The following is a 72089-nucleotide window of genomic DNA, read 5'->3' as shown; positions in this document are numbered from 1 at the left end:
TTAAAGAAAATCCGGCAGAATACCGGCTAAAAATGGAGAAAACAGTTCTTCGAAACCTGTGAAAAACACTTCCTATATTCATTTTCCATCATCTCAACTCCATTTATCAAATTATCAACAATGTTCAATCTCAGTTCTCATTCATCCATCTCATATGATACCATGCATAATTCATATATAAACATTCACTTTTCCATTTACAACCACACTTTTCATTATTTACATGAATATCAAAATACATTACATAAGTTTCAAATACATATGAGAAAATAAAATCAATTACAAAATACCAAAATGACATCTAGCATCCTACCAATGCACTGCAGACAGTGAGGTGACATGCATACACTATGCGTAATCGTGAACCGCCTTACCAACTGTGGTCCACGGGCACTCTGTCAATCTTCGCACTACGTGTTGCAAAGCGACGCTAAGCATAAAGCTTAGTGGTGCAAATAATAAAATAGAAAGAAATAATATGCCAATAAAAATCATAATTTCTTAGCCATTGTGTTCATAAGAACTGAATAATTACCAACTTAATGTTTAGTCGAGCGCTAATTACGTTTTATGATATTAACTTCTTCATGCATTTTGTTTATTTATTTTCTTCCTGATCTTCAGTTTCTTTGTATTCTATCGTAATCATTCCTGATATTTGATTTTCGTATTTTCTTTAACAATCAGTTCGATTCTGCTTATACTTTTCCATGCCTAAGTAACCTATCTTGAGCAACGATCGATCGATAAGGGGTCGTTGGCATCGACACCGCGGTGCCTCGTCGTCATACCATGGGACGCAGAACGCCAACCATGTATGCAGTCAGTATGGCTAAAAAGCCATGATATCACATAATCGGGCATAAAAGCCATGCATACGGGCATAAAAGCCATGAATACGGGCATAAAGCCATGAATACGGGCATAAAAGCCATGAATACAGGCATAAAGCCTTTCGTTTCGCAGTACTGCTAAACAATACCCTATTGGCATGCCAAACTATCCAAACCAATCACATTAGGCCTACTAGGGCATTTTGCATTTTTAAGTTTCACAATTTTTGAATTTCAAGTTTTCATGTCACTATTCATTTCATTAGTCAACTAAAATGTTGACTTTTGCATAAACAATAGGTACATTGGTTTTAATACTCCCAACATACCACATTTTGTATTCAAAACTTGTTAGTTTTGGTCACTTTCTCAAAGTTTAGGTCATTTTGGCAAAATTGCCAATTTTTTGGTTTTGGTGTCACTATTCACCTCATTGGTCAACAAAAATGTTGACTTTTAGAATAAAAATGTGTACATTGACTTTGGCACTCCCAACATACCACATTTGGTGTTTAAAACTTGTTGGCATTAAGTGTTAATACCATTTCCAAGCATTAAACCAAAGGAGCAGATTTTTCAGTTTTGGTGAGTCAACTTCACTGTTCCATTGGACACTGTTACTGTTGGAATTTGAAGAAATGTAAAACATGAAAGTTGTTCCTTATTTTGTCTAGTTGAATTTCCTTTTTTAAATCACTCCATTTGGAGTTTTGTAGCTCCAGATATGGCTCAAAAACCCAAGCTGTCCGGATATGCATTCTGCAGAAATTTACCATATCTACAGTGCATGAACAGTAACTTGAGTCACTTGGTTGAATGGGTTCTGGCCATAATTTGGGGTAGGTTCCTTCATGAAAGTTGTTTTTCTATGTCTTAACTTGTTTTTGTAAAAATTTCAGGCCAATTGACCAAATCTACAGTGAGTTATGGCCAAATGAACAGTTACTGTTCATTTGGTCAATTCTGCAGAGGCAGTTTCAGGGTATCCGGATTGGGGCCAAGTTTTGGTCCTCTTGCTTTGGTCTTTTGGGCATGGTTTCTTCAGAAAAAATGTGCCATTATAAGCCTAGTTTCATGTCCAATTGGCCAAACACCAATTGGACTAGCACAGCCCAAGTTATGGCAGTGCAAAGGGACTGAATTTTCAGTCCCTATGTCATTGCCCTAGGCAGTTTGCAACCTCACTTTGCAATCTCATTTTTCAGTCCATTTGTTGGTCAATCTACCTAAAATGGTCACTAATTGACCATTAAAATTTTCTCTAATCAATTCATAATCCAAGTCCACACTTTACTCCCAAAACCCTAGCTCAAATTCAAGATTTTGTACAAGTTACCCTAGTTGACTAACTAACTCATTTCCTTATGTTTATATACTTTATTCATGATTTCTAATTCATTCCAAGTCCATTCAAAAACACTCAATCCTATTTCTCCCTAGGGCAGCCGAAATTTATGGAGTACATATACATAAATTTCATCCACTTAATTTACAAATTCTTGCTAAATTCAAGTTCCTATGCATGAAATTAAAGAGTTTTTGATATATAGTGCACTAACCTCTTGTAGCTTAAATCCAAGCCAACCCAAAACTTCAATTTCTTCTCCTCTTTTAGCTCCCAAAATATTAAGCAAGGTTCTAGGGTAAAATTTAGTGTTGGGAACTCAAGGAAATATGGTGGGAGTTTAGGGTTTCATGAGCTTGCCAAGCTCATCAATGGAGGGAGATGGGAAGAGTCACGTTTTGGGGAAGAAGAAGAAGAAGAATGGCTGCTGTAATTTGTGTTATTTTGGTCTTCATTTATGTCTTTTAATAGTTTAGTCAAATGGTAGCTTATTTGTGATTGGTCACAATTTGTAAATGACATCATCAAGATGTCATAATTGAGCTTTTTCTTTATTTTCTTTCCTTTCCTCCACTAATCATTTTCAATTTGATTTCTAGTAATGTTTATTCATATTTTATGTTATATTAATTATTTACTCAACTGGACAAGTCGGCCAAAAATCACCTCGGAAAGCGAAATGACCAAAATGCCCTCCGTTTGGTTTAACGGGTCAAAATTGGCTGTACCGATTGAAAAATTTTTTTAAATATTTTCTTGGCATTCTAATGCCATAGGAACCTCAATAACCCTTCTCTGGAGTCCCAAAAATTATTTTATGATTTTTCCTCCGGGTCTAGGGCTCCTCGTTGCGAGAACCGCAACTTACCTCTGGTTACCCATCGCTTGGGCACCGGCTCTTTTAACTTAACTGTATTTTATTTCTAAAATTTTTACTAAATTTTTCTCATTAATATTTGAGTTAATTATGGTCCTTCACTTAAATTTAATTATTTTTCCGGACGTTCTAGCTGTCCGGACCGACACCGGTCACCGGAACAGTAGGATGTACGGAATTGCTACCGGGAGGATGTTACAAAATCTCCTTGTGTTATTTGTTCAGGAGGTCTAAGATCCTCGCATTGACTATGGAAGAGGTCGATCGTTCAGTCGATCAATCTATAGAGGCTGAGGTGCAAGGGGATGCCCCAGCCCTACACAATGTCAGTGGTTCAAAGAAGACTTTACAAGATCGCAGCTTTCGCCGGGCTCGCCAAGAGATGGCTGCAATGTTCCAACAAATGGCTGGTAATGTGCCTACTCAAGTCCCAATACAGACACCAGTGGTACAACCACAGTCTCCTGCTAGGTACTATGACAAATTGATGAAATATGGGGCTACAGAGTTCAAGGGGACAGTAGATCCTCTAGAGTTAGAACAGTGGTTAGAGAGGATGGATAGGGTATTCAAGAAACTGCACTGCACAGAGGAGCTCAGATTTGAATACTCAGTATCTTTGCTACAGGGGGATGCTTATGACTAGTGGAAAACCATTTCCCACAGTCTGATAGAACCTGCAGTGCTAACATGGAATGACTTTCTCAGGGAATTCAGATAAAAATATGTCCCTGATGCTTATATAGACCAGAAGTTGCAAGAGTTCCTATGTCTAAAACAGGGGAGTAGATCAGTGGCTGAGTATAAAAGAGAATTTTCCCGCCTGAGCCATTATGCAGTAAGCCTACTTTCTACCAGCAGGGAGAGATGCAAGAGGTTTGAAACCGGCTTGAAGCCCAGTATCAGATTACAAGTAGTCAGATTCAAACACACTAACTTCTCTGAACTTATTTCTCAAGCCCTAGAGTTAGAAAGAATTGAATCTGAAGCAGCTCCTGAGAAAAAGAAATCAGAGAAGACAGAGAAAGAGGGAAAATCTGTAGAACAAAGTTCCAGTGGTCCTACTGGAAAGAGGAAGAACCATGGGGGACACAGCAGAGGTGGCAAGAAGTCTAGTAGGGGAAGATATTCAGGACAGAAACCTCCTTTATCTGGTTAGCAGAGTACCAGAGGTTCCTACCCTCCCCACCAATGTGAAACTTGTGGAAGAAATCATGGTGGGATATGCTATAAGGCTATTGGAGCTTGTTATAACTGTGGAGGCACAGGACACTTTGCCAAGGACTGCGCCAGTAGTCGCAGAGTTGGACCACCTCCTACTACTGCAGAAGGGTCAGTTCAAAGCCTTGTCACCAGAAGTTCACAACCACCCAGCAGAGGTAGAGGCAAGGGTAGAGGTAGCCCAGCAAGCAGCCAAGGCACAGTGAAACAGCCAGAGCAAGACAGTGCTCCAGTCAGAGTCTATGCAATGAGACAGAGAGAAGAGGCCGAGACATCTGATGTTGTGGCTGGTACCTTCTCAACTTTTAATCAAGATGTGTTTGTGTTATTTAATCCGGGTTCTACCCATTCTTATGTGAGTGCTAGCATCATTGATTGCATTGTTGTTCCATGTACAAAAATGGACTTTGAGGTGCTAATAACAAGTCCACTAGGACAGGAGGTTAGGGTTAATAGAATGTATAGGGATTGTCCTTTGGTGATCCAAGGACACATTTTTCTGTCTGATTTGATTGAAATTCCCTTTAGAGATTATGATATTATCTTGGGCATGGATTGGTTAGCCAGGCATCATGCGATGATTGACTATAGACTGAAGACAGTCACTTTTGGTCTTCCTCAGTATGGTGATGTAGTAATACATGGGGAGAGGCAGTTATTGCCTTCAAACATCATTTCGGCTGCACTAGCTAGAAAAATGATCAGAAAGGGGTGTGAAGCATACTTGGCACATGTGATAGACACCCAAGTGGATAGTCCAGCTCTCAAGGACATCCCCACAGTATATGACTTTCCAGATGTGTTTCCTGATGAATTGCCAGGATTACCTCTAGAAAGAGAAGTACAGTTTAAAATTAATGTTATGCCTGGTGTGGATCCAATCTCCATAACACCATACAGAATGGCACCAGCAGAGTTGAAGGAGTTGAAAGTACAATTGCAAGAACTACTTGAAAAGGGCTTTATCCACCCTAGTGTGTCACCTTGGGGAGCGCCAGTATTGTTTATTAAGAAGAAAGATGGCACCCTCCGCTTATGTATTAATTACCGACAATTGAATAAGGTGACAATAAAGAACAGATATCCATTGCCTCGCATCGATGATCTATTTGATCAGTTGAAGGGTGCAGCTGTATTCTCCAAAATTGATTTGTGATCTAGTTATTATCAGTTGAAGGTGCAAGAGTAGAGTATTCCAAAAACTGCTTTCAGAACTCGGCATGGCCACTATGAATTTCTTGTAATGCCATTCGGGTTAACTAATGCTCCAGCTGCTTTTATGGATCTGATGAACACTATCTTCAGACCATATCTTGATCAATTTGTGGTGGTGTTTATTGATGACATTTTGATATACTCGAGGAATGCAGAGGAGCATGACAGACATCTGCAAATTGTACTGCAGACTTTAAGGGAGAAACAGCTATACGTCAAATTATCGAAATGTGAATTTTGGCTGAAAGAAATCTCCTTCTTAGGACATGTTGTGTCAGCTGAAGGGATTAAGGTAGATTCTAGCAAGGTAGAAGCTATCCTTAATTGGAAGCCGCTCAGGAATATCACAGAAATTCGCAGTTTTCTGGGTTTAGCTAGATATTACAGTCGGTTTGTGAAAGGGTTTTCTATGTTATCTTCTCCACTGACCAAGCTACTTTGAAAAGATGTAAAATTTCAGTGGACTGATAAATGCCAGCAGAGTTTTGATGAGTTGAAGAGGTGTTTGACTGAAGCTCCAGTCCTTACTTTACCTACTCCGGGTAAAGAATACACAGTTTATAGTGATGCTTCTCACAATGGGTTAGGCTGTGTACTGATGCAAGATCGGAATGTCATTGCTTATGCATCACGCCAGCTGAAACCGCATGAGAGGAACTACCCAACACATGATTTGGAGCTAGCAGCTATTGTTTTTGCTCTGAAAATCTGGAGACACTATTTGTATGGGGAGAAATGCTACATTTACACAGATCACAAGAGTTTGAAGTATTTGGGCACCCAGAAGGAATTGAATTTGAGGCAGAGGAGATGGTTAGAACTCATTAAATACTATGACTGCTTAATAGACTATCAGCCAAGGAAAGCAAATGTGGTGGTTGACGCCTTAAGTCGCAAGACTATGGCAAGTCTCAGAGTTTCTCCTTTGTCCATGGTATATGAATTGAAAGCACAGCATGCCAATTTAGAGATTGATGATGAGGGACAGACAGTAGTTACATGGCATGTACAGCCAGTGTTGATTGATCAGATCAGAATGGCTGCTCAGAGTGATGATAAATATCAGAGCCACTGAAAGAAGTCTAGCAGGGCAAGAAACCTTAATTTTCTGTGAAAGATGATGGTTTATTGCTACATCAGGGCAGAATGTGAGTTCCGAATGATGTGGAATTGAGACAGATCATTATGAAGGAAGCACATGAGTCTCCTTTTGCTATGCACCCTGGTGGAACTAAAATGTACAGAGGGTTGAAAGAGCATTACTGGTGGATGGGTATGAAGAGAGATATAGCTGAATTTGTTTCCAAATGCGTAACTTGTCAGCAAGTAAAGGCATAACATCAAGTCCCAGCTGGTTTGTTACATCCTTTGCCAGTACCAGAGTGGAAATGGGAATGAATAACTATGGATTTTATTACAGGACTTCCAAGGACACAGAATAGTCATGATGCAGTATGGGTTATAGTTGACAGACTGACCAAGTCTGTTCACTTTTTGCCAGTTCGGATGGATTATAGCCTGGAAAGATTGGCCAGATTATACATATATGAGATTGTAAAATTGCATGGAGTGCCAGTATCAATTGTTTCTGACAGAGATCCTAGGTTCACTTCTAGATTCTGGGGTAGTCTACAGAGGGCCCTAGGAACTAGATTGAACTTCAGCACAGCATTCCACCCACAGACAGATGGCCAGTCTGAAAGGGTTATTCAGATATTGGAGGATATGCTACGGGCTTGTATGATTGAGTTTGAAGGTAGTTGGGATACACACTTGCCTTTGATTGAGTTTGCTTATAACAACAGCTACCAATCAAGCATTGGGATGCCTCCATATGAAGCTTTGTATGGCAGAAAGTGCAGAACTCCCTTATGTTGGGATGAAGTAGGTGAAAGGAAGATGATTGGGCCAGAAATTGTTCAGCAGACAGAGGAAAAGATCAGATTGATCAGAGATAGACTCAAAGCTGCATCAGACCGTCAGAAGTCCTATATTGATATGAAGAGAAGAGATATTGAATATGCAGTGGGTGATAAGGTATTCCTCAAAGTTTCTCCTTGGAAGAGGATTATGAGATTTGGCAGAAAGGGGAAACTGAGTCCTCATTTCATCGGACCATATGAGGTTCTGGAAAGAGTGGGTCCTCTGGCATATCGGTTGGCATTACCTCCGGAGTTAGCAAGGATACACAGTGTCCTCCATGTGTCCATGTTAAGGAGGCACAGATCTGACCCATCTCATGTACTATCAGTTGAAGAGATTGAGGTAAATCCAGACCTCTCCTATGAGAAAGAACCCATAGAAATTCTAGCTTATGAGGTGAAGCAGCTGAGGAATAAACAGATACACCTGGTTAAAGTGCTGTGGAACCATCATTCAGGCCAGGAAACTACTTGGGAATGTGAAGAGGATATGAGGAGACAGCACCCACAGCTGTTCAGAGACTAATGCCAGGTAAAATTTCGAGACGAAATTTATTTAAGGGGGGGAGAATTGTAACACCCCTAAGTTAAGTAGTGCGTTCTACTGTTCCGGTGACCAGTGTTGTCCGGACAGCTAGGATGCCTAGAACTACACTTCGATATGAGTGAGGAGACATAAAATAATGAAATACAAGAAAAGAAAATACAAGAAAAACAAAGGAAAAATAATAGCAATGAAATATAACCAAGTTAAATGAGCCGAGAACCCTAGCGATGGGTGACCACACCGGGAAGTCAAGACGTGGACCGTTGACTAGCCCTGGACCGCGGGAAACCCTAGAAGATATTTTTAAGACTTAAATAGAACCCTATTGAAGTATAAATACCATTAGAAATATTAAATAAAAATTAATTAATTAGTACAAAGAAAAGTGAGAAATCGAAAAACGGACAAAACCCGGTGTTACCGAAAAATCGGGAATGCAACCCGAACAGGAGCATTGTGGTCATTTGACACCCCGAGTTGTCTTTTGACCTAAATGTCCATTAAAAATAAATAATATTACACTTGAAAAATGTCAAGAAAAATTAAATTAGTGGTACCTAATGTAAATAGCAAAAATGGGGTATAAATGGAGTAATTAACACTTTAAAACATATTAAATCATTAAACTATGGTGAGTGGAGCACTATGGGATTAAACAATCACTATGTGGGCAGGTGTAAACCCACTAAGCATTTCATCTTCTTCATTCATTCTTCCATTCCGAAATGAAAAGCTCCAAATCCACCATTGCCGAATTGCTTGAAGCTTCCTAATCTCCTCCATTTCCACCTCCAAACACCAAAGTCACTTCACTAATTTTGATCCCCACCTCACAAGGAAGAAGTAGATACTAAATTCAAGGGAGTTTGGTGAAGATTTAACAAGCCTCATCAATAGGTAAGTTTGTGTTTTTTATTATTGTTTTATTAAAGTTTGTAAGGATGTTATGGGTATTTAATTTATGGAGAGATTTTTTAGGTTTGATGTTTAAAGGGGGATGTGTACTTTTGGCAGCCATGGAAACTCCTTGAAGACAGTTTATTTTTGCTTGTAAATGGTAGATTAAAGGGTTGATTAAATGTTTATGTGTGTAGGAAATTATTTAGGTGATGTATACTTAGTATATGTGAATGTGAATTTGAAATTTGAAGCTTCGAAATTAATGGAATGTAATGCATGAATCGGCAGCCTGGTTTGGTGAACCATAAGGATGTTATTTCATGTTTGGATTATGGAATATTAATATGGAATTGTGATAGTTATTATGGCAGCTTGGGTATATGTGTGATGGTGTGAGGTTGGACATGTAAATGAGCATGAATAGGTGATTAAATTGTTGTAATTGAGTTTGACAAATTCTGCACTTTATGGTGTATGTTGAGTGTGATTATAAGCTACCAAAATGATCAACAATATGTGGTAAAATATGTTTAGATTATGGTACAAACCAAAGTTGACATGAATGTGGAGTTTGGTAAATGCTAAAAGTGACCTTTGATGAGTAATGAAGGAAATGCAATAGGGCAGTTAGATTTTGGGCTTAGAACCTTAAGTGTGTGGCTCCAATTAGTATGAGACCAATTGGAGGTGAAACTAGGCACAAAATGTCAACTTTCATGAAGGAAGCTTACCAAAATTCTGCTTGTAAGGTAACTTGAAAAATGACCAAATCCGGATTAGTGCAATTAGGGATTGAAAATTGACCATTTGGGCAGCAGTTAGTGTTTTAGCCATAACTCACTCAAAACAGGTCCAATTGACCTGAAATTTTGACCATGAATAGTTAAGACCCATATCTACAAGTCTTATGAAGACACAAAGCCCAGAAATGACCATAAGCAAGTCAAACAGCTTGCACAAGTTTAGGTCCAAAAACTAGCCAAACCTAAAATGACCTAAAATGACCAATTTTGATGCATTTTGACCAGCAATAGTAAAATGACCTAAAATTTTGCCCCGCGTGCAATAAGACATAGATATACAAGTTTGTAGTTTTGATCGAAACTCGAAACCCGAAAACCGAGGGAGCTAGGTCGTCCGGCTAGGTCAAACTAGTATCCCGGAATCCAGCAAATTGCAAGAAAATGCAAGATACATGGAAATGAATTTGGTAACATATACCAACCCTAAAAGACTATCGAATGTGATATATTAATAACATTAAAACCTAATTTACCTAGAACGCATCGAGAGTCAACATATTAGGTTGACTAAGCAAATAATAGAATTCAGTGAATTAATTATCAAGCATTATCATTAGAGACAGCTTAAATGAATACTGAAACACTTCAAATTGTGTTTCTCAATTAGCAAAGACTCAGGGAAAGGGAAGGAAACACTAAGTCAAGGCCAGGAGACAATTATCCGAGGTTTGTGCACAACAGCTATTTTTTTGAATTTTTCAATTGAAATGAATTATGACTATTTGTACATTATTGTTTTAAATTGTGGAAATGTGTTTGAATGGATACTTATTGTTTGAAAAACATTGTAAATGGTTTGAAACTGTGAAAAATTGTTTGAATGATATTGATGGATACATATTGATTGAAAAGCATTGGAAATGGTTTGAAACCACAGCTATCATGTTTATTGATTGTATTCCTCGCTAGCTTGTCTAGTGGGACGAATTGAATTCCCTCTCTGGCTGAAGTGTTGAGGTGTGTGCCTGTTGAGGACGAATAGAATGAGTACTCATATTTTTGCTAGCTAGCTATGTTATTCCTCATTAGCTATCAGCTTTTGGGACGAATTGAATACCTCATTAGCCATCAGCTTTTGGGACAAATTGAACTTTGGAACATGATTAAGCTGTGTGTGATTTATTGATATGTATTATGAGATTGTGAAATGGAGTTTAAATTCTTTTTGACATTCACTGTCTTTTGAATTTAACCATGATTTGATTTATTGAAATTTATTGTGATATTGAGAAATGGAGTTTAAATTCTTGTTGACATTTACTGTCTTGAATTTAACTATGGTTTTAAGTATCCACTATTTATATAACTTGTGATTTGTGATTTAAAGTTGTATTTGGTTAATGTTGTGCACCACTGAGACAATGTCTCAGCGATAGCTTTTCATTGTTGTCGCAGGTAGACAGACAGACAGGGCAGCAGACTAGGCTACTAGTACATTCAAAGAGAGATCATCGGGTATATTGAGTATACCATATTTTGTATTTTGTACTGTAATGTATGTTCACCGTATGTATATATTGTTTTTGGTTTTGAGCAGTTGTAAAGTAAATTATGAGTTATTTTGGTTTGTAAAATTTGTACTGTATTTCTTTTATCTCAGCCTTTGAAAAATTATTGTGGATTTAAGTTGAGAAATATATTGTGTTATTTAACTGTTGGAGTTGAGATTGAGAAATATATTTGAAGTGCTTTTCACATGTTTTCTGGAGAACTGTTTTATTCTAAATGCAAAGGGCACTCTGCCAAAATTTTTACAGAAATTACTAATAATTTAAATGTGTTAGCTATTTCACTTCAATTCAAAAAAAAATTTAACACCTGTAAATAGTGCTCACCACTGTAAAAAGAAGTAAGAAAAGTTTTAAAATCCCTTGTAGTATATTTAATGGGTTATCTGTAGACGAAGTTGGTAATTCATTAGGTATACTACGGGATCATATTATGCCTTACAGAGGGGTAGGGTGTGACACCGGTTCCATTCTTTTTAACCACTGTTCAGCTTCCAGTGGATTGATAGTACCCTTAAACTCGGTGGCCCCAAATTTCATTAATTTTTCATATTGCCGAGCCGAGGGCTGTGGTTGTGCTATGGGTGCTTGCATCTGAGCTTGAGGTGGCACATTTCCTGCCATTTGTTGGAAAAATGTAGCCATCTGCTGTGCAAACTGAGCAAGAAACTGCGGTGCTGGAGTAGGAGCTGGAGTGGCTGACCCACTCACGTTCTGGAGTGCTGGGGCTTCCCCTTGAACCTCAGCCTCAATAGATTGTTCCACAGAATGATCTCCCTCTTCCATTCTGTTTCCCAAAAATTTCTACTTCCTGAGATCAAACACAAGGAGGTTGACCTCCATTAGTACATATTTATTATGTAAATATATCATATGTATCAATTAAAGACACTTGAGTAGTTGTACTTATTAAAGAAATATTCATACACATAATCAAAATTTATTGAAAAATCATGCTCTGATACCACTAAAACATGTAACACCTTACCCCTCTGTAAGGCATAATATGATCCCGTAGAATACCTAATGAACTACCCAACTCCACCTACCGATAACTCATTAAGTATCCTACAAGGGATTTTAAAACAATTTTCTTACATTTTGGAAGTGGCGAGCATTTTGGTAGGAATTAAAATCAATTATTCGAAAAACTAGTATAAACTTTTGTCCATTTTTGTTTTTCCCCAAATTTTAGAAAAATTTCAACAGAGTGCCGTCTGTATTTTGAGAAAACAGTTCTTCAAATACCTTAAAAAAAAACATTTCCAATAAATTTATCACAACTCCCAACCTCCAAATAATCTCAATTCAACTCAAAATTCTCAAATCAAATCATTTCAAAATAATTTCATCAACATTGCATTCAATAAAGCTAATTTACATTCACAAGTTTAATTTACAGACATAAAATCAAAAAATAATATTATTATAATTTATAAATACAGTTGCTCAACTTTACATTAATACATAGGAACAATATTTATTTACATCAAACTAAATTACATTGGGTATAAAAAATACCCGTACAAAATCAGCGAAGGCTTTTCCAGTTCAACAGCTCACTCTGCTGCTTTTTCCTTGCTCCTATCTGCGACAGCAAAATAAGCTATCGCTGAGTATAAAAATACTCAGTGGTGCACAATAAAAATTTGAAATGCAGTATATATGACATTCATTGATAAATCACAATTTAAATATTACACAAATCATCAAAACTCATTATAGCACAATTTTGGTCAAACAATTTAATAAACATAGTGTTGCCAATTCATACACAACTTAAGCCATGACATAAAATTTTTTATCAATGCCGTGTTGTACACCACGACAAAGCGATCTATAACCCCACTAATAAAAATCAATGAGGGAGGTGGCTAGCTAGCTAATGAGTACTCATCTGATCTACAACCTCGACTGGTAAAACAGAGAGGGAGGAAGATAATCTATCTCACCCCATAAATGGAAGAGGAATAATAAGGCACTGTCATGCTAAGTGTGAATCAAAAATCAATTTCAAACATTTTATTCAAATAACTCATGAGAAATCCAATAAATTTCCAAAGTCATAGTTTCATTCATAAGGTGGCAACACAATTCATGATTAACATCAAATTTTCATAAATCCTACTAAATTAATTTTTCAATGATAAAATGCTCAAATAAGGTTTATTGTGCACAAACCTGACATGAGTCGCCTCTAGGTCTTGACTCAGTCTCTCAGACCTTCCGAGTCTTTTTCAGTTGAAACACAAAATTTATAGTGTCTCTATATCTTTACTTCATAACAATCCCAATAACTAATTCCAATATGTTTAAACTTACATTCTTGCAAATTTTCATGTTGATGTTACTATTTATGATACTATTCAAGTCAAAATATTGACTTTCTTATACTTAAAAGGTATGGGAACTCCAACTATACTCACATAGCACATTTTGGTCACCAATTTTGTTGGTTTTGGTTGTTTTCTCAAAACTTAGGTCTTTTAGGCAAAATTGCAAATTTTCAATTTTGGTGTCTTATGTTGCATTATTCTATTGGTCATTTTGCTGTTAGAATTTGGCTAAGTTTTCTTCATAGAAATTGTTCCTTATTGTCTTAAATTTATTCTCCTTTTTGAATCACTCCATTTAGAGTTTTTTAGCTCAAGTTATAGCCATTTGAATCATGGCTGCTGGATTGGACTTACCCAGATTTCTGGGCAAATTCTGGGTTCTAGCAGTTTTAGGTCACCGATTTTGGGTGGCTAAATGACTTAGTTAAGCGCATAATTTGAGTTTGTGTTCCTCATAGAAGTTTTAGGTCTATATCTCAGCTTTTTACTGGTAAAATTTCAGGTCATTTAGACTGCCTAGCCCAAGTTATGGCTAAATGAACAAGCACTGTTCATTTGGTCATTTTTGTACAGGTCAGATTGCCTAAGTCCGGATTTGGTCAATTTGTTCACTAGGTTTTAGTCACTTTTTGGGCATGATTCCTCAATGAAAATTGTGTCATTTTGTGTCTAGTTTCATTCCCAATTGGCCTCACACCAATTGGGCTTGTAAATTTTTAGTTTTGATCCCTGAAATGGACCTTGGTCATGCTGCCTGCATACTGCCCATAACCAGTCCGAATTTCCAATTGGTTCTAACACTTCCAACATACACTAATTGGTCATAAATGACCATTTTTCATCTCCAACAAAGTCAAACACATAATTTAACAAATTTTCACACTTTTGTCTTCCAAACCCTAGGTGTAAACCCTAACTTTCATGTAATTCAACTTTGATGCATTCCAAACACCAATCCATAGTTTATATTCAATATTCAATTTAAAAAACCATTTAAATACATCAAATTCACTCATTTCAACCTAAATTTACTGCTGGCCAAATTCACATATGGTCCCTCCACCATAATTTTCTTTTCATTTTAAGCATATTTCCAAGTTCTTCATGCTATAAATACTTTAATTAAACTAAAATTTAAAGTGAACTCACTAACCTTGAATTGCAGAATTTTTTTCTTCCTTTCCTTCAAGCTTTCTCCTCTTCTTTCTTCTTCAATCTTCTTCCCAAAGCTCAACACAAGGTTTTATCTATGGTAGACTATTTTTTTATGGTGGGAATTTGGTAATATTCAAGCTCCAAAAATGAGCTTTAATGGAATTTGTGGAGAGGGAGAGTTGAGAGAGAGAGGGACGGCAATGAAGATGAAGACCTCTCTTTTTTTTTTGTTTTCTTTTCTTTTTCTTTTATTAATTTATCCTTTATGGAATACCACAAATTATCCAAATTTATTTTTTTTAATTAGTGTTTATTGCATCATGCATGATGTCACCAATTTCCACTTTTCCTTTTTTTTTCTATTTATTTTTTCATTAGTTCTTTAATTTAATTGCTGATTTTGAAATTTTCTTTTTTTCGATTTTATTTGACAGTTAGGTCAGGAGTCAGCTCTAGGGGTCAATTGACCAAATTTACCCTCGCCGGTTCAACCCGATTTGCAAATAATTCAATATTTCTTCCGGATCCCTGACCTAATTATTTGAGTGGCTTAACAGTTCTTTTTCGTGATTTTCTCTTTTCCACTATGTTCGCAATAGTCCTAAGGACCGCAGCGTCACATTTTACAGTTCAAAATTTGAGTTTAAATCGACTTCGCAGTCCTTCCTGAGAAGGTCACCCATCGCTGTGACTTTCGACTCGTTTAACTTCTTATGTTCTGTTTTTCTTCTTTATACTTAACTAATTGGCAATCACTAATTATTTGTGTTCAGGGCTTATCTAGTTGTCTTACGTGTGGTTCCAATCCCCTCAATTATCTGGACCAACACCGATCACCGAAACAGTAAAATATATCAAGCCATGCAAATAGGGGTGTTACAGAAATGGAGATCAGTATTATGAAAGAGGCACACACTAGTGTCTATGCTATGCACTCAGAAAGTATAAAAATGTATAATGTTTTGAAGCCTCATTATTGGTGGCCTAGTATGAAGAAGGATATAGCTGACTATGTTACTAAGTGCTTGACATATTAGCAAGTTAAAGCAGAACATTAAGTTCCTTCAGGATTGCTATAGCCTATAAGCATACCTGAATGGAAATGGGATCAGGTCACTATAGATTTTGTCAGTGGTTTACCTTTCACCCAGAAGAAGCATGATGCAGTGTGGGTGATAGTGGATAGATTGACGAAGTCAGCACATTTTCTGCCAGTTAGGACTGACTACTCACTGGAGAAGCTAGCAGAGTTATATATCAGTGAGATAATTAGACTGTATGGAATCCCACTTTTCATCATATCTGATCGAGACCCAAGGTTTACATCGAGATTTTGGAAGAAGTTGCAAGAAGCCTTAGGCACACAACTCCACTTTAGCACTGTAACACCCCTCACCCGTCTATAGTGTAGCCGAGCAAGGCGTGTCACACAGAGTGTCGAAGCACCTGATCTTATCTAATTTCATTACAGTTCTAGATTTACTTGTTCAAAAACTTTATCTGAGGTTTAGGCTATTTTTACTGTTTATCAAAATCTGATTAATTTGGAAAATTCAAAAATTTTAATGACAATCTAGCAGAGTACCGACAGTAATTTGGACTAACAGTTCTTCTGAACCTACCAAAAATAATTTTAATATATACTTAAATTCATAAATCAGATTTTTCTCAAAGCATTCTAAACAGTTTCTCAAACTCAGATTCAGTCACAAAATTTCTCAAACTCAATCTCATTCAGAATCATTATGATCACATAATCAATTCAGATATCAGAATTTTTATATTTCATTAACGTATATAATTTGCCAATTAAGTACATAAATTTATCAAATACAGGATATACAAATGAAATTATAGTTACTAGTTCACATTACAATAGAAGCAGTAATTATAATGTACATATTAGAAAACATGCTTAAAATGAGCCCTATCTACATGCATTGCTGAGGAGGTGATAACATTGAACTCTTCTGACACTTCTGCAGATCTGGACTTCAAAAATCTCAGTCGATAGTCTACTGGTTTTACCTTCAGTACCTGCGCGAGGAAGCAATTCCATCGCACTAAGCATTTCTACTAAGTGGTGCAATAGTATAACAAGAAATAATATATACAAATAAAGAAAGAAATAAATCATAATTCGGATACTCAGGAATCAATTTGATTTGGTATGGTATTTCTAGTATCAATGATCTTATATATACTAGTTTGTTCCTCTTTGGAAGTGCTTAGTTTATAACTTTTCAGTAATACTACTCATATACAAATTATTCTAACTGTATTGTATTTCAAGTCTCTATGGTTCTGCAATTTATATTTTTGTTATGTTTCTTTTGCTAATCTCTTTTACTCATTCATTCAATACTTAATATAATTGTACTAAAATTTCATTATACTTAACTTAACTTAGCTGCCTGAATTGAATAATATTTTAATTGACTGCCCATATAGCCTATACACTGACCAGACTGGATAAATGGATATACTAGCACTAGGTACCTAGTACCTCGGGCCGTCACACCATCGGTCACAAAGCATCTCCCGGTGTGCAAATAGTATGGCTAAAAAGCTATTTAATCAATCAGGCATTAAGCCTAGTATAATAACACAATCTGTATAGCCATAGGCTATTAAAATCATAGTATGGCATAATAAGCCATAAAACACAATATGACGTAAAGTCATTTACAGAACAGCTGTCAGAATCCTATTGGCATGCCAACCTATCCAAACTAGTCAACTAGGCAAACTAGGGCATATTACAAGATTAAATATTTATTTTTAGGGTTTACTGGTCATTATACAATTCACTGGTCAATGAAAATGTTGACCTTTTCATACATCATGCGTAAGTTGATTCTAGTATCAACATGTCACAATTCGTATTTCAATATGCTACCAGTATAGTGTAATTTACCATTTCTACAAGTTGGCATTCATTGCCAAATTGCTTCAAGCATCATTGTATGTAAATGTCAAATTCTCAATTTTAGTGTGCTAGATTGGTCTAGCTTAAAGTCTTATTTTTCTTGGTTTTTAGCTTCTGGTCAAAGAATCAAAATTGTAGCTCTATGTCTTATTGCACTCGGGGCAAAATTTCAGGTCATTCTGAGTTGTATGGACCAAGATATGGTCAATTTACTAAAGCTGGACAGATTGCACCTTTAGTGCAAAATTTGATCAATTTTAGGTCACTTTTAGTTCTGGCAGTTTTGGTACCCGAAATTTTGCAAGCTATTTGACTTGGTTCTAGCCATTTCTGGCCTTTAGTGTCTTCATAAGAATTGTAGCTCTATGTCATATTGCACTCAGGGCAAAATTTCAGGTCATTCTGAGTTGTATAGACTAAGATATGGTCAATTTACTAAAGCTGGACAGATTGCACCTTTAATGCAAAATTTGGTCAATTTTAGGTCACTTTTAGTTCTGGCAGTTTTGGTACCCGAACTTGTGCAAGCTATTTGACTTGGTTCTGGCCATTTTTGGACTTTGGTGTCTTCATAAGAATTGTAGCTCTATGTCTTATTACACTCGAGTAAAATTTCAGATCATTCTAAGTTGTATAGACCAAGATATGGTCAATTTACTAAAGCTGCACAGATTGCACCTTTAGTGCAAAATTTGGTCAATTTGAGGTCACTTTTAGTTTTGGCAGTTTTGATACCCGAACTTTTGCAAGCTATTTAACTTGATTCTGGCCATTTATGGGCTTTGGTGTCTTCATAAGAATTGTAGCTCTATGTCTTATTGCACTCGGGGCAAAATTTCAGGTCATTCTGAGTTGTATAGACCAAGATATGGTCAATTTACTAAAGCTGGATAGATTGCACCTTTAGTGTAAAATTTGGTCAATTTTAGGTCACTTTTAGTTCTGGCAGTTTTTGTTAATAGTATGCCCTAGAGCATATCATTTAGTATGTATCTTGTACATATTTTTATTAATAAAAGGCATTTCCACTTTTCCGTTTACATAATATATTTATGTGTAATAGAAAAGGTCCATTGATATTTTGTTAGAAATATTATTCTTAAGTTGTTAAGAATATGAATGACAATATTTTTAGCACAAAGTATCATAAATAGGTTCACAATCGAGGATACTTCATAATAAGGACATGACTTATCCAGAAAGATTGTATTCATGTTTGTTCCCAAGTTATTTATATGAGATATAAATAAGATGGAATGGTGAGTCTCATGCCATATAACAAACATGATAGGCACTTATAAATGATAAGTAGGCCGAACCAGTGACACTTATGACAAGCACATGGAGTTTACTCTTTTCAATGTTTTGTCATAAATCATATCAGTGCATATAATCTTTAGACCTGAGATAGCACAGTTATCTTGTATATAGGTAGTTTGAGTTTGATACTGCTTTCATACTTGTACTATGTATGGGTATATGGGCATGTGTTAGCTCCTACTAGTTATATATGGAGGTAGGTATTAATCAAAATGGAATCTGTTCCTCTAAGTAAATAGAGATAAAATCCTATGTTCATTTAATTGTTCTTGATGTTTCAAGTTCCTGGCCAGGACAGATAGATTTATTCAGAAAATAGTTTCTGATGAGAAAATCTTTTTAATCAAGAACTGGAATTAAAAGAGAACATAATATTCATAGCAAATGGAGTTTGACATAAACCATGACTCCAGTTTGAGTTGGGATTTTGTAACAGAGAGATTCTAGTGCATGGTAACATATGATTATAGGTTCATTTAAGGTAAACCTTATTACTAATTGGGTGGCCATGGCATGCTATGCTAGGTGTTAACCATGGTCTATGAGGTGCATAAAATGATTTAGAGAAATCATTTATGGTAAGAAAGAGTTCTGATGATATTAAGAGTTGATATCATGTCTCATTGCCAATTAGTGATGAGCCTAGTAAGTCACATACATACACAAGTTATCACCTATTTAAATATGATTTAATTAATTAATTAAAGAGTTTAATTAATTAATTAAATAGGTTTGGTTTGCAATTAAATTGCAAAGTCCCTAGCATGACTTGAAACCAAATCTAGATTATTGGATGTGTAGTATAAATTAAATTTATATTTAAAGTATTTAAATATGAATTTAATTAATGAGAAATTAATTAATAGAGATTAATTAATTAATTTATATTTGATATAAATTAATTAGAAGAAGAAAAATAATTATTTTGGGTTAAGAACTCAAAATTAAGACACAGGGGCATTTTGGTCATTTCACAGTGTGACACGTGGCACCATAAGATGGTGACACATGGGATTACACATAAGCTTGCTAAATTTTTTTTTTAAGTCATGTAAGATGATTAAAATCAAGATTAAATATAGGTTTGACACTTGGCACAATGTGATTGGGTCACTTAAACCTAGAGCTAATCAAAGGGTGACATGTGGCAAGGGTTTAATGTGTTAACCCAGCTATTTAAGTGTGGTTATGAAAAGAAAAATAACCAGCAGCCACTCCTCTCCTTTGTCACGCCACTTTGAGGCTTTTCATCTATTCTTCTTCATCTCTCATCAATTCAAAGAGATTAGCCATCAATCTCTTGAATTAAGAACACTAGAAATTATTTCTAGTGTCCTGTTTACATCTCTAATCTCTTAAAAGGCAGAACTTGAATTTCTAATTAATAGAAAAAGCTTTAGAAGCTGTTTAAGGGCTGCCATAGGTGTTCTTGGTGTGGACAAGCTAGAGGGACAACATCTGGTGTCCTGAAGACAAATCTCAAAGGCGCAGACACGCTGCAGTGCATCAAGAGGTTAGTGTAATCGTTCTTGATTTAATCTAAGGTTCTAAAATTAATCTGATTAATTTTAAAATCTTAAATGGCAAATACAGATCCAAAAACATATTAGAAGAGTTTTAATATGTTATTTATCATTCAAATCAAATAGATAAAAATAAATCTTGCATGATGCATGTGACCCTAGGTGAAAATTTTTGAATTAAATGGTATAAACTTGTGTTTTTCACGCTTCCGTTCCTTCAATTGGTATCAGAGCCACTGTATTGGCCATTTTTATTATTGATTATATGATTTAATTGTGTGATTTGATCATGAGATGATTGATCCATTGCTGGTTGCAATGGATGTGTGGCGGCAACAAGGGTTCTTCAAGGTGGAGCAAGGTTGGCTTTTAATTCTGCAATTGTTGTATGATCTAAGGCCTATTCTTTGACTAATTAAAGTGTTTAATTAGTAATTTTAATCACACAATTAAATTATGATTCAAATCAGAATTTTAAAAATTGTTTGAATGTGATTCAAATCTGAATTTTAAAAGTTGTTTGAATATGATTCAAATCTGAATTTTTAAAGTTGTTTGAATCATATTTAAATCTGATTTTTTAAAATTGATTGAATAAAATTCAGATCTGATTTTTTAAAAAATGTTTGAATGTGATTCAAATCTGATTTTTTAAAAAATGTTTGAATGTGATTCAAATCTGAATTTTTAAAGTTGTTTGAATGTGATTCAAATCTGAAATTTTAAATTTGTTTGAATGAGATTTAAATCTGAATTTTTAAATTTATTTGAACATACTTAAATTAAATTGAATATCTTATATTCAACTTAAAAATCCATATTTGAATCATATTCAAATATGGATTTTTAAGTTGAATATAAGTTATTCAATTTAATTTAAGTATGTATGTTTTATTTAATTGTTAAATAGTGATATGCATGATGGATGATCATGGACTATAAAAGACCAATGTGATTGGATTTATTTCTTTTATGTTTCTTTGGGATTGTAAATTAATTAATTTATTTTAATTTATTTTGGGCATGTATTATTAAGTTTGTAATAATTTTTGGATTGTAATTTCATTTATTTAAGTTCTTATAAATTCGCCTTGGTATGCCAAGGATTACCATGTAATATTGGATTGCAAGAAGTTCAAGGAGGTCAAAAGCATTGGTGGGACCAGTGGGAGGAATTCAAGATCAAGTGTTGATTATGTACTCCTTCAGCAACTCTTGTAAAATGAATGAATGAATGAAATGCACCTAGGAATGCCCTGATTCAATTCTTGGTGGCTCAGAATTGAATCCCTTAGAAATTCCATGATCATACCATATTTATTGCTTATCCATGAATGCATGAGATGTATGGGAATGTATGCTATTATATGATATATGCATGCTAATTGGATAATGTGCAAAGTAAGACCTTAATAGTAATTAGAATGACCATAAAATCTTCTAAAAAAATGATTAAGTTGGAAATGCTATAATTAAAGTAATTATAACATAGGCCCTCCATTGGGGCAATTATTTTAAGAAATTTTAAATAGTTGCATAAGATGCAATTAATTTAAGAGATTTTCTTAAGAATAATTATTAAGCATGAGATGTTGTAAATATGTAAATGGTTTGGTGGCCAATATTGGATATACCTGAGGACATTAAAATTATTTGCATAATTACTGGCTCAATGGGATCAACTTAACTAATGCAAGATAAGTCAATAATGGATGTACCTGAGATTTTGAGCATTAGGGGCTAGGTAAAGGATTGAACCTCACATGAGATGTGATGGGCAAGGAGTTGCTCACTTATAGTTTATTGTAATTCCAATAATGGATGTACCTGAGGATGATCAATAGAATTATAAGAATTCAATCACCCACTAGAAATCCATCCAACTAGGATTTCCGTTTTCTACTTTGGAAGTGTAGAATTAGCTAAGTTAGTGGGAGGACCAATTTGATTAAAAGACCATAATCATTTTGGTTAATTACATGATACATTTACTAATTAATCTGGTTATTTTCTGTAGCTAATTTTCTGATAAAAATGAGTACAAAACAACCACCACCATCCAATATCCTTGTAAGCATACTTGATCATAATAGGTTGACAGGACCTAATCTGTCTGATTGGCTAAGAAATTTGAAACTTGTCCTGAACCTTGAACATATAGGATATGTTCTAGATTCAAATTTTCCTGGTCCCTTACCTCCAGAGGCCACACAAGAGGAACATGAAACTTTGGACAAGTGGAAGGAGCATGATATGAAAGCTAAGTGTTACATGCTTGCTTCCATGAGTAATGAGTTACAGAAGCAACATGAGAACATGCAGAGTGCGAGTGAGATCCTCCTTCACCTACAAGAGTTGTATGGTGAGCACAGCAGGAATGCTAGGTATGAGATATCTAGACAGCTATTCCGTATGAGGATGTCTGAGGGACAGAATGTTGGGGATCATGTGATGATTCGGCTGATTGAGCAGTTGGAACATCTTGACTTCAACATGGATTTCCAACTACAGACGAATTTGATCCTTCAGTCCCTTCCTGAGTCTTTTGGGAATTTTGTGACAAATTTCCATATGACTAAACAGGAATGCACCTTAGCTGGTTTACTCAACATGCTGGTTATTGCCCAAAAGAATATGCCAAGCAATAAAGGAAAAGAGGTAGCTTTGGTTGCATCTTTTTCTGCTGGAAAGTCCAACAAGAAGAAGGGCAATAAGAAAAAGAAACCTCAGATTCCTGGTCCTTCCAAGAAAATAGCTAAACAGAAAAGGAAGACTAAAGTCGATGGAGGCAAGGAAAGTGTTTCCACCGCCAAAAGTATGGGCACTGGAAAAGGAACCGCCTGAGTATCTTGCTTCTCTCAAGGACAAGAAGGATACACCTTCTAAGGTATGTCCATATCTTGTTACTTAGATTCGATGATACTCATAGTTCATCTACAACTTGGGTTTTAGATATCGTGCCGCTCACATTTCTAATGATATGCAGGAACTAGCAAATAGTAGTAGCTTGCGTTCTCAAGATAATAGAGTCCGGATTGGCAATGGCTCAACTGTTGAAGCTTTAGCCATAGGATCTAAATCTTTTTACATGTTTGGACATGTTTTGTGTTTGGATAATATTTTATATGTACCTGATGCTTTTAAGAACATTATTTCTATATCTAGTTTGACTAGAAATGGCTATGAATTTCAATTCACAGATGATGTTTGCAATATTTATTTTGTAAATAAATATGTTGGTTCGGGTTATATGAATGATGGTCTTTATTATTTAGATAATAATGACAAACACAAATTGAATGCAAGTGATCTAAAAGAATGCAATGCCATGGTGAAAACCAACTCAAGTTCAAAATATATTTGGCACTTAAGGTTATGTCATGTTGCAGAAGATAGGATTGCAAAACTGGAGAAAATGGGGATTCTATCCTCATTGGGCTCTGAGCCTACTCCAACTTGTGAATCTTGCCTTCAGGGCAAAATGACTAGATCACCCTTTGTTGGACAAGGGCTAAGAGCTGAAAATATTTTGGAGCTAATACATAGTGATGTATGTGGTCCATTTAAAGAAATGGCTAGAGGGGGCTTTCATTATTTTATTACCTTTACTGATGATAAATCAAGGTTTGGGTATTTGTATTTGATGAAATACAAACATGAATCTTTTGAAAAGTTCAAAAAATTTAAATATGAAGTAGAAAATCAAACAGGAAAGAGTATTAAAGCTCTTCGATCAGATCGTGGAGGTGAATATTTGAGTACTGAATTTGATGAATACTTGAGACAGCATGGCATTGTTTCTCACCTGGCTCCTCCAGGAACGCCATAACTGAATGGTGTATCTGAAAGGAGAAATCGTACCCTATTGGATATGGTACGTAGTATGATGAGCTATACTGATATGCTAATCTTCTTTTGGGGATTTGCATTAGAATCAGCTTTGTATATTCTGAATAGGATTCCATCAAAATCAGTTTCTTCTACACCTTATGAGATATGCATGGAAGAAAACCAAATCTTAAGCATGTTAAGATTTGGGGTTGTCTAGCTTATATCAAAAAGCTGAACACTGATAAATTGGAGACCAGATCAGAAAAAGATCGATTTGTTGGATATCCAAAAGATAGTTTTGTATATTATTTTTATTTGCCTACTTCACAAAAGGTTGTGATAAGTAGAGATGCCACATTTCTTGAACAAAAGTTTGTTCAAGAAGGAGGCAAAGGAAGGCAAATAGAGTTAGAATTGGAGAATTCTGACCAACCAATAGATCAGATGGATATAGATCCATCTAGTCAACCTATACCCGCTGATGAAACATCTACAGCTGTTCCTCGTAGAACAACCAGGGTATCTCACCCACCAGTGAGATATGGTTTTCTTCATGAAGAAGAACAAGAGTTGTCTACTCATGAAGAAGTAGATCATGGAGATGATCCACTTACTTATGAAGAAGCTATATCAGATATAAACTCTTCAAAATGGATTGATGCTATGAAATCCGAGATTGATTCCATGTATAAGAATCAAGTTTGGGATCTTGTTGACCCACCTGAAGATATTGTACCTATAGGGAAAAAATGGGTTTTCAAGAAGAAAATTGGTTCTGATGGAAAGGTAGAGACCTATAAGGTAAGGCTAGTAGCGAAAGGGTTTCGCCAAAGGCAAGGAATCGACTATGAGGAGACTTTCTCGCCTGTTGCCATGCTTAAATCAATTAGGATTTTATTAGCAATAGCTGCATACTATGATTATGAGATTTGGCAGATGGATGTCAAAACAACTTTTCTCAATGGATACATTGAAGAAAACATTTTCATGGAACAACCTAGGGGTTTTGAATCCCAAGATGGTTCCAAGGTATGCAAGCTAAAGCGATCCATTTATAGGTTGAAACAAGCTTCGAAGAGTTGGAACATCCATTTTAATGAAGCCATTAAATCCTTTGGTTTTATCAAAAATGAGGATTAGCCATGTGTATATAAGAAGGTTAGTGACAATGCTATCACTTTCCTTATCTTATATGTGGATGACATACTGTTGATGGGTAATGACACAGGTATGTTGACGACTATAAAGGTATGGTTGTCAAATACATTCTCCATGAAAGACTTAGGGGAGGCAACCTATATTCTTGGGATTCGCATCTATAGAGATAGAGCGAAAAGAATAATTGGTTTATCTCAAAGTCTATACTTGGAAAAAGTGTTAAAGAGGTTTAACATGCTTGATTCCAAGAGAGGATTGTTACCAGTGAGACATGGTATCCACCTTTCTAAAGAGATGTCTCCAAAGACACCTGAAGAAAGAGATAAGATGGCCAGGATTCCATATGCTTTGGCTATTGGAAGTTTAATGTATGCAATGTTGTGTACTAGGTTTGGATATCGCATATGTCGTTAGTTTGACTAGCAAGTATCAATCCAATCTGTGTTTGGAACATCTGGATAATCACAAGAATATCCTTAAGTACTTGAAAAGAACTAAGGATTTATTCTTGATTTATGGAGTGGAGACTTGCAATTGGATCGTTATCGATTCGATTTCCAATCGGATATCGATGATAGAAAGTCTACCTCGGATATGTGTTCATTTGTAATGGGGTGCGATCGGTTGGAAGAGTTCCAAGCGAGCACGCATTGCAGATTCCACTACAGAGGTGAGTATATTCTTGCATCGATGTCGCAAAGGAAGCTATTTGGATAAAGAAGTTCGTGACAAAACTTACAGTAGTTCCTTCCATTGAGTCGGCCAGTTCCACTACATCGTGACAATAATGGAGCGATCATACAAAGCTAAGGAACCAAGGTCTCACCAGAAATCCAAACACATAGAAAGGCGCTACCACATTATCAGAGAAATAGTTGGGCGAGGCGATGTAGCCATGCAGAAAATAGCATCAGCTGAAAATCCAGCTGATCCATTCACTAAGCCTACGTCACAGACTCAATTAGATCGACATCTTGAGAAGATAGGTCTAAGATATTGTAATGAATGGCTCTAGTGCTAGTGGGAGATTGTTAGTAGTATGCCCTAGAGCATATCATTTAGTATGTATCTTGTACATATTTTTATTAATAAAAGGCATTTCCATTTTTCCGTTTACATAATATATTTATGTGTAATAGAAAAGGTCCATTGATATTTTGTTAGAAATATTATTCTTAAGTTGTTAAGAATATGAATGACAATATTTTTAGCACAAAGTATCATAAATAGGTTCACAATCGAGGATACTTCATAATAAGGACATGACTTATCCAGAAAGATTATATTCATGTTTGTTCCCAAGTTATTTATATGAGATATAAATAAGATGGAATGGTGAGTCTCATGCCATATAACAAACATGATAGGCACTTATAAATGATAAGTAGGCCGAACCAGTGACACTTATGACAAGCACATGGAGTTTACTCTTGTCAATGTTTTGTCATAAATCATATCAGTGCATTAGACCTGAGATAGCACAGTTATCTTGTATATAGGTAGTTTGAGTTTGATACTGCTTTCATACTTGTACTATGTATGGGTATATGGGCATGTGTTGGCTCCTACTAGTTATATATGGAGGTAGGTGTTGATCAAAATGGAATCTGTTCCTCTAAGTAAATAGAGATAAAATCCTATGTTCATTTAATTGTTCTTGATGTTTCAAGTTCCTGGCCAGGACAGATAGATTTATTCAGAAAATAGTTTCTGATGAGAAAATCTTTTTAATCAAGAACTAGAATTAAAAGAGAACATAATATTCATAGCAAATGGAGTTTGACATAAACCATGAGTCCAGCTTGAGTTGGGATTTTGTAACAGAGAGATTCTAGTGCATGGTAACATATGATTATAGGTTCATTTAAGGTAAACCTTATTACTAATTGGGTGGCCATGGCATGCTATGCTAGGTGTTAACCATGGTCTATGAGGTGCATAAAATGATTTAGAGAAATCATTTATGCTAAGAAAGAGTTCTGATGATATTAAGAGTTGATATCATGTCTCATTGCCAATTAGTGATGAGCCTAGTAAGTCACACACATACACAAGTTATCACCTATTTAAATATGATTTAATTAATTAATTAAAGAGTTTAATTAATTAATTAAATAGGTTTGGTTTGCAATTAAATTGCAAAGTCACTAGCATGACTTGAAACCAAATCTAGATTATTGGATGTGTAGTATAAATTAAATTTATATTTAAAGTGTTTAAATATGAATTTAATTAATGAGAAATTAATTAATAGAGATTGATTAATTAATTTATGTTTGATATAAATTAATTAGAAGAAGAAAAATAATTATTTTGGGTTAAGAACTCAAAATTAAGACACAGGGGCATTTTGGTCATTTCACAGTGTGACACGTGGCACCATGAGATGGTGACACATGGGATTACACATAAGCTTGCTAAATTTTTTTTTTAATCATGTAAGATGATTAAAATCAAGATTAAATATAGGTTTGACACTTGGTATAATGTGATTGGGTCACTTAAACCTAGAGCTAATCAAAGGGTGACATGTGGCAAGGGTTTAATGTGTTAACCTAGCTATTTAAGTGTGGTTATGAAAAGAAAAATAACCAGCAGCCACTCCTCTCCTTTGTCATGCCACTTTGAGGCTTTTCATCTATTCTTCTTCATCTCTCATCAATTCAAAGAGATTAGCCATCAATCTCTTGAATTAAGAACACTAGAAATTGTTTCTAATTTCCTGTTTACATCTCTAATCTCTTAAAAGGCAGAACTTGAATTTCTAATTAATTGAAAAAGCTTTAGAAGCTGTTCAAGGGCTGCCATAGGTGTTCTTGGTGTGGACAAGCTAGAGGGACAATATCTGGTGTCCTGAAGACGAATCTCAAAGGTGCAGACACACTGCAGTGCATCAAGAGGTTAGTGTAATCGTTCTTGATTTAATCTAGGGTTCTAAAATTAATCTGATTAATTTTAAAATCTTAAATGACAAATACAGATCCAAAAACATATTAAAAGAGTTTTAATATGTTGTTTATCATTGAAATCAAATAGATAAAAATAAATCTTGCATGATGCATGTGACCCTAGGTGAAAATTTTTGAATTCAATGGTATAAACTTGTGTTTTTCACGCTTCCGTTCCTTTAATTGGTATCAGAGCCACTGTATTGGCCATTTTTATTATTGATTATATGATTTAATTGTGTGATTTGATCATGAGATGATTGATCCATTGCTGGTTGCAATGGATGTGTGGCGGCAACAAGGGTTCTTCAAGGTGGAGCAAGGTTGGCTTTTAATTCTGCAATTGTTGTATGATCTAAGGCCTATTCTTTGACTAATTAAAGTGTTTAATTAGTAATTTTAATCACACAATTAAATTATGATTCAAATCAGAATTTTAAAAATTGTTTGAATGTGATTCAAATCTGAATTTTAAAAGTTGTTTGAATATGATTCAAATCTGAATTTTTAAAGTTGTTTGAATCATATTTAAATCTGATTTTTTAAAATTGATTGAATAAAATTCAGATCTGATTTTTTAAAAAATGTTTGAATGTGATTCAAATCTGATTTTTTAAAAAATGTTTGAATGTGATTCAAATCTGAATTTTTAAAGTTGTTTGAATGTGATTCAAATCTGAAATTTTAAATTTGTTTGAATGAGATTTAAATCTGAATTTTTAAATTTATTTGAACATACTTAAATTAAATTGAATATCTTATATTCAACTTAAAAATCCATATTTGAATCATATTCAAATATGGATTTTTAAGTTGAATATAAGATATTCAATTTAATTTAAGTATGTATGTTTTATTTAATTGTTAAATAGTGATATGCATGATGGATGATCATGGACTATAAAAGACCAATGTGATTGGATTTATTTCTTTTATGTTTCTTTGGAATTGTAAATTAATTAATTTATTTTAATTTATTTTGGGCATGTATTATTAAGTTTGTAATAATTTTTGGATTGTAATTTCATTTATTTAAGTTCTTATAAATTCGCCTTGGTATGCCAAGGATTACCATGTAATATTGGATTGCAAGAAGTTCAAGGAGGTCAAAAGCATTGGTGGGACCAGTGGGAGGAATTCAAGATCAAGTGTTGATTATGTACTCCTTCAGCAACTCTTGTAAAATGAATGAATGAATGAAATACACCTAGGAATGCCCTGATTCAATTCTTGGTGGCTCAGAATTGAATCCCTTAGAAATTCCATGATCATACCATATTTATTGCTTATCCATGAATGCATGAGATGTATGGGAATGTATGCTATTATATGATATATGCATGCTAATTGGATAATGTGCAAAGTAAGACCTTAATAGTAATTAGAATGACCATAAAATCTTCTAAAAAAATGATTAAGTTGGAAATGCTATAATTAAAGTAATTATAACATAGGCCCTCCATTGGGGCAATTATTTTAAGAAATTTTAAATAGTTGCATAAGATGCAATTAATTTAAGAGATTTTCTTAAGAATAATTATTAAGCATGAGATGTTGTAAATATGTAAATGGTTTGGTGGCCAATATTGGATATACCTGAGGACATTAAAATTATTTGCATAATGCGCTCAATGGGATCAACTTAACTAATGCAAGATAAGTCAATAATGGATGTACCTGAGATTTTGAGCATTAGGGGCTAGGTAAAGGATTGAACCTCACATGAGATGTGATGGGCAAGGAGTTGCTCACTTATAGTTTATTGTAATTCCAATAATGGATGTACCGAGGATGATCAATAGAATTATAAGAATTCAATCACCTAGAAATCCATCCAACTAGGATTTAGTTTTCTACTTTGGAAGTGTAGAATTAGCTAAGTTAGTGGGAGGACCAATTTGATTAAAAGACCATAATCATTTTGGTTAATTACATGATACATTTACTAATTAATCGGTTATTTTACGTAGCTAATTTTACGATAAAAATGAGTACAAAACAACCACCACCATCCAATATCCTTGTAAGCATACTTGATCACAATAGGTTGACAGACCTAATCACATGCGATTGGCTAAGAAATTTGAAACTTGTCATGAACCTAGAAAATATAGGATATGTTCTAGATTCAAATTTTCCTGGTCCCTAAACTCCAGAGGCCACACAAGAGGAACATGAAACTTTGTACAAGTGGAAGTAGCATGAACTGAAAGCTAAGTGTTACATGCTTGCTTCCATGAGTAATGAGTTCTGAAGCAACATGAGAACATGCAGTGCGAGTGAGATCCTCCTTCACCTACAAGAGTTGTATGGTGAGCACAGCAGAATGCTAGGTATGAGATATCTAGACGACTATTCCGTATGAGGATGTCCGAGGGGAGAATGTTGGGGATCATGTCCACAAGATGATTGGTGATTGAGCGGTTGGAACATCTTGACTTCAACATGGATTTCCAACTACGACAATTTGATCCTTGATCCCTTCCCGAGTCTTTTGGGAATTTTGTGACAAATTTCCATATGACTAAACAGAATGCACCTTAGCTAGTTTACTCAACATGTGGTTATTGCCCAAAAGAATATGCCAAGCAATAAAGGAAAAGAGGTAGCTTTGGTTGCATCTTTTTCTCTGGAAAATCCAACAAGAAGAAGGGCAATAAGAAAAGAAACCTCGATTCTGGTCCTTCCAAGAAAATAGCTAAGCAGAAAAGGAAGACTAAAGTGATGGAGGCAAGGAAAGTGTTTCCACGCCAAAAGGATGGGCACTGGAAAAGGAAGCGCTGAGTATCTTGCTTCTCGAAGGACAAGAAGGATACACCTTGGAAGGTATGTCCATATCTTGTTACTTAGATTCGATGATACTCATAGTTCATCTACACTTGGGTTTTAGATCTTTGGTGCGGTTCTCACATTTCTAATGATATGGAACTAGCAAATAGTAGTAGCTTGCGTTCTCAAGATAATAGAGTCGGATTGGCAATGGCTCAACTGTTGAAGCTTTAGCCATAGGATCTAAATCTTTTTACATGTTTGGACATGTTTTGTGTTTGGATAATATTTTATATGTACCTGATGCGTTTAAGAACATAATTTCTATATCTAGTTTGACTAGAAATGGCTATGAATTTCAAATAAGAGATGATGTTTGCAATATTTATTTTGGAAATAAATATGTTGTCTCAGGTTATATGCATTATGGTCTTTATTATTTGGATAATAATGATATTCACAAATTGAATGCAAGTGATCTAAAAGAATGCAATGCCATCTTGAAAACCAACTCAAGTTCAAAATATATTTGGCACTTAAGGTTATGTCATGTTGCGAAGATAGGATTGCAAAGCGGAGAAAATGGGGATTCTATCCTCATTGGGCTCTGAGCCTACTCCAACTTGTGAATCTTGCCTTGAGGCAAAATGACTAGATCACCCTTTGTTGGACAAGGGCTAAGAGTGAAAATATTTTGGAGCTAATACATAGTGATGTATGTGGTCCATTTAAAGAAATGGCTAGAGGGGCTTTCATTATTTTATTACCTTTCGATGATACATCAATGTTTGGGTATTAGTCTTAGATGAAAAACAAAAATGAATCTTTTGAAAAGTACAAAAAATTTAAATCTAAAGTAGAAAATCAAACAGGAAAGAGTAGTAAAGCACATCGATCAGCTCGTGGAGGTGAATATTTGAGTACTGAATTTGATGAATACTTGAGACTGATGGCATTGTTTCTCACCGGCTCCTCCAGAACGCCATAATCGAATGGTGTATCTGAAGGAGAAATCGTACCCTATTGGATATGGTACGTGAGTATGATGAGCTATCTTGATATGCCAATCTTCTTTTGGGGATTTGCATTAGAATCGACTTTGTATATTCTGAATAGGATTCCATCAAAATCAGTTTCTTCTACACCTTATGAGATATGCATGGAAGAAAACCAAATCTTAAGCATGTTAAGATTTGGGGTTGTCCAGCTTATATCAAAAAGCTGAACACTGATAAATTGGAGACCAGATCAGAAAAAGATCGATTTGTTGGATATCCAAAAGATAGTTTTGTATATTATTTTTATTTGCCTACTTCACAAAAGGTTGTGATAAGTAGAGATGCCACATTTCTTGAACAAAAGTTTGTTCAAGAAGGAGGCAAAGGAAGGCAAATAGAGTTAGAATTGGAGAATTCTGACCAACCAATAGCCTATACACTGACCAGACTGGATAAACGAATGTACTAGCACTGGATACCTAGTCCCTCGGGCCATCACTGAAGGAGCGGAAGCGTGAAAAATACAAGTTTATACCATTGAATTCAGAAATTTTCACCTAGGGTCACATGCATCATGCAAGATTTATTTTTATCTATTTGATTTCAATGATAAACAACATATTAAAACTCTTTTAATATGTTTTTGGATTTGTATTTGCCATTTAAGATTTTAGAATTAATCAGATTAATTTTAGAATCCCAGATTAAATCAAGAACAAACACACTAACCTCTTGATGCACTGCAGTGTATTTATGCCTTTGAGATTCGTCTTCAGGACACCAGATGTTGTCCCTCTAGCTTGTCCACACCAAGAACACCTATGGCAGCCCTTGAAAAGCTTCTAAAGCTTTTTCTATTGTTTAGAAAATCAAGTTCTGCATTTTAAGATATTAAAGATGTAAACAGGACACTAGAAATGATTTCTAGTATTTTTAATTCAAGAGATTGTTTGCTAATCTCTTGGAATAGATGAGAGATGAAGAGGAAGAGAGAATGTGAGTCTCAAGGGTGGCGGCACACAATGGGAGGCAGCAACTTGTATGTTTTATTTTTCATAACAACACTTATATAGCTAGGTCACCACTTAAACCCTTGCCACATGTCACCCTTTGATTGGTTCTAGGTTTAATTGACCCAATCACATTGTGCCAAGTGTCAAACCTATATTTAATCTTAATTTTAATCATCTTACATGATTAAAAGACATTTGGCAAGCTTATGTATAATGCCATGTGTCACCATCTCATGGTACCACATGTCACCCTATGAAATGACCAAAATGCCCCTGTGTCTTAATTTTGAGTTCTTAACCAAAAATAATTATATCTCTTCTTCTAATCAATTTATATCAAATATAAATTAATTAATTAATTAATCTCTATTAATTAATTTCTCATTAATTAAATTCATATTTAAATACTTTAAATATAAATTTAACTTATACTATACATCCAATAATCTAGATTTAGTTTCAAGTCATGCTAGGGACTTTGCAATCTAATTGCAAATCAAACCTATTTAATTAATCAATTAAACTCTTTAATTAATTAATTAAATCATATTTAATTAGGTGATAACTTGTGTATGTGTGTGACTTACTAGGCTCATCACTAATTGGCAATGAGATATGATATCAACTCTTAATATCATCAGAACTCTTTCTTACCATAAATGATTTCTCTAAATCATTTTATGCACCTCATAGACCATGGTTAACACCTAGCATAGCATGCCATGGCCACCCAATTAGTAATAAGTTTTACCTTAAATGAACCTATAATCATATGTTACCATGCACTGGAATCCCTCTGTTACAAAATCCTAACTCAAGCTGGAGTCATGGTTTATGTTAAACTCCATTTGCTATGAATATTATGTTCTCTTTTAATTCCAGTTCTTGATTAAAAAGATTTTCTCATCAGAAACTCTTTCTGATTAAATCTATCTGTCCTGGCCAGGAACTTGAAACATCAAGAACAATTAAATGAACATAAGATTTTATCTCTATTTACTTAGAGAAACAGATTCCATCTTAATCAACACCTACCTCTATATATAACTAATAAGAGCCAACACATGCCCATATACCCAAACACAGTATAAGTATGAAAGCAGTATCAAACTCAAACTACCTATATACAAGATAACTGTACTATCTCAGGTCTAAAGATTATATACACTGATATGATTTATGACAAAACATTGACAAGAGTAAACTCCATGTGCTTGTCATAAGTGTCACTGGTTCGGCCTACTTATCATTTATAAGTCCCTATCACGTTTGTCAAATGGCATGAGACTCACCATTCCATCTTATTTATATCTCATATAAATAACTTAGGAACACAAATGAATACAATCTTTCTGGATAATTCATGTCCTTATTATGAAGTATCCTCGATCGTGAAACTATTTATGATACTTTGTACTAGAAATACTGTCACTCATATTCTTAACAACTTAAGAATAGAATTTCTAACAAAATATCAATGGACCTTTTCTATTACACATAAATATATTATGTAAACGGAAAAGTGGAAATGCCTTTTATTAATAAAACATGTACAAGATACAAACTAAATGATATGCTCTAGGACATACTACTAACAGTCACACCATCAGTCAAAAAGTATCACCCGGTGTGCAAACAGTGTGGCTAAAAAGCCATATAATCAATCAGGCACTAAGCCGAGTATAATAACACAATCTGTATAGCCATAGGCTATTAAAATCATAGTATGGCATAATAAGCCATAAAACACAATATGACGTAAAGTCATTTATAGAACAGCTGTCAGAATCCTATTGGCATGCCAACCTATCCTAACTAGTCAGCTAGGCAAACTAGGGCATATTACAAGATTAAATATTTATTTTTAGGGTTTACTAGTCATTATATAATTCACTGGTCAATGAAAATGTTAACCTTTTCATACATCATGCATAAGTTGATTCTAGTATCAACATGTCACAATTCGTATTTCAATATGCTGCTAGTATAGTGCAATTTACCATTTCTACAAGTTGGCATTCATTGCCAAATTGCTTCAAGCATCATTGTATGTAAATATCAAATTCTCAATTTTAGTGTGCTAGATTGGTCTAGCTTAAAGTCTTATTTTTCTTAGTTTTTAGCTTCTAGTCAAAGAAGCAAAATTGTAGCTCTATGTCTTATTGCACTCGGCGCAAAATTTCAGGTCATTTTAAGTTGTATAGACCAAGATATGGTCAATGTACTAAAGCTGGACAGATTGCACCTTTAGTGCAAAATTTGGTCAATTTTAGGTCACTTTTAGTTCTGGCAGCTTTGGTACCTAAATTTTTACAAGCTATTTGACTTGGTTCTGGCCATTTCTGGGCTTTGGTGTCTTCATAAGAATTGTAGCTCTATGTCTTATTGCACTCGAGGCAAAATTTCAGGTCATTCTGAGTTGTATAGACCTAGATATGGTCAATTTACTAAAGCTGGACAGATTGCACCTTTAGTGCAAAATTTGGTCAATTTTAGGTCACTTTTAGTTCTGGCAGTTTTGGTACCTGAACTTGTGCAAGCTATTTGACTTGGTTCTGGCCATTTATGGGCTTTGGTGTCTTCATAAGAATTGTAGCTCTATGTCTTATTGCACTCGGGGCAAAATTGCAGGTCAATCCGAGTTGTATAGACCAAGATATGGTCAATTTACTAAAGCTGGACAGATTGCACCTTTAGTGTAAAATTTGGTCAATTTTAGGTCACTTTTAGTTCTAGCAATTTTGGTACCTGTTGCAAGCTATTTGACTTGGTTCTGGCCATTTCTAGGCTTTGGTGTCTTCATAAGAATTGTAGCTCTATGTCTTATTGCACTTGGAGCAAAATTTCAGGTCATTCTGAGTTGTATAGACTAAGATATAGTCAATTTACTAAAGCTAGACATATTGCACCTTTAGTGCAAAATTTGATCAATTTTAGATCACTTTTAGTTCTGGCAGTTTTGGTACCTGAACTTATGCAAGCTATTTGACTTGGTTCTGGCCATTTCTGGGCGTTGGTGTCTTCATAAGAACTGTAGCTCTATGTCTAAGCTATCCATGGTAAAAATTTCCGATCAATTGGACTAGTTTTGAGTGAGTTATGGTCATCCCAATGACTACTATTCATATGGTCAAAAATATGGGTTTGCAAGGTTGCCATTCCGAATTTAGTCATTTTTAAGGTCAGTTTCTAGGATGAATTTTTGGAACATTTCTACAAGAAAGTTGGCCTATTTGGTGTCTAGTTTCACCCCCCATTGGCCTCATACCAATTGGGTTTACAGTTTTACACTTATGACCTTATTTAGGTGCTGCCAACATACACAACCTGCATTTGAACATCACACTTTCAATTATGACAATCCTCCTCCTCCCAATACTTCAACATTTAATCATGGCACTTTTATATATATTGTACATAATTCCAGCAAGTATTTTGGGCAAAACACTCAAGTGCTCAATGCACACAATACACCATTAATGTTTAACATTTACTTCAACCCAAATTCAATGTACAACAACACTTATATTACACATACACTTCCATGGCAATTACATAAACTGCCCACCATTCAACACCATCATATTTCATTAATAAATTTCATAAACTCAAACACAAATTCATGATATCTAAGGCTGCCCAACATGGCAGTTTACTAAAGCATCAAAGTCCCACTTTTAAATCCTTAATTCAAATGTTCTAATTCAATAATTCACATTCAATCAATTTCTAGCACAAGTATTTTCATCAATCCAAGTGTAACCCTCATTTGCTTACTTATCAACATCCCCAGACATCAATTAAATTCATGAGATAATTGATCTCCCATGTTCTCATGGCTGCCCAAAATGAAGCAACAATACAAATCTCTAATAATTGTTTCAAGCCATAATTTAAATTTCTCAATTTCAATCAATTCAATTCCTATCACTTCTCATACATATAGCCATATCAAACATCATCTTTAAACTCATCTACACCATTTAAACACATCAAAATCCCATGAATTTCTTGGCTGCTGAAATGAAGGGCTCACCAAATATACATTAATTTATTCAATTTCTTCACAAATCAACTCACCCAAAGCTCAAAATAAGATCTAATGAAAGAAAATGGGGAGATTAAGCACTAACCTTTTTTGAGCTTGACCAAAACTTCATTAAATCCTCTTCTTTTTGCTTCCAATATACTGCCCATGATGTATAGACTAAGTTTAATGAAGGAACTTATGAAAATCAAGGCTTGAAGATGGGTAGATGAAGGCTTGTATATGGGGCGACCATGGATGAAGCTTGGAGGATTTTCAATTCGGCAAAGAAGAAGAATGTAGAAGAAGATGAATCTTTTAGTGGAAAAAATCTGTCTTAGTGGTCCTTATATACTCCACTAATGCCCCACTAATCACAATTAAAATTTTGATTAATTTAAGATTTCCTTTAATTGCAATTATGCCCTCCAATTCCCTTAAATTACATGTTATCTTGAATTTCATTTTTCATTAAATTTTCAAAATATAATACCACTTATTTTTCATGGACATTTAGGTTAAAAGTCAACTCTAGGTATCAAATGACCAAAATGCCCCTCTTCGAATCAAATTTAGACTTTTTCTGTAACACTAATTTAATCCTTGTCCAGCCGATTTTCTTAAATTTTCATTTTTATTTGTACTGACTTACTAATTTTTCTTCGACATTTTTAATGTCAATTATACCTTAGTAGACCTTTAATTATGTCCTGAAAATATTTTGTCGAGTTCTCCGTGGTCCAGGGCTAGTCAACGGTCCTCACCGTAACTTCCCGGTGCGGTCACCCATCGCTACGGGTTCGGCTCATTTAATTTAGTCACATTTTATCTCTTTTATTTTTTCTTAATTTTTCTCATCACATATTTTATTATTTTATACTTCCTCACTGTCATTACAGTATAGTTCCAGACATTCTGACTTTCTGGGACAGACATTAGCCGTCGGAACAGTAGGACGTACGAACTACAAAAATGAAGGTGTTACAAGCACGGCTTTTCATCCTCAGACGAATGGACAGTCAGAACGAGTAATTCAGGTCCTTGAGGATATGCTGAGGAGTTGTGTCATTGAGTTTGAGGGGAGTTGGGATAGATACCTCCCACTGGTAGAATTTGCGTATAACAATAGCTACCAAGCTAGTATTCAAATGGCCCTGTATGAAGTACTATATGGGAGGAAGTGTAGAACCCTAGTGTGTTGGACTGAATTGGGCGAAGATAAGCTGGTAGGACCAGACCTGGTGAAACAGACTGAGGAAAAAGTAAAGTTGATCAAAGCTAATTTGAAGGTTACCTCAGATAGACAGAAATCTTATGCCGACTTGAAGAGAAAAGAGATAGAATATGCAGTTGGCGATAAAGTATTTCTCAAAGTCTCACCGTGGAAGAAGGTATTGAGGTTTGGAAGAAAGGATAAGCTAAGCCCTAGGTTCATTGGCCCATATGAAGTCATTGAACATGTGGGACCAGTGGCCTATCGGCTAGTTTTACCACCAGAACTAGATAAGATCTGTAATGTATTTCATTTGTCTATGCTAAGAAGATACTGCTCATACCCTTCACACGTCATCTCCATGGAAGATATTGAAATTCAACCGGACTTGACATATGCAGAAGAACCCATACGGATACTGGCTCAGGAAGTGAAGGAACTGAGAAATTAATAAATTTCACTGGTGAAAGTACTTTAGAGGCACCATAATACCGAGGAGACAACTTGGGAAAGTGAAGAGACGATGAGGTAGTAGTTCCCTCAACTGTTTGCATTAGGTAAATTTTGAGGACAAAATTTTTATTAGAGGGAAAGAGCTGTAACATCCTCACTTTAGCTAAATTCGTACATTTTACTGTTCCCGTGACTAATGTCGGTCCGGGCACCTAGAATATTTGGAATCATAATTAGACTAGAGTGAGAAGTTATAAATAAACCAAATAATGATAAGAAAAATTAAGAAAAATTTTTAGAAATGAAATGTACTAAGGTTAAATGAGTCGTAGCCCCTGCGATGAGTGACCCTAATGGGAAGAAACGGTGAAGGCCGTTAGCAACTCTAGACCTGGAGAAAATTCCATGAAATAATTTTTGGGATTTAAGGGAGGGATTATTGAGGTTTCAATGACAATAAATTGTTAAGAAAACACAAGGAAAAATTAAATCGATAGTACACACGATTTTAGCTTGTTAAACTGAACGGAGGGCATTTTGATCATTTTGTCTTCAGGGATGATTTTTGACCAACTTGTCCAATTAAGTAAATAAATTATATGACATAAAATGTGAATAAATATTATTAAATATTTAATTAAAAATGAATAGAAAGAAGAACAAAACAAAAAAAAAAGGAAATAATTGGATTTATTGCATAAGAATGATGTCATTAAAAGCTCCACCCAATCACAATTTAACAAATTCATTAAAGGGATAAAAATGAAACAAAAAAGTGATAAAAAAAAAGGCAGCCATCTTCCTCATTTTTCCCTCAATGGCAAAAAATCTCTCTTTCTCTCTCCCATGAAAAATTTCTTCATCTCTCTAAATTTTCTTTGATTTTTCTCCACAAAACCCTAGACCTCCTTCATTAAAACTTATCTACACCACTTGGGAAGGTGTTTGGCTACCAAGAAAAGCCAAGAAAGTGAAGGAAAAATTCTACTCACAAGGTTAGTGTCCAATTTTCTCTTTCTCTCACTCAATTCATGTTTAAGGACATGAAATAAGTTGAAATTATAAGAAAAATAGAATAAAATTTATGTGTATGCATCCCTACAATTTCGGTAGCTTAGGGATGGTTAGGGTTTGATGAATTTCCTTGAAACAAAGTGATATGTGAGCTTCCCTTAACATGAGTTGAGTAATTGAACATTTAAGTGCAAGTTTAATGCATGAATGGAACTTAAAAACTTGGAGACTTGAGCAAAAGTAGGGTTTGCTCATGTAATGGTATATGAACATTGTAATGGTCAATTAGTGACCATTTGGCTATATTTGATTAGGAATTGGAATGATTTATGTCAATGGAATTGAGGTTAGGTATGCTGCCCTTGATCTACAGGGCTTAATGTGTGTCCAGGAAGTTGGGGTAGCTGTAACTTAAAAGGTGTAGGTTCAATTGGTACAAGGCCAATTGGACATGAAACTAGACACATAATAGCACAACTTTAGTGAAGAAACCTACCCAGAAAACTAAACTAAGTTGACCTAAAAACTACCCTAATCCGGGTGACCAACATGCTATTCTTGGAAAATGACTAAATGAACAATGTCTGTTCAAATGATCATAACTCAGTGTAGAAAAGTCCAATTGACCTGAAATTTATATCAATGAAAAGCTTAGACAATTTAGAACAATTATCATGAAGAACACCAAATCAAATTCTGACCATAACCCATCTGAATTGCTAACCAAAATCAGGGTATCAAAACTGCTAGAACCATTTCTGCCTAGAAGTTATGGGTAGATGCCAATCTGGCCAGTCCTAAAAAAATTAGTATAACTTGAGCTAGAGAACTCCAAATGGAGTGATTCAAAAAGAGAATTAAAGAAGACACAAAAAGGAACAACTTTGATTACGAACACTTGGTCAAATTCTCATTGTAGAATTGCCTAATGGAACAGTGAACTCTAGCACCCAAAACTGAAAATTTTGGTTTATTTCCTATTGGTTTTAAGTATTAATTGGAAACCAATGCCAACACTTTTGTGAACCAAAATGTTGTTAATTCATGTGGTTAGAACTCATGTAACTATTCTGTATGAGAAAGTCAATATTTTAACTCAAGTAGTAAAATGAATAGTAACTTTACACGTTAAACACAAATATTCAATTAAGAGCTTTGTAATATGCCCTAGTAGATCTAGTAAGATTGGTTTGGATAGGTTGGCATACCAATAGGGTTTTGATAGCCGTACTGCATATGGCATCATGCCATTCTGTGATTTATGGCTTATGTGGCCATTTCGTGATTTTATGACTTTTAGCCATTCTGACATTATTGTGATACTTGGCCTTGTGCCTAATATTTATTATAGCTTATTAGTTATTCTGTTGTACACCGAGAGACACAATGTGACTGATGGTGTAACGGCCCGAGGTACTTAGTACCTAGTGCCAGTTTACCCATTTATCCAGTCCAGTCGACTAGTATAGGTTACTTGGGCAATCAAAATAAAATCTTACCAAATTTTAATCAAATGATTAACATAAAAAGTATCAAATTACTGCAAATAATTACCAGAAACTCAGTCTGCATAAAATGTCAGCATACACTCTGCATGTTTATTTCATTTTAGTTATTTTATTTTATTATTGGCACCACTAAGTAGTATTGCTTAGTGCGTTGCTTTTGCCACGCGTAGGTACAGGAGATACGGAGCGTGAGCCCAATAGACCCCAGACTGGGTGAGAGTCAGATCTACCAGTGTCTTGTGTCACCTCTCATCTGCAGTGTATTTTGGTAGGGCACTGGGATTCTCTTTTGTATTTTTGTAAATTGTATTTTGTATTTAGGTCTTTATATTATCATGTAAATTATAAACTCTTGTATCATTTTATATTGTAAATTAATGAAAATTAAGTATTGTCTTCATAAAAGTGAGTTCAAATTGAACTATGTATGATATGGATTGAATGAATGAAAATTGTTGAGAAATATTGAGATAATATTGATTATTTCGAGTTGAGAATGATTGAAAAAATATTTGAAAGTGTTTCCATAGATTCCAAAGAACTGTTTTCTCCATTTTTAATCGGTACTCTGTCGGGTTTTCTGAAAAATCTTCGGAACCTCCAATAAATTTAAAATTTCAATAAATGATGTAAATGATATCAATTTCACAAGTTTCACTTAGTGACCCATAAATAAATAAATTTTGAAATGATAAATATCAATGAGTTAAGATCTGGTGTTCCGGCACATTGTGTGGCATATCTTGCTTGGCTATACTGTAGACGGGTAAGGGTGTCACAATATTAATAGTATACTAATTATTTATTATCATCAAAATATGGGTTAAGTTACCTAGGTCCAACAGTTACACTAATATTTATTTATTTTTTTTAAATAATAGGAGTTCCAATGGAACTAAAGCAACAAAAGTATAGGCTGCCTAATATCATCCTGTAGTCTACTGGAGACGAGTAAGAATGACAAGTGCCCAAGCAAAATAAAAATAGTTGTAAATTTATAAATAAATAAGAGTAAGGAAAAATAATTATTTAGTCCTTATATTTTAATAAAAATAATTATTTGATCTTTATATTTTAAAAAATACATTATTTAATCTATATATTTTGTTTTGATTAAACTGTTTAGAGCCTGTTTGGTATTGCTGTTAAAACTTCTGTTGAAAAAATCACTTTTTTGAATATATTGGTTAGAGAACATTAAAAAATAATTTAAAATAAAATTTGATAATTTTTAGTTATAAAAATATTAAAATAACAAAACAGTTTTTTTAAACTGCTTTTTATAACAGTATCTAAAATGATACATTTATTTAAAAAAGTAATTTGAGCTATCCAAACTCAATGTCAAATAGGCACTTAGACTGTCAATCAATTTTTTTCATTAGTCAATACTAGTTAAACTATTATTTAGTCTTTTTATTTTTGTGAATCTAATTAGTTTTTATATTTTGAAAAACACATTAGTTTTTATATTTTGAAAAACACATTAGTTAATCTCTGTAATTTAATTTTGTCAATTATTTAGTCTTATAATTTTTTTATACTTAAAGTACCTTAATTTTCCCTTTGTTATTTTTGTCTTACCTTATCTTATTTCTCACTTCTCGTATTTCTTCTTCATTGCACACACTCTTTTTCCACTCATTTTCTCTCTTTTCATAAAAAATGATATAAGTTGTAAATGTAAAAATTTTAATCAGTTTCCTAGATCTCTAAATAATTAAGAAAAATTACTTTCCAGGAGAAAATGTAAAAATGATATTTAAGAAATTGAATAAAAGTGCTTAAATAATTTAAAAAAATATAAATTTAGATTTAATCTCACATAGCAATTTTTATTTTTATTTAACAATATGTTTTTTCAAAATATTATGCCTTTTAAAATATATTAACCAATTAATTAATTTTACTTAAATATAGAAATAAAATAATAATTTTTAAAAAAAATATAGAGATTAATTAATTAATTTTTTTAAAATAAAAAGATTAAATAATAATTTATTAATATTGACTAATAAAAAATTTAATGAATATACTAAAGAATTTACATAATGTATTTTTTAAAATATAAGATAAGTGGTTAATTTTATTAAAGTAATAATTTAATTTTTTTTATATAGTTAGATTTTTTTATATAAATAAAAATAATTATAAATTTATAATTAATTTAATGCACGCGTAAACTAGTAATTAGAAGGGAAAAAATAAGGTCGTCAATGGCCAGACGATGGGCCCTAAAACCCTAACTAAAACCTCCAGCATCAAACCAAATGAAGGCATTTTCTCCCCCTTTCTAAGTTTGAGTCTATGCTCTTACAGGTCGAATTGGCATAAAATGAAAGCATTCAGGACACTTCGAACTCTAAACATCTTTGCATCAAAACCCCAAAATTCAAATTCCCATCTCTTCAATCGAATTCTTCTCTCTCATTTCTTCTCAGCTCAACCTGAGCAAAACCAAAGTGAAAACGACAATAATGACTCGTTTTTTGACAGCAGCCGCTACGCCGTCACCAACATTGATACTAATACAACCGCTCTAGAACCCACTTGGGATGAGAAATACAGACAGAGAGCTGATAGATTAGTGTTTGGGCATGAAACCCAGAAGTCCAAAGTCAAATTATTGCAAGAACAAGAGGAGGAGGAGAAGAGGAGAGTGTTGGCGAAAGCGCTGCTCCAGGCGGCGCTGGAGAGGCCAGATGAAGAGGACGATGATGAGGTGGTGAGGGAGGAGGACCAGAAATCGCTTTCAGTTGGAATTGTTGGTGCCCCTAATGCTGGGAAGTCCGCCTTGACTAATCACATGGTTTGTTTCAATTTTTTTTTTCGAATATTTTGTTTTATGGTCATTATTTAATTTATTGATTCTCTCTAACAAATTTTGAATTTTGCTTTTTTCGGTTCTGTTTTGATTTTAGTTTGTATTAACAACTTGATCTCTGGAACATGAATAACTGATATGAAAGTCGGTGGTTTCAAAGTTAGGTACTTTACTTTTGATTACTAGTTTAATTTGGCTGAAACTGCTTAGGGGTTCGGTTGATGCAGTGGTCTTTTTGGCGTTTGGCATTTGCATGCAGGATCATGATAAGTTTGGAATTTGCATCTCGCAGGAAGCATCCCTTTTTGTTGAAATTAATGTTATTCAGTTCAGGTCTTCAGAGTTTAGTCTCAATTGTGGAATACTGAATGCTTGATTTTCTTTCTTTCTTTTTTTTTTTTTTTTTTTTTTTTTTTATTTCAAGGATATTTCTGCAATCCCAATCTAAATACAGTTCTAGAGTGAGTTGTTATTCACCTCTGACCTCTCTTGGATTTTTGTATATAAAGGGTTTTGCCGTTTATAGAACATTTCAGCAAGGAAGCGAGCATATTATTCTTAGCATTGAATTTCATTGTATTTGTGTTTTTACATGTGCAAAAAACACCTTTAAATTGAATGGAGTGGTACTGTCTCAAAGTAATCACTTTAAATATCTAGGCTCAGTCCTTCAAGTCCTTCAAGTAGATGGAGATGTGAGGAAGATGTTAGTCATAGGATTAAAGCCGGATGGTTGAAGTGGAGACGTGCCATGGGAGTTTTATGTGATCATAAGATTCCCAATAAGTTGAAAGGAAGATTTTACCGTACAGCCGTACGACCGGCTATGTTATATGGTAGTGAGTGTTGGGCACTGAAAGAGTCGTGTGCGTCTAAGATAAGAGTTACAGAGATGAGAATGTTAAGGTGGATAAGCGGCCGTACTAGATTAGATAAAGTCCATAATGAGAGTATTAGAGAAAAGGTAAGAGTGGTGCCAATTGAAGATAAGTTGAGAGAAGGTAGATTGAGGTGGTTTGGTCATGTGAAGTATAGAAATACGGAGGTTCCAGTTAGACAAGTAGAGCACATTAGGTTAGAGGATAGAAAGAAAAAAAGGGGTAGACCTAAATTGACTTGGAGGAGAGTAGTACAACATGACCTAGAAGCATTACACATTTCTGAGGATTTAACCCAAAATCGTTTAGAGTGGAGAAAACGAATTCATATAGCCGACCCCAAATTTTTGGGATAAAGACTTAGTTGAATTGAGTTGAGTTGAGTTGAGTTGGGATGGCTAGATATCTTAGTGTTTATGGACCAAATGCATATTGCATTTACTTATCTAGTATTTTAATAGCATTCATTGGTTGCTTTATCAGCAGCACTTATCTGATGATGGCAAGTGCTGATATGTTTTTGTTATGGTTGGATGTATTAGGTTGGGACAAAGGTTTCTGCTGTGTCTCGGAAGACGAATACAACAATTCATGAAGTATTAGGAGTGATGACAAAAGGGGACACTCAAATTGTATGTCATTTTTTTTTTCAATTTATTAATTTATTCACTTCTTTTCTGTGTGAAATTTGGATAAAGTCACTTCATTAATTCTCTTCTTGAATGAGCAAACTATTATGACCTGAAGAATCATCATATACAAATCATATCCTTGGTGAAATGATGAAGAGGAGAGGAATTTAAATTTTTGACATAACTTCCATTTTTTCTCTGGATTTGCATATCTAATAGGTAAGTCCTGTGATGATGAATTCTGAGAATGCTAATAGATTTTCAAGTAATAATCTTCCAAATTCTTGTACTTTGTGATTTGACTGGTTGGACTAGTCAAACTTTATAATTCGATTTGCTTAGAATACTTGTTCTTTTAGATTTTTGAATTGAAATCTAAATGTTAGATTAGTTACAATAATATTAATGATAACTAATAAAAGATAACTGTATAGATTATCATCTTTCACGAGTACTAAAACTACAATACCAGCAGCCAAAATAAATTAACCTACTTTCCTCATTTAGGTTTAAAGTGAGGAATTAGCAAGGGATAAGGAGAGAAGGGAAGGGAAATTAGGAGAAATGAACCCACTTAAAATTTCCTGTCAAAATGAATAGAACTGGGCAAAATTGAAGTTCCATGTTAAAATTATTTGTTTTTGCTTATAACAAGTCATTTGAGTTTTCCTTTATAACCCCCTTATTGATACATATAACAATGAGCTTTTGGCATCTTGTATTATATTCTTCGAATGCATTGCATTGCGGTGAGTATGATATGTTTTCTATTGATAGTTTTTGCATTTTGTTATTATTGCACTATGATTTCCTCCCATAAAGAGTGCTCTCTAAATTTTTAGTCCTCCCACTTGCAAGAGAAACAATTGCTGTGGCATACGAATATATGGTGTTTCCTTAGTCTTCTTACTGTATATGGTTGTTGTTTTCAACGTTGCATTTGTTTTGCTAAGCTGTCTAGGAATATAATAAGAATGGTTAAATTCCATGCAGTGTTTCTTTGATACACCTGGAATTATGTTAAAGAAAAATGGATATCCTTACAAGGATATGAAGGCTCGTGTGGAAAATGCTTGGTGTGCAGTTGATTTATATGATATGATCATGGTTGTTTTTGATGTCCATAGGCATCTTACCAGGTTAGTGAAACATTATATTCAATCTTGAATGGACTTAGCTTTCATTTTCATTTATTTATTTATTCATTCATTATGTAATTTATTAACCTCTCTAGTTAACATATATTAGCATGCTATTTTACAAATGCTTTCTAATCAGTTCATAAAAGATTTTGCTGAAGACAAGTCATTTATCTTTGTGGTTGTTGCATCTGTTTTCCTTCTGATAAAAGAAAATGGAGTCATACATATTTCCTTTGTTTGGACTCTGAGAAAGCTTTTAAGTTAAGTAGAACGAAGACAGAATACATGCATTGCAAGTTCAGTGAAGGCCAAACTGGTGATAGGGAAGGAGTTAGTTTGAATGGAGTGGTACTGTTACAAAGTAATCAGTTTCAATATCTAGGCTCAGTCCTTCAAGTAGATGGGGGATGTGAGGAGGATGTTAGTCATAGGATTAAATCCGGATGGTTGAAGTGGAGACGTGCCACGGGAGTTTTATGTGATTGTAAGATTCTCAATAAATTGAAAGGAAAATTTTACTGTACAGCCATACGACCGGCTATGTTATATGGTAGTGAGTGTTGGGCACTGAAAGAGTCGTATGCATCTAAGATAAGAGTTGCAGAGATGAGAATGTTAAGGTGGATGAGTGGCCATACTAGACTATAGAAAGTCCGTAACGAGAGTATTAGAGAAAAGGTAGGAGTGGTGCCAATTGAAGATAAGTTGAGAGAAGGGAGATTGAGGTGGTTTGGTCATGTGAAGCGTAGACATACGGAGGCTCCAGTTAGACAAGTAGAGCACATTAAGTTAGAGGATAGAAAGAAAAAAAGGGGTAGACCTAAATTAACTTGGAGGAGAGTAGTACAACATGACTTAGAATCATTACACATTTCTGAGGATTTAACCCAAAATCGTTCAGAGTGGAAAAAACGAATCCATATAGCCGACCCCAAATTTTTGGGATAAATGCTTAGTTGAGTTGAGTTGAGTTGAGTTGATATAGTTTGATACATTATGGTTATCTTTCCTAAGTTGAGCTCAAAAAGTTACCATCATTATCTATTGAAGGAGGCTGGTCTTATTTTCAACTGTCTGTATGGTATTATGTTCCTTTTAGTCTCATTGCTAGGCATTGCATTTTGGAGCCATCAATTGAACTTCAGCCTCATAGATACTTTACCATATTTATCTCCCTTAAATATAGCATTTTGGCCTGTAATTTTGTTCAATTTGTACTTGTACATAAATTATCTAAATGTTATGATTTTTGCTTGTTATAATTTGTATGTGTAAAGAAACAGTATATCAGTGTACTCAAAAGTGCAAAAGCGCTCTCTTAAGCGCAACGAAAAATAAGAAAGCGCTTGTACATATGCTAAGCGGAGCGTGTTTAGCGAAGTGAGGGTTTTTTGTACTTAAAGCGCAAAGAGCCCCAACTTTAGGGCCAACGTTGGAAGATGTTGAGAACAATTTAGATGAATATTTTTGGAGATGAGGCTGAAAGTGTTGAGGACTTTGATGGAAATCTAGTGAAGATCTCTAGACTATAACTATGAATTTGAATGCCAAAAACATTGGTTGTTTGATGATTTCTTAAGAGTTTAAATTTTATATAGAGGATTGTATTTTCCTTGCATATTATATATTAGTTAATTTCTTAATAAATTTGTGCTTCCTTCAATGAAGCAAGCTCTTTTTTTGCGCTTTAAGCGATGGGTGATGCATCGGTTTAAGTGTGCTTTATGCTTTTAAGTACCTTGGTATATATTCCACTTTGTTTAAGAATTTTGTTCTAGACTCTTCCTAAGGTTTGAGCTTGCATTTACATGAAGCTATATCTCAGTTTTTAATAAATTTGAGAAACAATGGATATATTTTCCAAGTAAAAAACTTATTATTAAATTTTCGGTGCATTCTAGAATTGTTTGATATTTAGTTATGGGTCTAAAAAGGCAATTATGGAATGTTCAAAAATATTAGTGTCTCATATGGTTTTTTTTTTTTTTTCAAAATGTTTCCATTGTAATATGTCCTTGCTACATTTCTATGAACAACAATGATGTCAAATGACACCATTTGTTAGAAATTATAGCAATTGTATGGTAAAACAATTCAAAACAGAATGATTATTCTACCTCAGATTGGGTCATAGCATTGTACTCTTCTATGAATTACAATTATTGAGGTAATGCACGTGTTCTGAAAATTTGGACAAAATTTTCCCCTTTTGTTTGTTTTCGGAGGAAAGTTTGTAAATTACAAAGCTTTTGGGAAAAGGTACTTGTAAAAGTTAATTTTAAATGCATTTCAGCTTATTTTATTGTTAGTGCAGCTGAATCTTCTAATAAAATACTTGTAGAAGTTGCAAATAAACTGGTCTTTGTTGTAGTGTTATGGGATAACTAGCATTCTATGTTTCTGTTCTCAAATCTATCTTATGATCCTTTTCCTATACAATTTGTGATTCAAAGTCTAAGGCCTATTTACTTACAGCAAATAGTTCTGTTTTCTAGTTCTACTTTTCTGATCATTTTCAAGTTTTATTTTTTCATTGAAGAGCTAGAAAATGCCTGTATTTTTTGTCTTTTTTACTGCCTTTTATTGCTTCATATGTTGTATTTATATCAGAAAACATTTTCAAGTTGACTATTTATTTGAAGTTGATAGTGTTGGCGGTGCTGGCGGGGAAGTGTAGGTGGGAAGTGGAGTCCAGGGTTTTAAACCATGGCTGATACCTATCATATTGGCCTTGTATTGGTTTTTTAGGAGAATGATATGATATTTTCTTAAACTCATAGTGTATCGGAACTGAAATGGTGTGAAATGGCTGACATGGCCGACATGGCCACTACACAATGTCATTAATTTCAAATTGGTCAAAACAGATATTTCACTGGAAGAAGCAAAAACTTTTACCAGTTGCAGGCTGCCACCCACAGCTCTTCTCCTCTCAATTCCCCAACTTTAACAACTCCAATCTTCTTTCTTCTCTTCAAATTCCTTGAAATATTTTCTGAATGTTCTTCATAAGATTAAGATTTGAAGGATTCAAACATCTAATCTTTCCTATCTTTTCCTGATCTTGGAGATTTCAAGCTTGCGTGGTGATATTCCTAAACTTTGAACCATGTTCTTTATGCTCTGTTTGGATGGGGTGAGGGAAGGGTAATTAATGGAAGGATAAGGGAGGGTAAGGAAGGGGGAGGGTGAAGAGGGTTACAATAAAAAAAAATCTCATGTTTGGAAAGAGATGAATTAATGGAAAGATAAGGAAAGATAATGTATATTCTTCATGTCTTGAAAGAGGTGAAAAAAGGATAAATAATTATTAGAAGTACAAAAATACCCTTTTTTATTAGATAATTTATTAAATGGTAAACTCATTATGATAAATATTAAATTTGCAAATAATTATGGTCCATTATAAATAAATCATAAAATTAATAAATCAAAACAATAATGCACAAATCTAACAAAGATTGAATAAAAAATTGATTATTTAGAAAAAAAAATGATAATTGAAGCATAATAATTGAAACAAATTATTGAAAGAACAAATAAAAAAATGATAATTGAAGTATAATAATTATAGCAAACTATTTAAAAACAAATGATTGAAAGCAGAGAAACTATGTATGGCCACTTGAGAGAGAAAACTTTTATTTGTAGTGGTACGCTAGGTTTATTTTTAATGGGTATAATTGGATTTTTAATAAAAAAATGAAGGATACAATAGAAAAATAAAAAATAAAGTAATTTTTAGCTCTCACCTCCCCTTACTTACACCCCAATTTGGGGTGTAAGAAAAATTGGGATTTGAGGGGTAAGGGAGGGTAAGCCTTACCCTTATCCTTTACTAACTCACCTCTTTCCAAACAAGGATATAATAGTTACTTACCCCTCTTTACCCTTATTTACCCTTCCCTCACACCACCCAAACAAAGCATTATATTGAGAAGGAAAAGGAAGGAGAGGAAGAGAGAGAGAAAGAGGGGTGGGGGGGGGGTGGGGGAGGGGTGTGGTTGTTGGGAATTCTCATTGTCTAATTGTTTTGATTGATTTGATTTGATTTGATTTGATTTGATTTGCGATGCATATGTTCAGCTTTTTTCCCTGTTATGCTTTAGTCAGTGATCAAATAATCCTTTCATATGTATGTTTATGTTGTTCATGTATCTAGGCCTGATTCAAGAGTGGTGAGACTAATTGAACGTGTTGGAGCACAAACAAACCCAAAACAAAAGCGGGTTTTATGTATGAACAAGATTGACCTAGTCGAGAAAAAGAAAGACTTACTAAAGGTTTCTGAGCAATTCAAAGATCTTCCTGGATATGATAGGTGGGCAGCCTGTGTTATAAAATGAAAATCCATTGTTGCCTGTTTTAATTGGACATTGAGGATTAATAAAACTTCATCTATCTTTTAGGTGCTTCATGATTTCTGGACTAAAGGGTGTTGGTGTGAAAGATCTTACACAATATTTGATGGAGCAGGCACGTTCCGTTTTCTAAGTATTGAGGATTTCTAGATCCTAAATTCACAAAATTGATTAACAATTAAAGGCAGATTCTCTGATTTATTCTTTCTTTTCTTTCCCCCTGCAATTAGTAATATCAAGTTCAACATTATTATTTGATGCATTAAGCAGATTTCTTTTGTGTATGTGTGTGTGTGTGTGTGTGTGTGTGTGTGTATATTAGTTTATCTCTCCTCTTCCCTCCCCCCTTCCACCCCTTCCCCCCCCCCCCCCCCCCAAAAAAAAAAAAAAAAATCCATTGTTGTTAGTTATTTTATAGTTTTTCACATGGCTAGCAGCAGCGCCACTAGTGCCTCTTACTGCTCAACTCAACTCAACTCAACTAAGCCTTTATCTCAAAAATTTGGGGTCAGCTATATGGATTCGCTTTCTCTACTCTAAACGATTTTGGGTTAAATCCTCAGAAATGTGTAATGTTTCTAGGTCATGTTGTACTACTCTTCTCCAAGTCAATTTAGGTCTACCCCTTTTTTTTCTTTCTATCCTCTAACCTAATGTGCTCTACTTGTCTAATTGGAGCCTCCGTATGTCTACGCTTCACATGATCAAACCACCTCAATCTCATTTCTCTCAACTTATCTTCAATTGGCACCACTCCTACCTTTTCTCTAATACTCTCATTACGGACTTTATCTAGTCTAGTATGGCCACTCATTTACCTTAACATTCTCATCTCTGCAATTCTTATTTTAGACGCATACGACTCTTTCAGTGCTCAACACTCACTACCATATAACATAGCTGGTCGTATGGCTGTACGGTAAAATTTTCCTTTCAACTTATTGGGAATCTTACGATCACATAAAACTCCCGTGGCACGTCTCCACTTTAACGATCCGGCTTTAATCCTATGACTAACATCCTTATCACATCCCTCATCTACTTGAAGGACTGAGCCTAGATATTTAAAGTGATTACTTTGGGACAGTACCGCTCCATTCAAACTAACTCCTTCTCCATCACCAGTTTGGCTTTCACTGAATTTGCAATGCATGTATTCTGTCTTCGTTCTACTTAACTTAAAACCCTTTGACTCTAGAGTACTTCTCCAAAGCTCTAGCTTTTTATTGACTCCTTCTCGTGTCTCATCTATTAGAACAATATCATCCGCAAACATCATGCACCAAGAAATACTCTCTTGTATATGTTTCGTCAATTCATCTAAAACTAATGTAAAAAGGTAAGGGCTTATGGCTGATCCTTGGTGTAATCCAATTGAGATCGGAAAATCTCTTGTGTCCCCTCCCACTGTGCGCACAATAGTAGTTGCTTCTTCATACATATCTTTCAACACTTATATGTACCTAATAGATACCTTCTTTTGTTCTAACACATTCCATAAGACATCTCTTGGAACACTATCATAAGCCTTCTTCAAATCAATAAAAATCATGTGTAGATCTTTCTTCACATCTCTATATTTCTCCATCAAGCTTCTAATGAGAAAGATCGCTTCCATAGTTGAACAACTGGGCATGAAACCAAATTGATTGAGAGAGATAGAAGTATCATGACGTAGTCGATGCTCCACAACTCTCTTCCACAACTTCATAGTATGGCTCATGAGTTTAATTTCCCTATAGTTTGAGTAATTCTGTATGTCTCCCTTATTTTTAAAAATAGGTACTAAGATACTTCTCCTCCATTCATCAGACATTTTCTTTGAGTTTAGAATCTTATTAAATAATTTAGTTAACCATGTCACTCCCATATCTCCTAAACACTTCCACACTTTAATTGGTATTTCATCGGGTCCACAGGCTTTACCCACTTTCATTCTCTTAAGTGCTTCATTTACTTCTAAAGATCTAATCCTTCTAGTATAATTCATATTCTTTTCTATTGTTTTATAATCTATATTCATGCTATTACCATTTTGACTATTATTAAAGAGATCATTAAAATAATTTCTCTATCTTTCTTTAATGTCCTCATCTTTCACCAACACTTTTCCTTCTTTATCTTTAATGCACCTAACTTGATTGAAATCTTGACATTTCCTTTCTCTCATCCTTGCTAATCTATAAATATCTTTCTCCCCTTCTTTAGTTTCAAGTTTTTCATATAACTTTTCAAAGGCCTATGCTCTTGCTTGACTAACTGCCTTTTTTGCCTCTTTCTTTGCTATCTTGTACTGTTCATATGCCTCATTATTATCACATTTAGGTACTTTCTTATACTATTTCCTTTTCTCTTTACTACCTTTTGTACTTCCTCATTCCACCACCTTCTCTCTTTTGAGGGTGGTCCATGTCTTTTAGACTCTCTAAGTACTTTCTAGCTACTTCTCTAATCTTTGATGCCATCTGTATCCACATATCATTGGCCTCCATATCCAGCTTCCATACTTCGGACTCGAGAAGCTCATTTTTGAACTTCACTTGCTTTACTCCTTTGAACTCCCACCACTTTGTTCGATCTACACTATTTCTTCTGACTTTACTTGAATTGTTCCTAAACTTGACATCCAAGACCACCAATCGATGTTGACTTGTTAAAGCCTCTCCTGGAATGACCTTGCAATCCTTGCATAGAGCTCTATTTGTCTTCCTGGTTAAGAAGAAGTCGATTTGGCTTCTATGTTGTCCACTTTTGAAAGTCACTAAATGTGACTGTCTTTTTATAAAGTAAGTATTTGCTAGTATTAAGTCGTTTGCCATAGCAAAATCCAGGATGTTTTTTCCCTCCTCATTTCGACTTCCAAAACCAAAACCTCCATGAACATTCTTATAACCTTGTCTATCACTTCCTACATGTCCATTCAAATCTCCACCAATGAAAACATTATCTTCATTCGGTATGCTTTGCATTAAATCATCCATATCTTTCCAAAACTTTTGTTTACTCTCACTGTCTAGTTCTATTTGTGGGGCATAAGCACTAACTATATTTATTGTTTCTCCTTCTAGTACTAGCTTTACTAGTATAATTTTATCTTCTACTCTTTTCACAGCTATTACTGCATCTTTAATGTCTTGTCTATGATTATGCCCACTCCGTTCTTATTTCTCTCATTTCCGGTAAACCACAGTTTGTACTCTGGATTACCCATTTCCTTACTTTTCTCTCCTACCCATTTAGTCTCCTGAATGCAGGCAATATTCACCATTCTCTTTTCCAAGGTATCTACAAGCTCTATTAATTTTTCTGTAAGTGATCCAACATTCCAAGTATCAACCCTGATCCTCCTCCTAACGTGCTCCTTCCTAATTGGTCTCCTTCTATGATATCTTCTATTATTTTCTATGTCTATCTTGTATTCTGTTCCACTATCTGTTCTACTATCTGTCCTATGGACTAACTTCTTTACCTACACCCGTCCATAATGTGGGAACCCTTGCTCACTAAACACCACACCCGGGCGCCGGTATGGCATGGCGCGTCGCTTTCGGTGAATGCCTTACACCCTTGCATATTTCTCACTATACCCGAGCTCCAATGTAGCGCGTCGTTAGTAGAGGACGCCCCAACATTTATATCATTTGAATCCATATCATAAGGTGTGACGAAATTTTTACGCTGGTTGTCACCTACCGCAACCCTCTCCCTTTATCCGGGCTTGGGACCGGCTAAGCGCAAACTACTTAGGCGGAGTTACTAGTGCCTCTTACTGCACTGAAGGAAATTAATTTCATTTAGACATTAATTGAAATGGGTTTAGTATGCTTTTTTTCTTTCCCATGAGAGCCATTTCCTGGCAAAGAAGTTTACTTGAATATATTTTGTTTAAATATAACACTGCTTCTTCAATGGCATTTTGTTTTTAGGCAGTGAAAAGACCTTGGGATGAGGATCCACTACATATGAGCGAAGAAGTTATGAAGAACATTTCATTAGAGGTTGTTCGCGAGAGGTTATTAGATCATGTCCACCAGGTAATAATATAATTTCTTTTTCCTTCTATATATCGTGTGGTGATAGTTGTAACAACCTTATGAAGGGAAAGGGGGGAATATGTGTAGTGAATTTGAATGACTTAAAACCCCTGTGCATTTCAGGAAATCCCATATGGTATTGAACATCGTTTGATAGATTGGAAGGAGTTAAAAGATGGTTCTCTAAGGATTGAACAACACTTCATTACTCACAAACTAAGCCAACGGAAGATTCTTGTGGGTAAGAAGGGCTCAAAAATAGGGTAAGTTTTTTTTATCACTAGGAGTACTATTCTGTGGTTTTGTCATTTTTTGTAATTTTGGAAAATATGTTGGCTATACTTTTTCTTTATTTATATGTATTGAGGACAAATTATTTGCAGTGTTAAGGTGATGCAAGTGCTTTTTGATCTCAAAGTTTTTCTTCCACCTTCCCATGCAAGAAGCCAGTCAAACCTGCCCACCCATCCCCCCCTCCCCTTTGCACACACATTTTGTTTCATTTTCTCAGCCAATTTTCAGTTGTTAAGTTTCTTTTGGTTGATAATTCCCAACAAAAGAGATAATTAAGAGGGGACTTATTTATTGCAAATAGCTTTTTGAACAGGTGTCCTTACACGTCACCACTACTACAGAAGATTTTATGTCCACCTTAAACTGGGGTCATCATCTATCTTATCTGATCTCCCAACCCATACCCCCATATTTACTGGGGATCTATCAACAACATTCACCATGTTTAATATAACATCTAATCCCAGTCTTGTTATCCCTCCTAAATTCCAGGTTTTGAATCTTGATTACCACTCAAATAAAAATTAAACTCACTAATGCATCCCATTGAAATGACAAGAAAAACATACTGAGTTGATTTTTGAGGATTCTCTGCTAAAAGTCATGCCAAAAATAAATAGAAAACCATAATTTACCTTAAAAGAAATACCTAGTAGAATTCTATTGAGGGTGCCAGAAATTTGATTCATAACTTCCCTTGCATTTAGGAAGCATATGATCCCACTTCAACAAATGATACTTTAATTTGTACCATCCACAACCCCAAAGGATTCTGAAACATCTTCACTACTGAGCTAGGAATAGATATGGTGGATGTGGAATGAATTGGCAAATGCAGAAGAGGTCCTTAACGCTTTCAGCCTTTAGACAAATTCTTTTGCAACCTCTAGCTTCTCAATCATAGACATGCTTCCTGGTCTTTGTACTTTGTTATGAAAAGAAGACCATGCAATTTGGAAATAGAAGTGTCCACTTTATGCTGTAAAATCTCAACAAGAGCTTGGCAATTTATTGTGTTTGGGCTCACAATCTCTTTAAAAAGAGAAACTACTAAGTTCTGGGAAAGAAGATGAAAGGAATCCATGACATTATATTTTAGAAATTTCCATGAGATTTGGATAACAGATGTACTGAGGATGCGGACACATTCTTAGGAACATTAGCAACATTGTGCGATTATTCATAGTCCATATGTTGAGTTTTCTTTCCCTGATATCTATATCCTCACAAGCTTAATTGTAAAGCCAATGAACTTGGTTTTCCTGCTTTTTTTTCTTTTTTCTCCTTTTGCTTTCAGGATGTGGTAATGCATCTGATCATTATCTTAGGCTTTCCATTATTATATATGATGTTAAATCTTCTTGCAGAAGGATAGGCATTGAAGCTAATGAAGAGCTGAGGTCCATATACAAGAGGGAAGTGCACCTGATTCTCCAGGTTAGACTGAAATGATCAGTTCAGCAACCAGAGAAATATGCCTGATCCCAGAATTGGATTAGCCATGGAGGATGATTAATGAAAGCACCAGGACCAAATTTAGCATACTGTGCTTTGCCAAGAATTGGCCTGTCCTGGTAAAAATGAGGCATGAAGTCTTTTGAACTTGTCCCACTCTTTAGATGTGGGACTCTTGACCAGAAGCAAGTATCCTTGTTCGTGTATTGGCTTCATTTTTGCCTGCTTGATGAAAGCAAAGGAAACCAAAAGCAATCAGCTTCTAGATTGAGTTTTTGTGCTTTTGATTTGAAATCTGAATTTTGCTTAATTTTCTTAGCAACCAGAGTTTAAATGTTGTATGGGAAATAATTGTTGCTATAGATTTGTGAATATTTGGTTGGTATATAATGGAAAGAAAGGAATTGAATTCTGATTCTATAAATCATAAGATTATAAGTCATGTGCTTTTATGTGATGAAACAGACCTTTATTTTAATTTTCAAAAGTTCAAATTGATCCTTTTACTTCCATAATTAAATAGGTCTTTAATTTTTATTTGCAGTTAATATGACCTTTAATAATTAAAAAATTTTGATCATTTATAGGAAATAATAAAATATCACTTTTTTTTTTTTCTATTTTCTTTATTGATAGGAATCAGCTACTTTCCCCTCATTTCTTTCATTCCAGATTAAAAATTACACCCATCCATCTCTCACAATTAATCAGAAATTTCATATTATAATTACAAAGAAAAATTTTAACTATCAAAATTTTTTTTTTTTCCTATGTGCTTAATAAAAATTGCATCTTGAAACTTTTTTAATTTTTAGCATTTAACTAATCTCCCTTCCACAAAATCAAGCTACTTACTGAAAAGAAAACCAGCAACCTGTTTTTTTACTATCATAAGATATAAAGCTTTGGAGAAACTAATAATAATAATAATAACATATCTTCATTAAGAATGATAACATATTGAGTATTTGTGAGAATTTAACTTAATTAAATTCTAATAAGATGAGTTTAAGTAGTATGTAATCGAATTTGAAATGAGTTTAGATTTGATTAATAGTACTCGTATCGAATTCAAATTTTGTATGTGTTTATATAAATAAATAATTAAATATAATACATTTATCTTTTATAATAATATTTATGAAAATTTATTTTTTTTATATTAAATAAATAGAATTTAATATTTTATAAAGTTATTAAATTTTTAAAAATATAAATTATTAATAAAAATATATTTTTTTAACTAAGTTAATAATTTAAATATATAAAATTAAATGAACTCTTATATTTTTTAAATAATAATAATTTTAAATAATTAATGAAAAATTGTAATTAAGTTTGAATGAATTCAGATATTGAGATTATTAACCGATTCGAATAGGATGCATCAATTACTGCATGTGCAATCCACTATAAGAGCGGTGCTCGTCATCGAATCATTTTTCTAATAAAAACAACAGATTTAGTTTTTTATTATAGGCTAATCATAACCAAAGGCAAGATTTATTGAGTATAATCGATCTCTTGAAGGATTTGATTAATTGCAATTAAAAAATTAAAAGCTTATTTCACTATTGAATTAAAATTAGGATATCAATTTAGGCCTTCTGCCTTTTTTCGTTCACTTAAAATCTACTTTGTTAAATAATTTTGTTAACACCATTACTTAACGCATTAATTTTGATTTTTTTTTTAAGTTTTAGATTAATATAACTACTATATATTAACTAGTTGTTTTTTTATTGTGTGAATTATTTATTATTTTATTTTATTTTATTTTAATGATATAATTTAATATTTAATTTTTATATTTTTAAAATAATATTATAAAATTTGTTAATTATAAAATGAGTAATTACTTATAATTTCATTTCCAATGTTAATAAAATAAATATTTTAATAACAACTAATATAAATTTATATTTGATAAAAGATATAAAAATATATATTATTTGATTTTTAAATTAAAAAATAAGTTGATTAAATTATTTTAAATTAGTTGATATTTATACTACTAAAACTATAAACAAATTTGAAAAAAAAAATGTCACATGATTATTTTTGAAATATCATTACAAAGATCTTTAAATTTTAAATATTTTTAATAACAAATAAATTTTGTAAATAATATTTTAGTATAAAATTATTTAAATATATATTAATATAATTTAAAAATTAAAATATATTTAAATTTATTATTAATAATGACAATACTTAGTTATCATAAAGTAAGTCACTATTTTTCTAATCTAACTAAAAATTTAATTAAAAAAAATTAGTGTTTAGAGATATATAATATAATGAGTAATGTCACACCCTACCCCTCTGTAAGGCATAACATGATCCCGTGGTATACCCAATGAATTACCAACTTCGTCTACTGATAACCCATTAAATACACTACAAGGAATTTTAAAGCTTTTCTTACTTCTTTTTACAGTGGTGAGTAATATTTATAGGTGTTAAATTTTTTTTTTTTGAACTTAAGTGAAACAGCTAACATATTTGAATTATTAGTAATTTCTGTAAAAATTTTGGCGGAGTGCCCTCTGTATTTTGAATAAAACAGTTCTTCAGAAAATCTGTAAAAAGCACTTCAAATATATTTCTCAATCTCAACTCCAACAGTTAAACAACACACTATATTTCTCAACTCAAATCTACAATAATTTTTTAAAGGCTGAGATAAAAAAATACAGTACAAATTTTACAAGATAAAATAACTCATAATTTATTTTACAACTTCAATGTACATTTTAATTTACAACTGCTCAAAACTAAGAACAATATATACATACAGTGAACATACATTACAGTGCAAAATGCAAAATGTAGTATACTCAATATACCCGATGATCTCTCGCTGAATGCACTAGCAGCCTAATTTGCTGCCCTGTCCGTTTGTCTACCTGCGATAGCAATGAAAAGCTATCGCTGACAATGTCTCAGTGGTGCGCAACATTAACCAAATACAACTTTAAATCTCAAATCATAAGTTAAATAAATAGTGGATACTTAAAACCATAGTTAAATTCAAGACAGTAAATGTCAACAAGAATTTAAACTCCATTTCTCAATATCACAATAAATTTCAATAAATCAAATCATGGTTAAATTCAAAAGACAGGGAATGTCAATAAGAATTTAAACTCCATTTCACAATCTCACAATACATATCAATAAATCACACACAGCTTAATCATGTTCCAAAGTTCAATTCGTCCCAAAAGCCGATGGCTAATGAGGTATTCAATTCGTCCCAAAAGCCGATGGCTAGTAAGGAATAACATAGCTAGCTAGCAATAATATGAGTACTCATTCTATTCGTCCTCAACAGGCACACACCTCAACACTTCAGCCAGAGAGGGAATTCAATTCATCCCATTAGACAAGCTAGCAAGGAATACAATCAATATACATGATAGCTGTGGTTTCAAACCATTTCCAATACTTTTAAATCAATAAGTATCCATCAATATCATTCAAACAATTTTTCACAGTTTCAAACCATTTACAATGCTTTTCAAGCAATAAGTATCCATTCAAACACATTTCCATAATTTAAAACAATAATATACAAATAGTCATAATTTATTTCAATTGAAAAATTCAAAAGAAATAACTGTTGTGCACAAACCTCTGATAACTGTCTCTTGGCTCTGACTCAGTGTTTCCTTCCCCTTCCCTGAGTTTTTGCTAACTGAAACACACAATTTGAAGTATTTCAGTACTCATTTAAACTATCTCTAACGATAATGCTTAATAATTAATTCATTGAATTCTATTATTTCCTTAGTCAACCTAAGATGTCGACCCTCAATGCAGTCTAGGTGAATTAGGTTTTAATGTTACCAATATGTCACATTTTATAGCCTTTTAGTGTTGGTACATGTTACCTAATTCATTTCCATGTATAATGCATTTTATTGCAATTTGTCGGATTCCGGTATACTAATTTGACCTAGCCGGATGATCTAGTTTCTTCGGTTTTCAAGTTTTAGTCAAAACTACAAACTTGTAGATCTATGTCTTATTGCACGCGGGGTAAAATTTCAGGTCATTTTGAGTTATGTAGACCAAGTTATGGTCATTTTACTATTGCTGGTCAGAATGTACTAAAATTGGTCACTTTAGGTCATTTTAGGTCACTTTTGGTTCGGCCAGTTTTTGGACCCGAACTTGTGAAAGCTATTTGACTTGCTTATGGACATTTCTGAGCTTGGGTGTCTCCATAAGACTTGTAGATATATGTCTCAACTATTCATGGTAAAAATTTCAGGTCAATTGGACCTGTTTTGAGTGAGTTATGGCCAAAACACTAACTGCTGCCCAAATGGTCAATTTTCAGGCCTTAAATGCACTAATCCGGATTTGGTCACTTTTCAAGTTATCTTACAAGTAGAATTTTGGTAAGCTTCCTTCATGAAAGTTGGCACATTTTGTGCCTAGTTTCACCTCCAATTGGTCTCATACTAATTGGAGCCACACACTTAAGGTTCTAGGTCCAAAACATAAACTGCCCTATTGCATTTTGTTCATTACTCATCAAAGTCACTTTTAACACTTATCAAACTAACCATTCATGCCAATTCTGGTTTGTACCATAACCTAAACATATTTTACAACATATTGTTGATCATTTTGGCAGCCTATAATCACACTCAACATACACCATATAGTGCAGAATTTGTCAAACTCAATTACAACAATTTAATCACCTAATCACAACATATAACTTCACCACTATCCTAACATACAACTTCACCACTAACTTACATACACATTTGGCAAACTTTAGGACCACAATTCATCAAACATCTTCATGAATTCTAGCATCCTTCAAGGAGTTAACAAGCTGCCAAATTTGTAAACCTCCCATAATTGCTTTCAAGTTCAATTCTCCACTTGGTCCAACATCACATATACATGAAGTTAACTTACCAAAATTTTAAATCACATTAGTCAACATTAATTCTCCACAATGCATGTAAGAATCTTTCATTTAGTATATAATTTCATGGCTGTCCATTTAGGTATTCACGCATAGAATTTCAACTCAACATAATTTTCCACATCAAGTACTCAATTTTAACATACACCAATAACTAACCTACTAAAGCTTTTATTCACTTTAATCAACATCAATACCCATAAATTTCATGTGAAAATAATTCAAACTCTTTAATTACCATGGCTGTCTAAACTAATACATAATTATAACTCACCAAAAACTCAAAATTTCTTCATCAATTTCTTTATCTCAAGCTTCCCATAAACTTTACTTAAGAAAGAACACAATTTAAACACTTACCTATTGTTGGGGCTTGTTAAATCTTCACCAAAATCCCTTGAATTTAGTATCTATTTCTTCCTTATGATGTAGGGATAAAATTTAGTGAAGTGACTTTGGTGTTTGGAGTTGGAAATGGTGGAGATTAGGAAGCTTCATCAATTCGGCCATGGAGGATTTCAAAGAGCTTCATTTCGGCATGGATAAGGAGGAAGGTTGAAGATGAAGTATAATGGATATACATCTGCCCACTTAATGTTTTATTAATCCCATAGTGCTCCACTCACCAATATTTAATTATATTTTATGTTTTAAAGTGTTAATTACTCAATTTATATCCCATTTTTGCTATTTACATTAGGTACCACTAATTTAATTTTTCTTGACATTTTTCAAGTGTAATATTATTTATTTTTAATGGACATTTAGGTCAAAAGACAACTCGGGGTGTCAAATGACCACAATGCCCCTGTTCGGGTTGCATTCCCGATTTTTCGATAACATCGGGTTTTGTCCGTTTTTCGATTTCTCACTTTTCTTTGTACTAATTAATTAATTTTTATTTAATATTTCTAATGGTATTTATACTTCAATAGGGGTCTATTTAAGTCCTAAAAATATTTTTCAGGGTTCCCCGCGGTCCAGGGCTAGTCAACGATCCACGCCGTGACTTCCCGATGCGGTCACCCATCGCTAGGGTTCTCAGCTCACTTAACTTGGTTACATTTCTTTGCTATTATTTTTCCTTTGTTTTTCTTGTATTTTCTTTTCTTGTATTTCATTATTTTATGTCTCCCCACTCATATCGAAGTGTAGTTCTAGGCATCCTAGCTGTCCGGACAATACTGGTCATAGGAACAGTAGAACGCACTACCGAACATAGGGGTGTTACAAGTAAAGTTTTATAATGCCTTAAAATGTAAATTTAAGAATTTTAAAATTCTTAATAGATATAGTATAAAGAATTATATATATATATATATATATATATATATATATATATATATATTGTATGAGATAGAATTTTAATGGGTGAAATTTGAAAATACTTAAATAAAAATTGTTGTTTAATATGATAAATTAAATTTTTTTATTTATAATTTATAATATATGTAAAGTATAAATAAGAGGCGAATTTGTGAATAAATAGAAATATTCTTAATATAATTATGAATTATTACTAGTTAATTATTTATTAATTAAATTCATAAGAAATCTCAAAGCAAAAAACTAAAAGTAGAAATTTTCTGTACAAAACAAAGGAGAGTAGAAGTATCTATACAAAATCTTATAAACCAAGTAATTCACACGAAGAAAAACAATACCAATTGAGTTTTATATAAACTTTTTTTAAAATGCATATTCTAAATAAAATTTTAAATTTAATTTTTATTTTTAAAAAATAATTATAATCTTAATATATATTATTAAATTGGTAAAAGTTCTTTTTAAGTTTTTTAAGTTGTACTAAATAGTTATATACGTTATTCAAGTATTTTAGGATTCAATTAAATCCTTCAATTTTTAAATTTAAAATTTTAAAATTATATTAAATAAGTCATCTTAGATGAATAAACCTTTTAAATTTTAAAAATAAATAAAAATATTAAATTAGAATTTGTTTCTAACATAAATTTAGCTAATCCCATACATGAATGCATAAAATCTTCCTGGTGTACAGGGTACTCATCAATAATCTTACATATCTAATTTCTAATATCTAAATAGATATCTGCTGCATTATAGTTATTATTTACCAAATAGTATAAAAAATTTCCCTTAAGAAACTATGATAAAAATGATACCAATAGAGAAACTTCTTAAATTATTTGGTAAAAAATATATTATCAATATACTCTAAAATGTAGTATATAATTACCGAAATATTACAAATGAGATGTACAAGATCATTGATGAGGACAGACATTAGAAGATCTTTATGCTCTTGTCTGAATTTATATTAGAGGCAAATTATATTAATTAATTAATGCATTATATTAAGATTCCTATTCTTTATTAATTAATGTATTTATTAATTTAATTTTTATTAACTAATTAAAACAAAATAAAATAAATCTTTTATTATCATAATACTAAATTATTATTAGTATTTTTGACAATCTTTAATTATTTATTTTAATGGATTTCTTGCAACATGCACCACCCATTATTTATAAATATTAATAATTAATTAAATTTTTTATAAATAATTTTTTCATTAATTTCTCGTGTAAATAATAATAATAATAATAATAATAATAAATTAAAATAATTTATTATATAAAATAATTAAATTAATAATATGATTGCAATTTCATATTATAAATTAAAAATTACGTTATTTTTTTTATAGTTTTATCAAATTTTTTAAATATTATGACTTAATGGATTTCTAGTTGAAAAGAATAGAGAATTATTACAATTAGAATCCAAAAAAAAAAAAAAAATTATAACACATGTTTAGTTTGACTTTTTTGAAAATGAGTATAAATATTTATATTTTATAATGATTTAGCCTTAATAAATAAAATTTTATAATTTCATTCTATTTAAATCTTTGTTTTTATAATTTTATTTAAAATTTTATAATTTTATCAATTTTATTATAAAGTCAAAAGTTTTAATAACACAACGTTAAAGTTTTAAACATCACTCTTATTAATTAACTGATATTCTTAAATATATATATATATATATATATATATATATATATATATATATATATTCCTTACGTTAACATATAAATAATAATCTCTTTATATAGTATAATATTTATCCACTTATTGTACGTTGCACTATTAAATGGCCAATAATCTATAATTGAAAAAAATATTAAACTGCCTTTTTATAATAAACACTCAGTTAACAACATTAACCAATCCAAGTTAAATTAAATTATTATTTTTTATTTAAATAAATATATTATAATTATGCTAATATGTATAAAATATAATTAAAATAAAAATTATAAAATAAGAAAGGAAAAAGTTCTTTTTTTTTTAAGTTTCCACTATAATAATACAATTTTATTTTTTTGAATTAATTATGATTGTATAATTTCAGTGAAAAAACTTATTTTTCCTAAGATAAGATTGTTATTTTTATTTTTTATTAAAATTATATTTTAGTGACATTATAAATCTTTAATATTATAAATAATATAAAAATTTAAGAATATTTTTATTTATTTTAAATTGTAATAAAAAAATTCATTTAGAAATTAAATAGAATTTAAGTACAAATAGAATTAAGAATTTAAAATTTATATAAACTCTAAAACTAATTTAAATAATAAAAATTTGAAATAAATTAATGTTTAATAGCCAAATAAATTTTACCTTTTATTATCATATTAATAAACCAAAGAGGGCATTTTCGGTAATGCCATTATTCCTTTCTCTTTTCATACATTTATGTATAAAATATAGATACATAGATAATAATTTTTTGTTTAATACAACAGATGGTATATAAACTCTATTATGATTGTTCAAAATTTTTATAGGATAATAAAACTTAAAATAAAAATCTCCAATTAAAATACATATCAAAATATATTATTATATTATTTAAGGGTATCTTTAGCAATGAATTACTATCATAATACCAAATTATCGCACCTCTATTTTATTCTAAATTAAAGTTTGTTTATAATACCGAGTTCTTTTATGCCAAAGTTACTAATTAAAGTGCTTTTTTTTTTCTATGGTTGAAAAATAAATTTTACGTTTTATTCAAAATTTTTATTTTAGTTATTTTTTTGATACTAAATTTATAATTATAATGATTAATATAAGCTTAAATTTATAAAATTTATTGATAAGTAGAATTTTATTTGATTTAGATTTAATTCCCTAATTAAATTAAGATTTCTTTTTTTATACAACGCGGATAACATTTTTTTTTTTGGTTTTTGTCACGTCCTAAATTATATGCTGTACCAATACTAGGACTTGGGTTAGCTTAAGGCCTCCAAAACTCGTACTAAGTCTAACTGTTCTAGCCCAAACATGAAGCCTATACCCTAAGTCTCAATTCAAAAAACTAACCGGACAGAGTTCGACTATAACCTGAACTATCCAACGGGGAGTTTCTTAACTCACCCGACCTGTAATAACAAAATATATTCATTTGGGGAGCTCAACTCACCTTCATAATACTCAACACAACAATTTAATTAAATGGGAGATTAGCTCCCTCATCCAAGATATATATTCATCCTATTCAACCATACATACATAAATATAGGTTTACAAATTCAAAATAAATGATCTTTTACAGTCCCAAACTAATTAAAATACTGCTAATACATACGGAGTTCTAGATTTGTATTCAATACTATATAACACTAATATTTGCTACTAATAGACCTGCGAGAAAGGAAGCAGGTTAATCACAAAACGAATTCTTCGGTATCCTGGGAAAAAAAATGAGATGAACAGGAGTGAGCGTTTGACTAAAAGAGTAAGATATTAATTTTAAATACAATTTCTATAACTATCTAGGGCTAATGCATCCTTAAGGATGAAATGCAGCATATATCAACATATTCAACCAAGTTCAAACAACATTTGTATAAATAATAATTTGGAGCACTCACACACCCGTGTATCACATCAATCATATATATATATATATATATACACATATATATATATATATATATATATATATATATATAGGAGTTGATCCTTTACACAACTATTTTAATTTCAACATCTGCCAGCGAGATCAACTCGAGCCGGACTTTCTCTTAATAATGCAAATGCGGGGGTCAACGAGATCAACTCAAAGTCGTACTCATCTTGACTTATCATAAAAAGAACTGGACCCGAAGTGAATTTAGCTTAAGCAGATTTGCCCATCCTACCCATATCCAGTACCACACCTCACACACGCCGACACACGCACACAGCTCCAAATTATCTTAAGGCGACACCCACATCAATTTCATCAAATAATAATGCAACACAAAGTGTGCCTATAATAGCTATATACATATAATTATAAGTGAATGTATGAGCATTCCCTATATGTATAATAATATTGAAATTATAAATAAAATCAATATCTACTCACAGTATACCGGATGCTACTGGGCTAGCTAAGTGGAGGAAGATGGCTGTCCTTGCTCACCTAAATAATTATATTAATGAATTTTTTAGCTCTAATACAAAATAATAACTTAGAGAGTCAAAAGACATCCTAATTTATGCCGAAAATCAGGCCGAGTTTTCTCTATACCTAGGACCTACCCAACCTGCAAAGTGGTTTAAATCACACTTTTAAAATCACAAGCCTCATATCCACATTCATCAACATCATATGGCCCCTCCTGGGCCCTCCAAACCAGACAAAACTCACAAAATCAGAAAATTTAGTTATAACCCTTAAAACTGGCATTTTACAAAAATCATTCAAACTAGCTCTAAAATTTCTAAAATTTTGCCCTGCAGTCCTTAACAATGCTAGAAGGCTATTGCAAAAGGAATTATAATTTTCTAATTACTCACAGATATTTTATAGATTTTTATTCTAAACCAGATACTATGTAAATAAGGAAATTTAGAATTTGGGTTTACCTACACCAATTCTGATACTTGAAACGTGTCTGGAGCGTCTGAAAATGGTGGCGAGGATTGTAATTTTGACCCATTTTCGAAGCAGCTCCAGCAGCTTCTCTGTCCGACTCGAAAATGTAGATTTAGGCACTAGTTAAATTTCTGCAAAACAAAGCTACCTACGCAAAGCCCACTAACTAAGGGTTAGAATATAATTTTTATGAAATTAAATAAGCTCATTGAAGGCTTGAAAAAATACTGCGAAGTCCATGGGACTTATCAGATTTTCAGTGTCAGAAAATTTTGAAATTTATATCACCACGAAGCTCTTACCGAGTAGAGCACGTTGGTACTTTCGAAATCTCCATGGGGTTATCAGTTTGAGAGAAATCTAGCCCAAAGTCGAAAGATGCTAAAACTTCTCAGGCTTAAATTGGACAAACCGTTCGATGAAAATTCATGTTTTTGAAAAGCTCTCGGAGAGTAGAACGAAATGGACGCAAGACTTAGTTCGATTTGTGGCCAGATTGGCCCCATTTTGGCCGAGAAATTGAAAAAATGCACACGTGAAGGAGGAGTTTTTCAAGTTCATTTTTCGGCGTTTTGAAGGGTAGCGCCGGCTGGGGGAGTTCGCCAGAGGTGGGGGAACACCGGGAAAGGGTGGTTGTCTGGTGGGAAAGGGTGGAGGAAGGAGAAAAGAGGGAAAGAATGGTGAGGAAGAGAGATGTGTGAAAATGGGGAGGGAGGGCGGGGGGGGGGGGGGGGGGGTTTTTTGTGCTAAAAAAAAATCTGTTCTTCTTTTTTTTGTTTTTTTGTTTTTTTTTTTTTAAAATTCTGGGAATGAATGCTGTCTAGATTCATTCCCGAGAAAATTTTTAAATTCTTTTCTTTCTCTTTTTTTTTCTTTTTTTAATAATAATAAAAATAATATACAATAAATAATAATAATAATAATAATACAATTAACGAATGAAATAATAATAATAATGATACATGTAAAAATAATATTCCTTTAACAAAAATACCATTATGAAAATATTAGTTTTAAAACAATTAATAAAATATCAATTAATTTTTTGCTTAATAAAAAAAATATTTATAAAAAAAAATTAGTTGTTACATTCTTCCCCCCTTAAGAAAATTCGTCCTCGAATTTTTAAACAAATAGGGGACATTGAAAGGAAGATTATTAGGACGGGTGCGAGTATTTGCTCCTCCAGCTATGTAGAGATGATTAAAATACTTTATTCTTCAAACTCTTTATCGCAAGGGTTTTGCGGTTGCCGAACAATTCTCAATGAAGTGAGAAAAGTGAGGAGTCTGTAACAGTCAGACTCCAACCACTAGAGGAATTGTCTGCTTTGGCCGTAAGCCTCACTGTTTTGTCCCATAGGTGGAATGGAGAACTTACCAGGAGGAAAGTGGGAAAAGTGAGGAGTTTGTAACAGTCGGGCTCCAACCACTAGAGGAATTGTCCGCTTTGGCTGTAAGCTTTACGGTTTTGTCCCATAGGTGGAATGGAGAACTTTTCAGGAGGTCACCCATCTTAGGATTTCTCTCAAGCGAGCACGCTTAACCTTAGAGTTCTTCCAACTCTCCAGGCCATTCTACCAAAAGGCGCCTCTAGTGATTAGTTCCCCCATTTTATATATCATTACTTTTAGAACCTAAGACCATCTCCGTACTTTGCCAATGTGGAATTTGCCTAAGGGACCTTTCTACCCCCTTTTTGGGACTCAGTGTCCTCGTTGAGGTTTGCCCCACCATCGCCCAAGAGGACACACGAGTTGCTCTGATACCAATTGTAATAGTTAGGCTCCAACCACTAGAGGAATTATCCGCTTTGGCCGTAAGCCTCACGGTTTTGTCCCATAGGTGGAATGGAGGACTTCTCAAGAGGTCACCCATCCTAGGATTTCTCTCAAGCGAGCACGCTTAACCCTAGAGTTCTTACAACTCTCCAAGCCATTCTACCAAAAGGCGCCTCTAGTGATTAGTTCCCCCATTTTATATATTATTACTTTTAGAATCCAAGACCATCTCCGTGCTTTGCCGATGTGGGATTTGCCTAAGCGACTGTTAATGGTGTGACATGTTTTAGTGGTATCAGAGCTTTGATTTTCATACAAGTTTTGAATTGCATATTTAAAATATTTTGATAAGTACAACTGCTCAATTGTCATTAATTGATACATATAGTGCGTTACATCACGAATATGGACTAATGGAGGGAAATCTACTTGTGTTGGTTGTCCAGGGAGTAAAATTCTTTGTGCTTCAGTTTGGAAGAGAGGGTTCACACAATAGAGCAATCCGTAGCAGCCCTAGCTCCTCAAAATGCCAGTGGGTCAGCTGCACCCATCTCGCCATGCAGTTTTCTGCTCAGTTCGCTCAGCAGATGGCTATACTATTTCAACAAATGGCTGGTAATATACCAGTCCAACCTCCAGTACAAGCACCTCCAGTGCAACCACCACCTCTAGCCAGACAGTATGAAAAGTTAATGAAGTATGGGGCAATAGAGTTCAAGGGTACAGTGGACCCATTGGAAGCAGAACAATGGCTTGAGAGAATGGAGAGAGTATTCAAGAAATTACACTGCACAAATGATTTGAAGTTCGAAAACTCCATTTCTTTATTACAAGTATGTCCCTGATACCTATATGGATATGAAGCTACAAGAGTTTCTGAGTCTAAAGTAGGGTGATAGGACTGTGGCGAAGTATGAAAGGGAGTTCTCTCGCTTGAGTCACTATGCTGGGAGTTTACTCACCACTAGCAGAGACAGATGCAAGCGCTTTTGAAGCCGGATTGAGGCCTAGCTTACGAATGCAAGTGGTTGGGTTCTGTTTCACTGGTTTTACTCGGATCGCTAACAAATAATAAAGTGATGAATAAAGTATCATTCCCATGAGGAATTTGATTAGTAAGTACTAATCTACACAATAATTTTGACTTTCTAGGCTATCGAATACTTAGGGAATGAAGTCTGTTAACCTTAAACACTAGAATGGTAAACTTAAAATGAAATAATGTATTTAAAACAATTCCGAAATTAAGATTTCACACTTGAATCTTACTGGGGATGTTACCTCGTTTATTTACTGGATTAAGGATCATTTGCCTTAATGGAAATCAGTCCTAAGTTATCCTAAGTCCTCTCTCAAGGCACTTAGGGTGTATTCTAATTAACTCAAATCCGAATTTCATGGCGATCAATTTAATTAAAATCCCTTAAGGCCTTTGACCAATTTTGAAATTCCACAAAGGTAGCAGCCTATGTCTTGGTCAGAATTTCTAAGTTCAAGATCTTGATTTTCTAATATTAAACTTCACCTTTCAGTCCTTCAATTAATATCTACAATCAATACTAAGTGGATACCAGCACATAGCATGCATTAAGATTCCAAGAAATTAAATCAAGGAACAAATCTCAAATCCAATAAATAAAACTTAGTGTTCATCCATAAAAATGATTACAAGTATTACTCTCCTAATTCTAGAATAAGAAAACTACTCACTCATGAGTTCAGCAAACATCATGATAGAAAGGCAAAGACAGTAAAAAGAAATCATATAGAAGAAATAAAACAATAAAAATCCGTTTAAGGAGATGGAATGAAGGAACTGAAGAGAGTTTGCAGCTTTGATCTTGTGGAACTTCAGCTGAAAAACTGCTCTTGATACTGATATTCTTCTCCTCAAGACAGCTGGAGAGAGTGCAGAGTCGCTAGTCTCTTTAAAACTCCTAAAAAAGGTGTTGTCAAAAGATCCTCTCTTTGGATGTTTTCTCTTTCTATTTATAATAGCTATTCTAGGGTTAGGTCATTTTGAGTCCCAAAAGCCTTAGGAGTCTGATTTGAATGTGTAAATAAGAGCGGGAATTCGGGTTTGAAATGTAACACCCCTCACCTGACTCCAGTGTTGTAACACCCCTATGTTCGGTAATGCGTTCTACTGTTCCGGTGACCAGTGTTGTCCAGACAGCTAGGATGCCTAGAACTACACTTCGATATGAGTGAGGAGACATTAAATAATGAAATACAAGAAAAGAAAATACAAGAAAAACAAAGGAAAAATAATAGCAAAGAAATGTAACCAAGTTAAACGAGCCGAGAACCCAAGCAATGACTGACCGCACGGGGAAGTCACAGCGTGGACTGTTGACTAGCCCTGGACCGCGGGGAACCTTGAAAAATATTTTTAGGAATTAAATAGACCCCTATTGAAGTATAAATATCATTAGAAATAT

The 72089-nt window shown here is 33.5% G+C and overlaps 1 protein-coding gene across 1 annotated transcript; it reads left to right on the top strand.

The window, feature by feature from the left end:
- The first annotated feature begins 43567 nt into the window (after window positions 1-43567).
- Window positions 43568-57410, top strand: LOC110655610 (GTP-binding protein ERG). The gene is made up of 8 exons (XM_021812000.2): window positions 43568-44175; window positions 45611-45700; window positions 46694-46839; window positions 51005-51163; window positions 51252-51322; window positions 55134-55237; window positions 55361-55500; window positions 56899-57410. The coding sequence occupies exons 1-8, from the start codon at window positions 43594-43596 to the stop codon at window positions 56981-56983; spliced, it is 1377 nt and encodes a 458-aa protein (XP_021667692.2). The 5' UTR covers window positions 43568-43593; the 3' UTR covers window positions 56984-57410.
- Window positions 57411-72089: the final 14679 nt, after the last annotated feature.

The sequence above is a fragment of the Hevea brasiliensis genome, chromosome 4, assembly GCF_030052815.1.
Source record: "Hevea brasiliensis isolate MT/VB/25A 57/8 chromosome 4, ASM3005281v1, whole genome shotgun sequence".
NCBI classification, from domain to species: domain Eukaryota; kingdom Viridiplantae; phylum Streptophyta; class Magnoliopsida; order Malpighiales; family Euphorbiaceae; genus Hevea; species Hevea brasiliensis.
This window is presented reverse-complemented; position numbering and strand designations above follow the sequence as displayed.

Excerpts from the sequence above, each read along its gene's own strand:
- LOC110655610 (XM_021812000.2), top strand. The coding sequence starts at position 43,594 with ATGGGCCCTAAAACCCTAACTAAAACCTCCAGCATCAAACCAAATGAA. Across the intron at positions 45,701-46,693 it reads CAAAAGGGGACACTCAAATT|TGTTTCTTTGATACACCTGG; the intron begins GTATGTCATTTT and ends AATTCCATGCAG. Across the intron at positions 55,238-55,360 it reads TATTAGATCATGTCCACCAG|GAAATCCCATATGGTATTGA; the intron begins GTAATAATATAA and ends TGTGCATTTCAG.